General features: G+C 42.9%; 1 protein-coding gene across 1 annotated transcript; it reads right to left on the bottom strand.

Moving 5' to 3' along the window:
* Window positions 1-1,022: 1,022 nt before the first annotated feature.
* Window positions 1,023-24,874, bottom strand: LOC149287685 (uncharacterized). The gene is made up of 4 exons (XM_089492549.1): window positions 24,800-24,874; window positions 23,178-23,298; window positions 18,989-19,500; window positions 1,023-1,076 (listed from the first exon to the last, which is right to left on the bottom strand). The coding sequence occupies exons 1-4, from the start codon at window positions 24,872-24,874 to the stop codon at window positions 1,023-1,025; spliced, it is 762 nt and encodes a 253-aa protein (XP_089348675.1).
* Window positions 24,875-60,948: the final 36,074 nt, after the last annotated feature.

The following is a 60,948-nucleotide window of genomic DNA, read 5'->3' as shown; positions in this document are numbered from 1 at the left end:
ACATTCTGGATATAAATATTCCCTTTGAACCACATTTATTTTTACTAAATATAACACACAACATAAAGTCAGTAAAATACAATAGCATTATTTTATATATGGTCTCATGTGCAAGGATCTTATGTGCTCAGGTTTGGAAATCTACAATTAATCCTTCTATCAAAGATTGGTTGATTAAGATATATGAAGCTAGAAATATGGATATAGTATCTGCCTTACTAAGAGGGAAATCAAAATAATATTTAGAAATGGAATGGAGTTGTCTTAAAACATTTGAAGAAAAGGGTGATAACATTCCATTAAATCAATAGGTAATATTTGGTCGATATTTGGTAATTTAAATACTATCATGGGAATATCTCAGTGTAATAAACATTTTTGAAAGTCAAAAAAGGAAGACCCACATCATTGTTGTGGGGAGCACCACACACCGAGTTGTATAGCCACATTCTGGCTGCTCCTGGCCTTGCTGCAGGTGAGCCATTGACAGTTCCAGGGTGGCGACACACTCCAACGCTGCAATGGTCAAAGGAAGTGTTTAGACTTTGCTTGTTGTTTCTTGCTCCCTTCACCCTTAAATGTAGGGGCCATTCAGACTACATTTTACCCTGGTTCCCAAACCGGTTTAAAAGTTGGAAGTTCACACTCGCTTCGATTTTAACACAACTCGATTAGGGGCTTGCGGAAGAGATCCAGGGCAAATCCCCGTTAGCGTGGTTTTTCTGAAAGCGGACTATGGACCCTTTGTTTTTGGAAATAACCGGCTCTTCCCTGCTGCCGGCAAATATGAACTCAGCCCCCGTCAAGATCGGATCAAGTTCAGGGGGTAGATTCCCTCGATTGAGGTAAAGGGCAGTAGGAACTTGTTTCCAGGGAGATTCGATATGGGGCATCCGGATCTGCCCAGTTCTGTCCAGGGCAAATGAGTGAGTGGGAATGGGGCCTTTGTGAAGGTGGGGGGACTTACCTTCCTGGTGCTGGCCCTCCAGGTGAGCGATGCATTGGGCAAGGAATCCCTCTCCTCATCGCCTACAGCCTCGGTTCCACTGGAGGCAGGGCCTCTTCTCCAGCATCATCTGGAACAAGGAACCAAAACAATGGAGAACAACAGATGCATGTGTGCATGTGTGTTTGTGCATATACATAGATGTATTTATGAGGAGGCATCTCTATCTAAGTGCACTCAGACTTATACCTTTATGAGCCCACATATATATATAGATAGATGGAATGTTTCAAGTCTATAGATGTTGCATACAACACGCATAGATACATCTATACATATCCATAGATATCTGCCTGAATGTCTGCATGTGTACACACATGTGTGTTATATATATATATATATATAGAGAGAGAGAGAGAGAGAGAGAGATATGCAAGTACATGTACACATATATGTTGGGTCATATATATATATACACACACACACACACACACACACACACTACACACACACACACACACACACACACACACACATTTATATGTACTCTTCTACTTGCGTACAATTTAAACATAAGCAAATGCATGGAGACATATGTGAGTATCTATGCATGGACATGGATGCACCTGGTCAACCTCAGCCTGTATATATAATTATAACTGTGTCTATGTTTACTTCCGGTCATAACAGCATAACTGCCCTGTGATTACTGTAATTGGAATGTTTATACTTTGTGATGTTTTTATGGCATGTATTTTACACATAATTTCCTTCTGAGGACACTCTGAGGGCTGCCATTGGCTGGAATCCCAATCCCTCCCACCATCCCTGGCCCTGATTGGCTGGAAAGCCTGTCCCTCCCACCATTACTGGCACTGATTGGCTGGAATCCCTGTCCCTCCCACCATCCCTGGCTATCTTCTGTTCTGGCATCCATTTTGTGTTCCAGTGGCCATTTTGTTCCAGAACCTTCTCTGAGTCTCAGTTGAACAGAGGCTTCTCTTCCTCTCCTGAGGCTCCAGAGTCAGAAGGAGGCCAGGCTCCTTGGGCCAAAAGGAAGGAAGTGTGTCTTTTGTGTCTCTTTTCTGAGAGGGTTTTCTTACACAGCTCTGCTCCTGGGTAGGGTTGCCATACCTGAGGACCTCCAAACCGGGACAAATGTAGGACAAGATTTGAAAATGTAGGACTTTTTTTTATTTCCTGGCCAGGAAATTAAAAAAAAAGGTCCTACATTTTTAAACCTTGTCCTCCTCCTCCTCCTCCCGGCTTGGGAGGAAGCCTAGGCCTGCTCCCAGGCCGGGAAAGGGCGCGGGGGCCGCTTGGCATCACGGCGATCACCGCAGTGCCAAGCAGCCTCCTCCTCCTCCCAGGCCTCGTGGAGGCGTTGGAGGACCCCACGATTGCGGAGCTGCCTCCAAGGCCTTGCTGTCTCCTGGGAGGGAGCATCTCCGCGGCCGGAGCTCCGACCGCGGAGAGCGCTCCCAGGCCTCGGCGAGGCCTTGGAGGACCCCGCAGCGCACGCGGGGGTGGAGGTGGCCGCAGGTGGTGCCAAACCGGACCGGGACCAGGACGGCACCGCCCAAAGCGGGATTGTCCCGCCTACATGAAATATTTAGGTGTAAAAGTTAGATAATATTGTACAAGGTAATTATACTCAATTATGGGGGGGGGGAATTAATAATCAGATTTCTAAATAGGAAAATATTAACAAAAATTAGAATGTTTAAAATGATGGTTCAACCAAAGTTTTTATATTTAGTAGTGCTCAGCATCATAGCCATGTTCTCTGGGAGGGAGAAGCAGAGGGATTTTGAGGGGGGAAACCCTTAGTCTTTAAGAAGACTCTCTTGTCTGTAAACCGCCAAGAATAGGATTCCAATGAAGAACAAACCCACTCTCACTGGGAAATTAAAAGCAGTCAGGAAAATTCTAAGAGCCAGAGTCCTTCTGTGGTGGAAATATTCCTTGTTGAAATAAAAAACTATAGAAAGATGGAGTCACCTTTGTCAGCCAGAGAGATGGTTTTGAAATAAAGGCTTGGAGTTTAGAGAAACTAGAGCAAAGGAATAAGGAGTGCATCTTGACCTGGATGGAAGCTGGCACCAGTAAAAAGACATAACATAAACTACTGAGATAAGGACACATAGTTGACATTCAGAAGCAAGGTTAGGAGGAAAGCCACTGAATTCCTACAGGAGGGGGTAAGGAGTGATGATGCAGTTTTAATGTATGCATGTATTGCTGTTCTGATTGTAAGAATTCTGTATGTTTAAATTGTAATTAGCCAATCAGGTGTATTGAAGAAGCTTCTTTGTCTTGAATAATATAAAAAGAGCCATTTTGTCTTGTTCGGGGTCTCAGCTTTTGGAACTTGAATTCCACTGAGTTCATTGTTTTCCTTTGTCGACAATTGGAAATAAACTTATGGATTTTCAATTACTAGGTCCTCTTGCCAATCCTTGCTCTGTCAGTCCTAGAAATTTAAGTTTCCTGAAATTTCTGTTACACTTCGTTCCCAACCCATCCCATCCTAGGGTTGGTTTCCAGTTGAACTCTCTTCTTCCTCCTCCAGAATTACTACATGAACTGACATTGTGTTGTCTTGAAGCCTGTCAAAAGAGAGCAGGAAAGCAATCAGGAGGAGAAGGCAACGTTCCCCATTGGCTCCCATAAGCTCTCCCTGAATCCTCCCAGGACCTGAGGTTTGGGAGCTGAATCCTAGCTCCTGGGGCAGGGCCTCTAGCAATGCCATTCAGCCTAATGCATAAAGTACCAGCCACAGTTGCCTTCAGCTTGTCATTCAGATATTCACAATATATTTTCCTGTGTGGAAATGAAGACTGACATTTTTAACAGTCTATTCCCAGATCAATGGGAACTGAGAAGAATATTCTTTTCCACTTCCTTGGAGAGACAGGATGAAGAAGATGTAATTTAGCCTCCTTGTTTCTAGCCAGATGGAGGATGCAGAGTAGAGAGGGATTCCCCTGCAATCTTTGCCAGTTGAAGCAACAAATCCATTAAGCCTTGCAGTTATAACATTAGCAATCAATCAGTTATTAATACTTAGACCAAAGGCCATTTGCTTACAAAATGTTAGAAATGCAATACAGCTGTACGAACAGCGTAATAAAAGTACAACACAAGTAAATTACATAATAATCTTGCATGTAAAAGGTTTAAAATTCAATTCGGTTAAAATATGGGCAACAAAACTATAACTAAATGAGGGCATCCTCAAAGCAATCAACAGCAATATCGGCAATATATCTAGCCCCAATCTTCACTGCTGTCAGGGAAAAAGGAGAAACCTTAAGAGTTAAAATCAGACAGGAAATTAAAAAAGAAAAACCCTTTCTGAAAGAATAGTAGAATCCAAAGGAGGCAGAATAGATCGCCCCAAAATTACTTCTCTTTCTTTGTCTTCACAGCTAGCGCTCATTGACTCCGTTATGTTCTATGCATGTGTCTTCTCTGTTTTAAAAGGGCCTTAGAAGTTGACTTCATAACAGCAGAAGTGTCAGGGAAGTCGTATGATTGCTATAAACTCACCTGGATATTATTTGAAAGTTGGTCAAAAAACCCTTCATTTTCACAACAGAAGAGGATTGGAGACGGTTCAAATGTTAGCACAATACTCTTATGTGCAGATATACTGGGAAGCCACTCCACAGCAAGCATATCAATGCTATAGGGGTGTCTATGTAGAAGTTGGCTCCCGGCCAATGCACCATATTTGGCGAGCCAGCCAGGAGTAAAGGCAAGCAAGAATTGGCAAAGAGTGGAAGAACTTATCTTCCTGCAGGCTCTGTGTGTTTTTGGCATTGAGCGGACCCTTGTGAGAAGGCCCTGGCGCCATCCAACATCTTGATTGGAAGGGCTGAACATGAGGATTGGCTCAGTGGTAGGAACAGAGTTTAGCCTATGTGAGACCACTTAGTAATTTGAAAATTCACTGGGGAAAAGGAAAGGGAAAAGAAAAAATAGAAAAAGAATCATCTCTTCAGGAACAGGTAAAGTATAAAATATAGGGAAAAGTGCACTAAAAAGGGAGCCTCGTTGACCGGTCCAAATCTTTGGATGCGAGTGGGAGAAAGGACCCCCTCCCTGTGTTAGCTGAGCCAGTAGCAAAGGTTCTGCCCAGAGAAGCCTTCTTGCCAAAACTCAGGAACCGGGCCCCTAGGGAACATAAGCAAGGAACTGGGAACTGAAAGGAGGTAGATTGTGGTGTAAGTATTGATTGCCAAAGTGTGGGATCAGTGTGGAAGTAGTTAATCTACTGATCACCAAGTGCCAATAAATTGTTTTACCTTTTGTGTGGTGGCAAACCTTTCCCTTCTGTGGTATTTTGTTTTAAATAGCTAGAAGTTAGGTGCTGGTGGAGAGTTGGAGGAGAGCATTGGTCTACTGTGAGTATAAATTATGGTTGTGATATTTTGTTTCATTCTGTCTGGTTGTGGTGGTGGCTTCAGTAAAGACTGTTGAGCTCCAGTAAAGAGTAAAACGTGGGTATATAACATGTGGAATTTGTCTGTATGTAGTGTCTGAGATTTGTGGGTTTTGCAATCTGTCCAGTGTGTACTATAGTGTTTGCGCCTGTTGAAATTGTGCTTGTGGTCTTTTGTTGTTTTGTGTCTAAGGATGGCTGAGGGAGGTTAAACTCCTTTGGATTACATGGTTGGTCATTTTGATGAATGTTTTAGGAAAGGCATGGGGAAACATTTGAAAAAGGAGCGATTAATCTTTTTGTGTAAAGATGTTTGGAGTCAGATTTTGCGAAATTGGCCGAGAGAGAGATAGAATAGATATTGACATTGTCTTGCAGTTGTATTCTAAAACATTGGAGCCAGAAAGAGGGTTACTCAATGATTATTTGTATATTTTCTATTGGTATAAGGCTAAAGGAAAAAGCCCACCTGGGTTGAATAGTTGCAAAGAAAGTGTTTGAAGGTATGAGGATGTGAAAATGATGGTGTGTGAAAGGAGAAAGCTTATGGAGCGAGTTAATAACGGTTTGGATAATGGTTGGAAAATGTTTACAGAGGAAAGTATAAACAAGGTTTGAATTGAAATTGAAGGCTCAAGAATGTTGCAGAAGGTTTGAGTATGTTTCAGTGGCTGAGAAAGATTTAGAAATGGGTTTGGTGCAGAAGGACAAGTGGTTTGAGTTCTGGCTGGAGTTAGAGAGAGAAAGGGGGGTGAGGGAAAGCCCACGGTTTGCATTTTAAAACTTTTCCTTTGGCTAAAGCTAGAATAGTAGAAGCTATGTTGGAAAGAAAACCTGGAATGGAGTTTCGTGTTGCCAATCTGGTGACTTTCACACCAAAATGGGTACTTTTCAGAGCTTTTGGTGTGATTTTGGTGATTGGTTTTAATAGTAATTTTGAAAGTTAAGTATTTGGTGAGTTTTGGCCAAACGTTTGGGGAATTATCTTCGAGGCTTGTTGGCTACACTGTTTGTGTTGGCTGTGGCTAAAGGAGATGGAGCAGCACAGCGTTGTAAGTTGTTGTAAGTTCAAAGCTTGTTTTTAAAATTTTTCTCTTCCCCTCTGGCTGAGATTTTTGTAGACTATTTTTAAAGGCAAAGGATTTTTTTTTTTCCTTAAGTTCATAGAATAGATGTTGTGCTTTAGACTTAGATGAAAAAATAGTAAATGTCTTGTTGAGGGTGATCTATGAAGATGCTTGTTAAAAGAGATTGCATTAAGCTGGTTTGTTTTTCTTTGAGTGGGAAGTGTGTGTGTGTTTCTAGAGAGAGTTCATATTACATCAATAGCAGCCAGACTGGATTCTATCTGACCAGAGAATGCAAGCTTGTTTTTGGTATTTTTAAATTTACAGGCAAGCAGCTTTTTGCTCAATATTTTGTTTTTATTTTCTGGCCTCAAGATGCTCTCATGGGTTTTTAAAATGAAGTTTAAGTTGTGCCTTTGGGAATTTATATATGTTTTTTTAAATGCAATTGTTTTTCATTGTGCTTTTTGGATTTTAAATTATTGACCTGCAATCTTCTGATTGGCAATCCAGCTAAATTATTTTACAATTAAAGTTGATAAGATTAGTGTGTTAGGCCTGAATTCTTTTGAAGCCTGGGAAAAGTTAGGATGTTTTGGTTTTGTAAGGCTACAGCTGTGCTAGGCTGAAACAGTTGTTGCAATCATGAGCATTCGAATGCCTGAGGTCATGCAAAGTTTTGCTGCTGCCTGGTTAGAATTGGCTTATTTTTTATTTTTTGAGTTTTAAGTTGTGATCCATGAGTTTCCTGGCCTGTTTCCTGGCCTATTGAATTTTTGCTTTTTCTGAATATTGTGTGCTTGTTTTGTACTTATTTCAACTGCTAATTTTTGAGGCCATAGCTTTTGTATTTTTGAGCTCAAAGATGCCTGCAAAGTCTTGCCAATGTCATGTTAAAATGGCTTGTTTTAAATCATTTTTTGTTCCTGGTTTTAATTTTTAATGTTGCTCTTGAATATTTTGATTTGTTTTGATTCTTGCTTATTGACTGCAATAATTGTTTTTTTTTTGTTTTAAATTTCTGGCCTAAAGTTTTTGAAATGATTTTTTTGTTATAACAGACGCTGAAAACTATTTTTATATTTTTAAGTTTTGAGAATGGCCCATCCAAGAGGTTTTTGTATATTGTTTTAGCTTGAATTTTTATTTTTATTTTTTATAATATCTAAATGTATTTTTGAAAGCACCCGATGTTTCTTTTTGTGATTTTGGAACCCAGAGATCAAGAATATAATTGTTATATTCTGGTTAATTAGTGATTGTCAATTTGATTCACACTCATTGAAATTTATAATTTTTGTTATTTTGAAAAAATAACATGGCGAGCCAGTTCATCTTATGTTGAATTATTATGTGGTTCTGGAATGGAATAAGGAACGATATGAAAGTATTAAAGAGATTGGTATTCTATTATATTGTAGCAAGAGAAAATTTGGAAACACTTTACAAATTCAAATTCTGGTTTCCACTGTCAGACTTAATCAAAGTTAATCAACTTAAACTCAAGCCAGCATGTGTGAAATTGTATCCTAATTCCAAGCTAGAATATATCATTTTGGCCTGAGAGGAGTGACTAAAAGAAGAGCATGAACTGATTTTTTGAGTCCTAAGTAAAAAGCAAAGAAGTCACTCTATCATAGTTTTGTTTTTCCTGTTCCCTGTTCTGTTGTCAAACTGTTGTGGATTCAAATGAGATAAAGCTGTGAGTACATTGGGTCAGAGTTAAAGTTTCATATTCAGTATGTACATGTAAATGCAGTCTGTAAAATTAAGGTTACATATGTATTAAAAAGAAGCATTCAAAAGGTCCAAAGATGCAGGCATAGATAAAAACCTAAAGCATAAAGAGCTCAGAATGACCCAAGAATGATCCAGGGGATCTGTTGTTAATTAGAGTTAGCAGAAGAGAAATATCTTAGCAAAGCCTATAAGAGGGGAGTTAATGAAATGTGGCTAAAGTATACCTTTAATGTATTCATAACATTCTAATAACTTGTCAATTAGTATTTTTCAGTGTTTTTGCTTTTCCTTTGCCTGGGAAAAGGGGGGGCACAGACAAGAGGAACGAAGTTTAAGCCCCACTTACAACCGGAAGCTGAGTGGGCTCTACTTCGCCATCAATCAAGAAAAGCTAGGCTGCACCTTTCCAGGACTTCAGGTGCTCTACGCCAGCTCCTCCGAAAGAAAGATTTCAAATGCTCTCTATCACCCCATTTCTCTTTTATGATTTCCTATATGTCTGTTATAAGTGATACACAAAAATAATAAAAAGAATACACATACAGGTGCATGCCCCATTTTCACACCCCGGAAGCTGAAATGGGCACCACCTTGGACTTCAATCAAGTTTGAGCTGAAGCTCCATCAAAAGAATTTTTTTTCAGAGACATTGCCTCTTTTTCTTGTCTATATTCCTTGTTTGTGTTCTTTATTTATGTTTCTATTTGTTTTCTGTCAACAACTGAGGTTTTTATAAGTAATTAATGCTAAAAGTGATAAAGTTCAATCATACATATTCTCAAATCAAATCACATCCCAAAACATAAGCCTACATATACATGCACATATGTTCCTGACATAAACAATAACATATGATTTTCACAATAAAGTTAATAAAGCAATCCTATTGAAAAGAAGAAATAAGCTCATCAAGCTCCATGATCAAAGACATAATTGTGTTTGTCGTCAGGATTCCTATTGTTAACTGTGGAATTGGCATAAAATTCAAGTCAAGCATGGTAAGTTTTTTCTCAGGACGCTCTTGGAAAGGAGGGAGACTTTTATACATCTGGAGATAGTCTTAAAGTGTGAAGGCCAGATCTATTCTGATTAAATGGCATTACACAACAAGAGCTATTCCATAGTTATCTCCCTGAGGAAACGTGAGATGGAAGATGCCCCTGGAGTGGAGGAACATCTGAAACATGGTGGCACCCTGGGCATTCCTATTCTGTTATGAGAGTAGTCCAGAGAAGCATAGTAACAGTTGCTTGGCAAGAGTCTGTAACCAGGCTAAAAATTATAGTTTCTCAATGAGAGGTGATTCTGACAGCAGATACAATATTCTTTATAGTGGAGTTTTCCTATTGAATCATGAAACAAATACACAATACATCACTATTAGAAGATTAGCTTGGTGTCAAGAGTAAACTCCAGAGAATCAGATCCAACAAAAGTGTCAATGGGTTAAAAAGCAATGAGAATATGTGTGTTTAATTAATGCTATACACTGTCTTTCTGAAATTGGACCGACTGGAAGATGTTATTGCCTGGTGATGGTAAGAATATTAATATTTTGGTAACTGCTAGACAGGTTTGTTTTGTTCTGAGTTTAGAGTGTCATATAAACATAGTTAATAGTTGATAGTATCATGCAATATGAAATATTGATGAAGCATCAAAAGGGGGGAATGTGGTGGAAATTCCTTGTTGAAATAAAAAAGCTATAGAAAGATGGAGTCACCTTTGTCAGCCAGAGAGATGGTTTTTGAAATAAAGGCTTGGAGTTTAGAGAAACTAGAGCAAAGGAATAAGGAGTGCATCTTGACCTGGATGGAAGCTGGCACCAGTAAAAAGACATAACATAAACTACTGAGATAAGGACACATAGTTGACATTCAGAAGCAAGGTTAGGAGGAAAGCCACTGAATTCCTACAGGAGGGGGTAAGGAGTGATGATGCAGTTTTAATGTATGCATGTATTGCTGTTCTGATTGTAAGAATTCTGTATGTTTAAATTGTAATTAGCCAATCAGGTGTATTGAAGAAGCTTCTTTGTCTTGAATAATATAAAAAGAGCCATTTTGTCTTGTTCGGGGTCTCAGCTTTTGGAACTTGAATTCCACTGAGTTCATTGTTTTCCTTTGTCGACAATTGGAAATAAACTTATGGATTTTCAATTACTAGGTCCTCTTGCCAATTCTTTTGCTCTGTCAGGCCTAGATTTTTAAGTTTCCTGAAATTTCTGTTACAGTTCCATCATATTTAACAAAAATAGTTTGGGATCTATTTAGATTTATTTGCAAAATCTCTATTATCATAAGATAAATGTCTGTCCAGAATTTCTTCGCTTTTTTTTACATTTCCACCAAAAGTGGTAATATGTCCTGACTTCTTCCTCACATTTCCAACATTGGTTTTTAGGTTTTGGGGTTTTAATGTATAGTTTGGCTTGGAGTGTGCAGTTCTGGCTTAAACACTGAATTTCTATGTGTTCTCAATAAAGTTCTTTGCTATTTCAACACAATGGACTCTTTGATGCACAGAAGATCTGATTTGCCCAAAAGTGACCCTTTCTTCTCTCCTCAGTCCTCAGTTCCATTCCCAACCATAAGAACAGCAGAGGCAAACAAACACAAACACACACACACACACAGCATACACAGGGACAGCTATATTTCCAAAGCAGAGCCTCCTTTTCCTGCCTTTCCCCCCTGAGTCCAGCTCTGCACCTTGGACTACATTTTGGTCTCCTCAAAGGAAGGAAGGGGAGGCTGCTGAGCCTCCAGCACATACTTTCCTTTCCCACAAAGGCCGCCAGCAGTATAAGCAGCAGCATCTAGGCCCTGGCAATCCCTGCACATGCTGAGGAGGGGCCTTTGGGGACATCTGTGTATGCACAGTCTCAGCCCCTGAAGCCATTGCTGCCCTCACAGTCTGTTCTGAGAAGGGAGGGATGTGAGGAGAGCCCTGGTTCATTCAGAGGAATGGCTGGAGGGTCTTCTGGAGGGCCCTTGGGGGGCTATAAGAAGAAATGAAGCCCCTCTTCTTCCCCCAAAGGAAGGCAGAGGTACTGCCAGGCCTCATCTCGCTCTTTCCTTCCCTGCCCCCTCCTTGGGGGATTTCTTAGGCCCCATGTACTTGGGGGGTTATTATGAGAAAAGGGAGCAGGAGGGACCCTTGGAGAGAGGCCTGGCCAAGGAGGGAAGGGGAGCCCCCTCCCTCCTGGAAAGTGGAGCAAAAGAGAGAGCCTCCCTTCTGATGCCTCATTTGGGGAAGAGTTTTGTGCCTTATAGAAAGTATCGCTCAGGATATGGTTCAATAGCATTGAAAACAACATTTTTTGGGGAGTGGGGAGAAGTTTTCTCTGCAGTCCTGGGGGGAGGGGGCTCTGGGGGGGGTAAAAGAGCCAAATTTAGGCCAAAGCCAAGAGAAGGGAGACAGAGGGACCTCAAAGCTCTGGCAATCTCCCTGGCAACCTGGGAACTAGGCTTAGAGGCCCACAGGATCCGGATTAGGCACCCCCCTCAAATACTTACCTTTTCCTTCGCAACAACCCTGCAGAGGAGGACCAAGAGAGAGACCCACAGCCCCAGAAATATCTCCCCCCCGCCGGGTCTGGGAGCATTGATGCAGAGTAGAAGGACTTCTTAGCTGCATCTATTGCCACTCTATAGGATTTTAAAATAAACCCTTATCAGGTATGTGACTATATTTCTGCCATCGGCACTCTAGTTATTGTCCAGCTCACTTCATTATTTTGAGATCTTTAGTATAGCACGAATTGAGATTTGAAGCGGGTTGGAAAGGGGGCTTGGGAGCGTTAGTGTCTATAGCTCTGGTAGGACTGTTGTTCCAAGTATTGACCAGAGCTTCAACAGAATCGCAGGCATTACCAGCCATCAAACCCTCTAAGGCCTCTGGGAACCTAGTGGGTTCCATCAACCTTCAAGGGTGGACCATTTTAATAGGTCCTCCACCTACGATGGGGGGAATAGTGGCCTTCAGCCTGACCTTGACCAGGAAATGATCCATGGTCCATGACAATGCGGAGATATTGACTACCTCTCCCCCATGGATGTATCTGTTCCGTACAGAAGAGCACATCGAGAGCATGACCTGCACAGTGCGTGGGCTCAGAGACATGGGAAAGGCCCATGTTTGTCATGCTGACCATGGACTCCCGAGCTGTACCAGATACGTTCATTAAACCGGCCTCGAGGGGGATGTTGCGGTCGCCCAGGACTAAAAGCCTAGGCGAATCCAGCAGCAGCTCAAAGACCAGTTGTGTCAGTTCCGCTAGAGAGTCTGTTAAGCAACGGAGTGGACATTAAACCAACAGAATCCCCAGACTTTCCCTAGTCTTTAAGCTGAGGCAAATACACTCGATGTGGTCCATCTTATGGATACGTATCTTGGCCAAAGCAAGATTGTCTTGATGGACCAAAGCGACGTCCCCTTACCTGCTCACTGACGGAGAACCCGGCTGATCAGGCCAGAGCCCAGGTGGCTGAGCAATCATCACCCAGCCAGGTCTCTGTGAAACAAGCCAGGTCAGCCTCTTCGTCCAGTAAGAGATCATGGACTATCTGCGTTTTATTTTTGACTGACCTGGCATTACACAAGAGCAGGGGAAGGTTCTGTGGCTGGTTTGGTATGCTCTCCAGCCCTTTTGGGAAAGCAGGGTGAATGGAAGGGGAGAGAGATATTTGTCAGGCTCCTAACTGCAGCCCCTCTTGCAACACAAAAGGCAGTATTTGAAAAAGAATAGCTTTTATTGAAGAAGATACATGCAATAGACATGACTTTTTTGTCAGGAAAGAAAGAAAGTATAAACATATCACTTTTATAACCATATCAATGAACCCCACCCCATTAACCAATAAAGCTAATTAATTGGATAGCCCTTTCCTGCACAGTGTCCTCCCATCTGGGATCCTGGCAGCATTTCTAAAAACAATTAAGCTCTCAGGTGCCTTTTCTCAACCACTGCACCTCTGGCCTTGGACCACTGAACTCAGCCACACAACAGTTTTAATTAACATTATGGCTTAACAATGTGTGTGTGTGTGTGTGTATAATAGGAAACCCCATCAATCCCAATCTAATATGATACCATATGAAAATATCATAAGCATAAACCCACAACCACATAATACAATATAAAAATACCAATAACTCTCTATGTTCCCCCTCCTTTTACAGAGACCAGTCTTTTAAACCCAAGCCTCTGTTAGAAGTACGGTCCTGCCCCAAATCATTGACTCCAAAATGGGAACTGTTCCCCCTTCAGTCATCATTCTCACATAGGAACCAAATTTGGGGGTCCTCACCTTCCCTTTCCTGCCAAGAAAATCCAGAAGGAGCCCTTTTCCCAAACCAGCCAACAGTCAAACCCACCAGCCTTCTAGAACCCTATTCAGGCTCCAAGCCAACTGCCAGCCTCTCCCAGAATTCCACACTCTCCCTTCCTCCCAGCAGAGGAGACCGGGAGACGGAGAAATGGGTGCAAACTCCAGGAAAAGAGATCCCCCTCAGCATTTCTCCCTTTTCCCTTCTTCCCTTTTCGTGTCACTTTCAGGTCCCTTTGCTTCCACTTCCAGAGGGAGAGCTAAATTGGTTTAATTCTTTTAAATTCTATTTTAATGACTATTTTCAAATGTTTTAATTATATTTTTTAAAAAATTTGTAATTTGAGTTGTGTATCTTTATGGGGGGTTTAATGGGATAATAATAATAATAATAATAATAATAATAATAAATCTCTTGTCAACAAAACCACAGATCCTTCTGAAAACAATGACTAACAGAGCTACAAAACACACTGAATAAATACTCCAGTTTGGGACTGCTTTCACTGCTCTGGCTCAATGCTAGGGAATTCTGGGAACTGTAGTTTTGTGAGACATTTAGCTTTCTTTGTCACAGAGCTCTGGTCCCACAGTAAACTACAATCCCCAGGACTGTCTATTGCTGAACAAAGGCAGTTAAAGCGAACTCTAAGTGGATTATTTCTGCCATGTGATTTGGACCTCTATTAGTCTTTCAACTTCCACAAGGCTTTTGGTTTTGAAGGGAAGAGTCTTATTATCATCATCATGACCATGATGACCATCTTCATCATCATTTCAGCACTGCGTTTTGCACCAGACTTCACTGGGATTCAACTTCAAGAAAATGGGGCCAGGATTGCAGTCCTAGGGTTGGTCCCAGCCTTCTTCATTCCCAAAGAAGTCAATGGGAGAAGTGCTGGGTGGGACTCATGTCTCTCAATGATTTCAATGGGTCTACTTCTTTTCTTTTTTATTCTAATACTCTACCTAAAATCATATTGTACACACCATCGCAGAGGAATAAGTATAACAATAAATCAATAATGATAGTAAATGCAACACTGAAGTACCTATAGATCTATATTCCTGCATTTCCTCGTGGTTTGTTGTTAACTTTCTGAAAGCTTAATAAATTGTTATTATTACATTTTTGAGACTCCATTATAAACAATTTTTTCTGATTTGACTTCTATCCAGTCAGTTCCACCTGTAATGATTGAATCTCATTTCATCTAGAAATAGTATAATATGTAATATCTTCCCTATGCAAAAGTTGAGAGGTTCAAGTATCAAAGAGAGGCTCTTCAATGGGTCTATTTTAAGTTTGGCTAAAAAAAAAATCAAACCAAGAGTAATTTTTTGTGGTTTTTTTGGGCTTTGTCCATGTTCTAGAAGAGTTTATTATTGACGTTTCGCTGGCATCTATGGTTGCCATCTTCAGAGAAGGCTGACCTAGAAGAGAGTGGATATATATATATACTGTGTGATCCTGGGTAAGGAGAAGTGATTCCCATGTTAATCTGTGTATTGTTCTGTTGTTGATGGCCTGGCCTCAGGGTTGGGGGATATTACCATCATAGTTTTCAGCTCTTCAGGTTCCAGGAAGGGGTGCAGTTAGCGTATCAGCTGAAGCTAATAACAGACATTCCTGGCCATTGTATCTATCTGAGCCAATGTCTGGAGCGACGGATCCAGGAGCACTCCCAAACTGCAAACACAGTCCTTTAGGGGAAGTGTGACCCCGTCCACAGATGGATCACAGGTGACAAACCTCCATATCTGGATTAGGATCTCCAACAATGAGCAGCTCCGTCTTATCTGGATTCAGCTTCACTCTGTTTTTCCTCATCTAGACCATTACTTTCTCAAGACATTCATTCAGAGGGGAGATGCCTTCCTTAGTTGAAACTGAGGTCTGGGGCATGAAGAGGTATAGTTGGGTGTCATCAGCGTACTCCATGCCTCCAGATGATCTCTTCCAGCAGTTTCATGTTTATGTTAAACAGCATTTGGGACAGGATGGCACCCTGGAGAACACCAGATTTAATCTCCCTCTTAGAGGACCAACTGTCCCCAAGCATCACCATCTGGAATCTACTCAAGAGATAGGACCAGAACCACTGCAATGCAGTGCCCCTGATCCCCAATTCCCTCAGGTGTTTCAGAAGGATACAATGATTGATGGTACTGAAAGCCACTGAGAGGTCCAAAAACACCAGCAGTCACACTTCCTCGTCAGTACTCAAGCGGAGATCATCTACTAAGGTGACCATAGCAGTCTCGACTCCGTATCCGGTCCTGAAGCCAGTTTGAAATGGGTCTAGACAATATGTTTCATCCAAGACTGCTTGGAGTTGAAGAGCTCAATCACCTTGTTTAGAAATGAAAGATGGGAGACCGGTCTGTAATTGTTCATGTCCAAGGGATCTAGGGAGGGCTTTTTCAGAAGTGGCTGTGCCTCCGCTTCATTTGAGCAAGATGAAAAATAGCCCTCCCTAAGGGCCGGAACAGTTGACCAAAATAAAGCTGCTTCGGATCACTTTAGAGGTATGCTGTTTAAATGCTGCATGCATCCTAAGATACCAGAAGCCACACCAAAGTCATGCTCCAGTCCTAAGGACTGGGGGGTAGCTTTGGTGCAGCTTCTGGCCTCTTAAGATACATGTGTCATTTAAACAGCATATTCAGTGAGTCACTGGACACCTCATCTATAGCCTCTCCAATAACGCCGGCGTCCAATTCACCTCTTATCTGAGAGATGTTATCTGTGAAATGGTCATTTAAAGCATCACAGTGAGGGGTGGAAGGCTCTAATATTGAGTTCCGGAGGGAAGATGCCTGAGTCATGTCCCAGATCCCCCCCCCCTTTAACCGTCCCTCTATGCTTCTCTTCCCTTGGCACTTTCACTCCTTCACTCCTTCATTCTCTTCCCTTAACCTACATCCCTTTGGGGGGGGGGAGGTCCAAGGCCCCCCAGGGGGGACATTCTTTCTCGGGCTGAGGATCTCTCTACTGGTCCTTCTCTGCAAGGTTGTTGTGAAGGGAAAGGTATGTATGTGTGGGGGTGCCTAATCCTGTGGGTCTTCAAGCCAAGTTCCTAGGTTGCCAGGGGAGGGTCAGTTGTTTCCCCCCATCTCCCTCCTCTTGGATTTGGCCTCTACGTCTCTTCTCCCCCCAGACATAGCCCCCTCCCCCAGAGATACCCCCCCCATGTTGTTTCTAATGCTATTGAAGCCTATGGTGTGTGATGCTCTGTATTTGGCACAAAAACCTCCCCCAAAAGAGGCATCAGAAGGGAGGGTCTCTCCTCTGCCCCACTTTCCATGAGGAAGGGGGCTCCTCAAAGCCCTTTTTACCTTTGGATCCCCCTCCCGTCCATGGCCATACCTCTCTCCAAGGGTCCCCCTGCACCCTTTCCTGGAAGTAAAAGACCTAGAAACTGTTGTACATTCACTGGTAACTTCACAACTTGATTTCTGTAATGCGCTCTACATGGGGCTACCCTTGTGCCTAGTCCGGAAACTTCAACTAGTGCAATATATGGCAGCCAGGCTGGTCGCCGGAAAAACTAGGAGTGACCAAATAACACCCATCCTAAAATCTCTACACTGGCTGCCTATTCGTTTCCAGGCACAGTACAAGGTGTTGGTTATAACCTTTAAAGCCCTGCATAGCTTGGGTCCAACCTATTTGAGGGATCGCCTGCTCCCACATAATCCACCCCGCACCCTCAGGTCCTCTGGGAGAAATCTATTGCAGCCTTTAAAAACCGGGGCCTTCTCTGCAATTGTTCCCAAACTATGGAACGGCCTGCCAGACGAGATCCATCAAATTGCCAGCTTAGACAACTTTAAAGAAGCTGTCAAGACGGATCTCTTCCGGCAGGCCTCTCCTGAATAAAAGTGCCGGCCACAGAATGACTTCCCCCTGCATCATGTATCAGCCCACCGCTCTGTCCTCGTTGTATTTTTTATTGTGTTTTTAATAGATATTTTAAGTGTAACATGTTTAATCCTGTTTTAATGGGGGGGGAATTTGGGACATAATTTTGTAAATGTGGATTTTAATGTGTTGTGAGCCGCTTTGATTGTCTCGTCACAGAAAAGCGGGATACAAATAAAAGTTTTATTTATTTATTTATTTATTATTTATACTCCCCCAGTACCTGGGCCCAAATGAATCCCCCAAGGAGGGGCTGGGAAGGAAAGAAGAACAGGAGGCCTGGCAGGCCCCCTGCTTTTCTTTGGGGGAAGAAGAGGGGCTTCCTTCCTTCTTACAACACCTGAAGACCCTCCAGCCATTTGGACGAGAGCTATCCCCACTTCACTCCCTCCCTCTGAACAGACTGTGAGGGCAGTAATGACTTCAGGGGCTCAGACTGTGCATGCATAGATGCCCCAAAGGCCCCTCCTCAGCATGCACAGGGATCAAAAGACCCTTGCTGCTGCTGCTGCTTTTTCCACTGTCGGCCTTTGGAAGAAGGGAAGGAGTACACCCTTCCTTCCTTCCTTCCTTCCTTCCTTCCTTCCTTCCTTCCAGAATGGAGCCCATGCTGCAGAGCTGGACTAAGGAGGGAAAGGCTGGGAAGGCTCTGCTTTGTACATATAGCTCTCTCTCTCTCTCTCTCTCTCTCTCTGTGTATAAATGTGTGTGTGTTTGCCTCTGTTTTTGTGGCTAGAAAAGGATCTAAGGCCTGAGGAAAGAAGAAAGTGTCAAATTTGTGCAAATGCAGAACTTCTGGGCATCAATGAGTACAGTGTGTTGAAACAACAAAGAACTTTATTAAGAACATATAGTCAGAAATTCAGTATTTAAGTCAGAACTGCCCACCCCAAGCCAAAGAATACATTTAAACCCCAAAACCTAACACTCCACCCTCTTCTAAACCTAGCCCCCACCTCCAATACGCACAGTCTATGCCCCACAGGTAACAAGGCCCCTTTTGCCATTCCCAGAGACTAGCCCTTTCTGTTAATATTGGCCTCTAACTTTCATCAACCAACATCCCACAAATTCCAAGAGCTATCATTGCCATAACTATACTAGCCAGCTGCAACAAATCCCATTCCTCTATTCAGCTAACCTATACCACGATCAAAAATCCCCAGTCAATTTTATAAACTAAAGCAATGATATATACTAATAGCAATTAAAACCTAAACCTAACAAAATACAACTTTAAAGTATAAACAGACATACAGACAGACACACCAAACACAAAACATCACAATTCTTGACAAAAATAATGTTAGTTCACTTCTGGGATTTGTGTGGCTTCTCTCCTGTGTGGCCTCTCCGATGCATCACTAGGACTGACTTCCGAGAAAAACATTTCCCACAATGCTGGCATTTGTATGGCTTCTCTCCTGTGTGGACTCTCTGATGTGTCACTAGGTGTGACTTCAAACAAAAACATTTCCCACAATGCTGGCATTTGTATGGCTTCTCTCCTGTGTGGACTCTCTGATGTGTCACTAGGTGTGACTGCTGAGAAAAACATTTGCCACAATGCTGGCATTTGTATGGCTTCTCTCCTGTGTGGCCTCTCTGATGTTTCACTAAGGGTGACTTCGAAGAAAAACATTTCTCACAACGCTGGCATTTGTATGGCTTCTCTCCTGTGTGGACTCTCTGATGTGTCACTAGGTTTGACTTGCAAGAAAACCATTTCCCACAATGCTGGCATTTGTATGGCTTCTCTCCTGTGTGGACTCTCTGATGTTTCACTAGGTCTGACTTCTGAGAGAAACATTTCCCACAATGCTGGCATTCGTATGGCTTCTCTCCTGTGTGGACTCTCTGATGTCTCACTAGGTGTGACTGCCGCGAAAAACATTTCTCACAATGCTGGCATTTGTATGGCTTCTCTCCTGTGTGGACTCTCCGATGCATGACTAGGACTGACTTGTAAGCAAATTTTTTCCCACAGTGATGGCATTTATATGACTTCTTTGTTGTGTGGATTTGCTCACGACTGACAAGTTCTTCTGTAAAGGAGAACAATGACAGAGAAGACTGAATCTCAGCGTTAAGAGAGGAGACTGTTACCCCAAGATTTAGCCCCACATTCACCCCTCCCTATTTGAGATTAAATTAATAAAATTGGTGTGAGTGACCTGAGCATGGCCCTGTTCTGGATGCCCCCAAATCCATATAACGATTGTATCCTTACTCATTGGAGCTACCAAAGAAGAGATTGAAGGGAAACTGCCATAAGGAAATCAGTCGAAGCAGAAAATCAGGCAGTTAAAAAATTCTATTAAATATATGTTAAAACATTTTGATTGAAAAGTGGCATCGTATCTTGTGAGACGGCCATAGAGTCCTGATCCAGAGCCCAAGGCATGATGCAAGTTAACTGCAGAGGATGCCTCATGCTGTGTGACACCAGGAGATGACTCACAACCAATACAGTATACAGCTCACATGCGGATTGATGTGGGTTGGAGTTGGGTGTAGAAGAGATTATGAAGTTGATGGAAGTCGGTGAGGAGAGCTGGTACATATTTGTTTTCTATTCCAACTCAAGATAAACAACCTCCAAGGACTTGGAGGAAATCAACTGTGTCTATGAGTTCTTTTTAAGTGTGGCAAATAGTCTGTGCATTGCCAATACCTAAATCTGGAGATTTTCTTCTGTTCTCTGTTATGTTATTGTTGATCTCTGGGAGTGTCGCCTTCAGATTGTGCTATACATTGGCTTGTGAATGGGACCCAAATTCAGAGCCAAGAAGTACCTGAGAGCCAGTGTGATGATCCTTTTTGGCTGAAGAATTTCCACCAAGGACCCACTGCATTTAATTCAGTTTAAGACAATTCTTTCCCCACCCAGGAAACATTCTAAAGCAATTTAAACCTTTTCGAATGTTTCGTTTCTGCCCCCAAGCAACGATTTCAGTATAAATATCAGCCCCAACTGACTAGTCTTCAGCATCAGTCCAGTTGCAGAGAGACACTCCATTGGTTTACATTGCTAAACACCTCACTACATTATCCAGCCTCACTTGTCATGGGAGTTACTGACTTCTCTCCCCATTCTGGACCCTCAGCAATTGCAATCAAGTTCCATCTAGGTAATGTATTACCATTAGCAAAGCCTTGCATTATTCACCATGACCACTTTTGTTACCTAGTTCTTGTGTATGTTCATGAACACTTAGATGTATGTGTGTGTGTGTTTTGCTTTCCCCTTAAATGAAACACAGAAACCTATTTGAAATGCCTTTGGAGTTCTGTGTGCTTTGGGGCCTGATATAGTTGGGATGAATCCCGAGATCACTGTTGCCTCAATCTCTCCTTTGAGCTAAGCATGAAATTCCCCTAAAAGCATAGCACTTGCGGGTGTCCTCCCCAGACTCTAGCATTTCAGGTAACAAAGCACTTCTGGAATCAACCATGGAGCCAAGCAAGCTCACGTTGGAAAAGAAACATTAGAGAAAAAGGAATTTTTTTGTGTCCCTCTTTTCTCTCTTCATAGACATTGCTCATAATTGCTAAATATGTTAGAAAACAAGGGCCTGAACCAGTTCTCACCAGTTCAGGTCTTAAAATCTGTCGAGTTGGTGGCTGCCTCCCAACCCCTAAGGCCCCTCTCCTGGCCCTTCCTAGAGATCTCTTCCTGTCTGCACAGAGCTAGGCGATCCTGGCTTTGCTCCTGCCTTCCCCTCCTGGCTCCCAGAGGCCTGATCCCCTTCCCTTTCTCTCTCTGCTCTCCAGCCTTCACTCTTGCCCATCTGCACTGCTTCAGCATTTCACCTTCACCATCTCTTTCCTGCTTTTCTGTTTTTCACATTCCCTCCATCTCTCTATCACAGACACACACCCACAGAGTGTGATGCACAAAAGGGACACTTTGAGACTCATTTCTTGAGAAAGGCAGGACAATCAATTTACAAATAATGCATTAGGAAAAGCAGAATAAAGGGGCTGGGACCTGGATTCCAGTTTTGGTGAGGTTCAAGGAGAGCCTTAAAACAGCTTTAAGACAACTCCAAGACAGGGATGGACTACTGTTGGGGACTGGGGAGAGTCACATTGGCCGCCACAGGATCTTGAGGCAACCCCACATTGTGTCGCCTAAAAATATGGCATAATATTTTGCCCCTCAATATCCCACAGCATCCCTTTGGGGAAGTGGAGGCCATTTGGCATTGCTGGGCCCTCTCTGGGCCACTGCAGGGCCAAGGGAGGCCTTTTTCCCACAAAGCCTCTCCAGAGCCTGGAAAAGTGGAAACAAAAGCCAGGAAACTTGCTCAGGAATGGGCTGAGGACCATTTAGGGGCAAAAAGCATTAATATCCATGGCTCCTTCCCACAAAATTCCAGAATTAGCAGTTTAGGGTTGGATATCCTTACAAAGTGGAGAACAATAGTGCCTCACTAAAACTAAAAATTCCAAGATTCCACAGGAATATGTTTTGACAATTAAATAATGTGTGAAAGGGAACTAGGAATGGTAGTAGAGCACAAGTTGGGCATGTGTCAACAGTGTGATGCAGCAGCTGAAAAGGCCAATGTGATCCTAGGCTGTATCGATAGGAGTACAGTGTCAAGATCAAGGAAAATAATAATGCCACTCTATTCTGTTTTGGTAGGGCTCACTTGCAATAATCCTGTGTCCAGTTCTGGGCACCACAATTCAAACAAATGCTGAGAAGCTGGAGCATGTCCAGAAAAGGAAAACAAAAATGGTGAATGGTCTGAAAACCATGCTCTCTGAGGAACGACTTAGGGAGCTGGGTATGTTTAGCTTAGAGAAGAGAAGGTTAAGAGGGGACATGGCAGCCCTATTGAAATGTTTGTAGAGATGTCATATTCAAGATGGAGCAGGCTTGCTTTCTGCTACTCCAGAAAAAGAACATGGAACAATGGATGCAAGCCACAGGGACAAGAGATTCCACTTAAACTTTAGGAGGATGTTCCTGATAGTAAGAGCTCTTCAGCAGTGGAATATAGGCCCAGTACTGACCATGGAAAAGGGGTGGTCTGCAGCTGCCCCTTTCCATGGAGGATTTGAGCCAGGGCAGCGATACTGGCAGCCAAGAGGCCCCAATCCACCACAATTCCAGGCCATGGAGAAGCGGCAAAATGCTGCTTCCCTGTGGCCTGGAAATGGATGTCCTTGGGGCTTCATGCCCCTGGACACCATGGGAGCCAGAGCTATGGCAGAAAGGGGCCTCTCTCCCTGCCATCATTCTCGCAGCCTTTTGGTGGCTGTGAGAACGAGGTGCGTGCCCAGAAGGAGCTCTTTCAGGTTTAGACATGGTGCGTGTGTGACATCATAATAGCAGTGCCCATGTACACAGGGCGCTGGCATTATGGCGCTGCTGGTATGTATTACAGTTAGGGAGCATGTACATGATGCGCTCTTCCCAACCCTAATACCGGTGCTGGTACGCCGCTTGTTGACGGTCTGTACTGCGCCATATTCCCTCAGAGTTTGGTGCTCTTTCTTTGCAGGTTTTTTGACAGAGACGGGATGGCCATCTCTCGGAGATGGTTTGAATGTCTATTCCTGCATGGCAGAGGATTGAACCGGATGGTCCTTGCAGTCTGTTTCAACTCTTTGATTCAATAATTCTAAAGTGGAATTATAGCGTTCTGACATTGAATTATGAAAGGGCCCTCAGTCTCCACAGGAAGGGCAATGGATTCAGCTTCCTTACCCACAGAGGCCACATTTTCATAATTCTCCATCATCACAGAACTGTACATAAGTTTCTGCTTCTTTGTCAACAGTTTCCATTCCTCCTCGGTGAAATATATCGCCACATCCGCAAAGGTCACCTGCAATAGAAAATAGCCCTCATCCAGAGAATGACCAATAAAAGGGGGGGGAGCACATGGTGCATTGCAAATATTATTTCAACACTTCAGAATTCAGTCCAGCAAATAAACTTTAAATTCTGCAAGCAAGCAAAAAGCTACAGCCTCTGAGATCCAGATTGTCTTGAACCCTTTCAATATAATATACAATATAATAAAGAATATAATTTAGGCCATTTCTGGGATAATATTGATTGATTAAGATACTGACTATCCAGACATGTATAGTACATTTAGTCACCAATAAATTATAGTGCATTTAGCCATATCTCACCTAATTTCAGAGGCAAATTCCATTTTTAAAAAACAGTTCTGGGGAGTACTCTGGCCTTGAGGGCCACTGGGTCTACCCTCAATTTAGCTCCAGATATATTCTTCCATATCCCTCAGCATTTCAGAGATGGGGAAAGAAAGACACATCTGGATAAGCAACACCAAAAGGGGGTCAAGATGGCCAAAGTTGTTAATGATGAAGTTCACAAAAGTGAGGAAGGGTACAGCAGTTTGATTTGGCCCCCAACTCCTGGCAAGGGCAAGACCCTGACCCTTCTCTCCTCCCTTCTCCTCTTTTGAGTTGTTGAGCTGCACACATCTTTTGAACTTGGAACACATTTTGCAGCAACTGAACTGAAGGGACAAAGTGCAAGGAGGAGAGAGAACTAGGACATTTTCAAAGCCCCTGAAAAAATGAGGTGACAGAGGATTAACCAGGACTCTCTCTGCCACACTGGGACAGTATGTTCTCCGCTTGCTTTCATGAGGTGGCCCAGTTGGGACACAAATGAAACTAATAGTCAGAAAATTCTTCTCTATGCTATAATAGCAGCAAGGTCAGTGTTTGCAAAACAATGGAAAAAAGAAGAATGTCCTACAATTGAAGAATGGGGATTGAAAATGTTAAGATTTTTTCGAAATGGATAAATTGACTTACTTTGTAAATAATAAATCATTAGATAATTTCTATAAAGAGTGGAATGTTTGGAAGGAATATATTAAGTAATGGAATTTTTTGGGATGAGTCCTGTAGAATATGCCAAAAGAGTTGAAATGATACTGGAAAATATGAAATATAGAACATATGAAGGTAAATATATGAAGAAAAATAAATAAACAACACAGTGGTGATATTGATAACATAGTATATGGTATAAGGTGGAATGAAAAAAGTATAGAAAAGTAACGTGATAACAGGTATACAAGCCTTTATTCAGACGTATTAAGAAGGCATTGGTAAATAGTTGGTAAAGAGATAAGAGTTCAGTTAAAATAAAATGGTTTTTATTTTTGGAGAGATCTGGAGAACCAGGAAGTTTATTTAAAGAAATCTACATAAGTCTAATAGATAAAAGGGTTTGCTTCATAATGTAATTGGATTGTCATATGTCTTTTTGTCATTTGTAATTTTTAATATTTTCAATAAAAACTTTTAAAAAAGAAATTAATAGTTAGGGTGGCAACTTACAAAAGAGTTGTTGTACCTCGGCAACCTCTTTCTCTTGGAGCCCAAATCCCTCCGCTTGGCCCCTGTGTCAGCCATTAGGTAGAGAGGTCTTGGTGGCCTTGCACTTGGATCACGTCCAGCAAAAGATACCCCAAAGCAGTGTACAAGGGGGCCAAGATGAAGTTCCTGAGAAAAGAGATCAGGGTTAGGCTTGGTTTGGCAAGAAACCCTGCAGCACTCAAAGTCACAAAGATTGTCATCCTGCTGGTGACATATGCAGGTCACATATGCTTTCCTTCTGGCTACCAAAACACAGCTGGATCCTTCTCTAATACCTCACACTCAACTCTCCCACCATGGTGGACCCTCATTCTCCCAGTGGCCAAACCAGTTGCACTCCATTGACCAGTGAAGCCGCTGGCCAGGCAGGGCAGGAAAGGAGCTCTCTCTTCTCAAGTTTCTTCCCTTCCATGGTAACCAGACCTCCTCCCAGGATCAGGGGGCATCAGAGGATTGAGCTGATGGGAAGGGAGCACCCAATTCCCATGGCATCTTGGCTTGGGAGTATCCTGTTCCAGGCATATGCTGGCCTAAATCCTAGTCTGTATCCTATGCTTAGTCCTGATCGGAGTAGAATCACTGAATCGGTTGGATTTATCTATATGTGGACATCAGCAGTCACTTATGGGTTGAGTGAGTCTACACTCAAGGGTTAACCAACAGGATTCAGGACTCCTCAGATTTTTAAATGCAGGAATGCAAATTTTTCAGGCTGTGTCATCATCACTGATGAGAATTTGACTTCTCATTCACACAGAGGAAGAGGAGGAGGACCTGCTTTATGTCCCAGGTGGAGAAGCTCTAGCTCCTGGGCTGGATAAGACCTATATTACCTTAAGGATCTGATCCATGGCCTCCTCTCATCATAGCCCCTCCTCATTTACACACTGGTGAAAATAATTATTTTATTTTTGCAAATGAGACCATTTATCTGAGCTTAACTGCTGTGTTTATATTTCGGTCAGAGATGGAGCATGAGGTGTGCATCACCTCTCTTTGTTTCCTGAAGGCACGCAGAAATTGATGCATGTACATTTGTGTGCACTGTTTCTGAATGAACCTATTGTCAAAATCACATTCACTTCACTTTACCTTGCATGTTTTTAAAAAGTCTGCACAATGCTGAATGTGGTGCATTTGAAAAAACAAAAGTCTATAAATGTATAGGTCTTTGATGGAACATTGCACCCTGGACTGTGGTCATTCTTGAGAAGAGAAATCATATGTAAATTCCATGAAACAAATATCTCACAAAGCTCTAGTAAACAACACGTACACACACAGTCCCCACACAAAGGACTTACTGTGTGTCTGGGTCTGGAAATCTCACTTCCACCTTCTGGGAAGACAATGCTGCCAGAGACTGAATTTGGGGCTTTATGCCTGCAAAGCATGGGCTCATTCTCTCAGCTGCAGCCCTTCCACACAATCCTGGACTGAAACATCTAAACAAAGGTCCTCTTCCAGCTCCAGGAATAAAGGCCTACCTTCAGTACAAAGACCCTGATTCTTGCAGCCCCAGAAAGGCCTCTTCTGCAGTCCTTTATGGCCGGAGCTTCCCTGGGTCAGAGGCCGTCTCCTCAGCCGTGGAGAAGGGTTGCTCTGAGTGCGAAGGAGGCGGAGGTCCAAGGGCTGAGGGAGGGAAGGCAATGGGGAAAGGTCAGTGCCAATGGCCATGGAGGGCAGAAGGTGACAATACCTAGGAAACTCCTCTGAGTCCCAGCCATTCTAGGAATGAGTGGCAGGAGGGAGTCCAGGGGGCTGAGGGGTCTCCTTTCCCAAAGGGGGAGGCAAGGACCACTGGGACCATCCCCAGCTAGTGCCCAAAGGGAGGGTCTCTTTCCCACCTCTCTCTCCCAGCCCCCAAAGCCCAGCCTCCCCACTGGCCCTGAGTCCCCTGCCTCCCTTCCTCAGACCCCCACAGGCCCCTTCCTTCCTTCCTTCCTTCCTTCCTTCCTTCCTTCTCCCCAAAATGGAAGGCCAGAGGCACAAAGGGACACACTTCTTTCCTTTTGGCCCAAGGAGCCTGGCTTCCTTCTCTCTCTGGAGCCTCAGGAGAGAAAGAGGAGCCTCTGTTCAACTGAGGCCTCAGAGAAGGTTCTGGAACATTATTTCCCACAGTCACCAGCAGCACAAAATGGCCTCCTGAATCTCAGCGCTTGGCAGTTAGCAGTTTGAGGCCTTCAGGGAACCCAAAATGGAGGATGAAAGTCGGAAGGGACCCCAAACAGGATTTCTGATCCTAAAGAAAGGTTTTCCTGATGGCACCCGATGGCTGTGAGAACAGAAAAAGTCCCCAAACAGGACTTCCAAACCTTAACAACACCAAAACATTTTCTGGAAGCTATTGAAAGGAGGAACCTGATTCTCTCATTAATTACAATCAATAGTGAAAGATATTGATATTAATATTAAGAGAGCCCATTGTCCACAACCCAGATCAGGTCTTGACCGCTCAGGGAGGCCAGTCCAGCTGCAGGTGGCCCTCCGTCCATCCATCCATCCGTCCGTCCTCCTTTATTTCTGCATTCCTCCTCTTTTCCCCAGCATCAGCCCCTTTCCCAAGAAGGCTGCATCCACACTATAGAAATAAGGCATTTTGATACCGCTTTAACCAGTCAGTGCTATGGAATCCTGGGATTTTACCTTTGGGACACTTAGCCTTCTCTGCCAGAGAGCTCTCATGCCACAACAAACTACAAATCCCAGGATTCTATAGGATGGAGCCAGGAGAGTTAAACCGGTTTTGAACTGGATTATTTCTGTAGTGCAGATACAGCCTGAGTCGGTTGGAAAAGGATAGAAGCACCCAAATTGAATTTTTATCCTATTAAAAATGGTTTTGAGTTTTAAAAATATAAGCAGTTTGTTTTTCTGACTAATCCTTATTCTTATTTTTGTTGTTTGTTTGTATGTTTGTCTTGGTCATATGAGTTATTCTGGCCTGTCTCCTTCCTTCTTCCCTGAAAATCTCTTAATAAGGAAACTGGGGAGACTTTTAAAACCTCCCAAAGGAGCCACTTTTGGCCTTTTTGGGGGACTAGCCTCCTCTTAGAAGCCAAAGCCCAATGTTTGTGAAGAAGAAGAATAAGGCATGTATTAAATCCCCTGAACACAAAATGGCTGCCTCTGCCTGAGTAGTAGATACTCCAAGGAGGTATTTATTATAGATAACAAAATATAACTAAAATATAAGTCATACTAGATATTAAGAATCTTGCAGGTACAATATTATTATATACAATAAGTATATAATATTCAATTCATATAAGCTATTAAATAATAAATAGACCTAAGCATCCAATTCTGAGACTAACTTCCAAGATCCGCTCTTTAACTCTCTCTCTCGATCTCCAACCGACACAATTCCCCCAACTGTCTCTTGGTCTCTCAGGCCTTATATCTCCTTCTCACGGAAGCTTCCAGAAACACCTTTATCTTGCTCTCTGATTGGTCAAGAGAGCCTTCCGTAGCAGTGATGTCATTCTGCATTTGCATAAACCTCCCTTTTCTGCCTGAAGAAGACCTCCATTGACTGGAGCCCAGTCTTTACACTTTCCCAAGGCAAGACTTGCACCTATTTCCCAATGTTGTTCTTGGTGTCTGCCTTCCAGTTGTTTCCAGGTCTTATGGTGACCTTATGGGAGTCTCTGAAGGGGTTTTCTTGGCAGGTGTCTTCAGAGTGGGTTTCCCATGGCCATCCTCTGAGGCTGAGAGAGTGTGACTTGCCCAAGGCTTCAGTTCTTTTGGAAGCCTTTTTGCTTTATCTTCTAGAAGGCAGTTGAAGTGTTGCTTTTTGCTCTGAAGAAGGAGAGGAACCTTCTGGCATCCAGAAGGCTAACATTCTCTGGAGTTATGTCTGATAATATGTATATATAGGATTGCAATCCCTGTTCATTTATTAAAAGGTTTATAGTGCACCCCATATCATAGAATCTCATAGATATGTCTCTTAATAGCAGTTAACCAAATTAAACAGTATATAAAACAAAAAAAATATGAAAACAACCTAGATAAGGTAACTGTTACATGGATTTGTAATTGGTTGATTGGCAAAACCCAAAGGGTGCTCACAAATGGCTCCTTTTCATCCTGGAGAGAAGTGACCAGTGCTGTGTCCAGTGGGGCTCTGTCCTGAGCCCAGTTCTATTCAACATGTTTATCAATGACTTGGACGACAGAAACAGGGGAATACTTATCAAATTTTCAGATGACACCAAATTAGAAGTAGCAGCTAATACCCCAGAGGACAGGATCAAAATTCAAAAGGACCTGAACAGACTAGAAAGCTGGGCCAAAGCTAACAAAATGAAATTTGACACAGAGAAATGTAAGGTTAATGGTGGAAAAATGAAATGCACAGATATAGGATGGGTGACACCTGGCTTAAGGAGACTACATGGGAAAGGTATCTAGGAGTCCAAGTAAACCACAAGTTGAACATGAGTTAACAGTGCGATGTAGCAGCTAAAAAGGTCAATGCGATTTTAGGCTGCATCGATAGAAGTATAGTGTCTAGATCAAGGGAAGTAATAGTGCCACTCTATTCTGCTTTGGTCAGCCCCCTCCTGGAATACTGTGTCCAGTTCTGGGCCCCACAATTCAAAAAGGATGTTGATTTTAGGAGGGCGATTTAAATGGTGGAGGGCCCATGAAGCCCTATGAGGAAGGCCTTAGGGAGCTGGGGATGTTTATCCTGGAGAAGAGAAGGTTAAGGGGTGATATGATAGCTCTGTTTAAATATTTGAAGGGATGTCATATTGAGAAGGCAGCTAGCTTGTTTTAGCTGCTCCAGAGACTTGAACTCGGAGCAATGGATGCAATCTCCAAGAAAAGAGATTCCACCTCAACATTAGAAGGAACTTCCTGACAGAAAGGGCTGGTTTTTTTTTAATTGACAAATTTTTATTAGTTTAAAAATTTACACACTACATTCCCTAAATTAATACAAGGTCTTCTTTCCTCAATGCAGAGTCATATTTAAGCTTCTTATTTACATTATGAGAGACATCTATCTTGATCCTCTTCTTTCTCTTTCTTTCTTCTTTAACCTCTCATTCTTTAATTAACCTGAACCTTTGCTTTCCTTGATTCTTCTTGTCATCTTCTTGTTTCTAAGTCAGTCACTTGCTTTGCCTTTCGCCCCTTTCTTATTAAACACTAACACTTTCTCTCTACTCTTACATTCATAACACACACATTCCTACTTATCTGTGACTTCCTCCACTTTGTGAGAATGATCTAACTAAATACTCTCTTATACCTTGCTCTCTCGCTTATACCCTCCTTCTCCAATATCTTAACAATACTATACTTTCTAAATGTCCCAACTATTCTCTTGTATCTGATATGAATATCTTTGACACAGATAACCACTAGGTTTTCCAGTCTTCTTTTTCTTCCTCTATAATCATCATCGTCGAGATTCTATAATACACTATATTGCTTTATTATTTGTTCGTTTGTTTCTATACTTCTTCCTTAGTTTATCTCTTTCTCCCTCTAACAAAAATACAAATTATTTTCTTATATCATAAAATTAAAAATACACTGTACAATTACATAGTTAGTAAATTAAAGTGCAAGAAGAAGGATCGTCAATAGATAATCAAATAATTTCTGTGATGTCCTGCCAGGACTGATTGAATTTTGCCTGCATTTTCTTTCGTGTTGGTTCAGGCCATAGAATATTTTAGTGTAGGAAAGTCATTGTTTGTGGGAGGAGCTGTAGGATTCCCCTGCATTATTTCCAGGTTTGGTTTGCCCTTTCCCACGATGTTATGTTGTAGCTGGAAGCTTTTAGTTTTGGAGCAGTCTTTGCTGTGAGCAGGCAGAGAGCTGTCTTTTGGCGGCAAACAGGCCCAGACAGCCGGAAAGAGCATTTCTTACACTTTAGCCATTTTAGTTACCAATTTAGCCAAATTAGTTACCATCAGCAAGCGAATAAAGGAATTCAGGAGCTGAAAGACCCTGCACCAGCTCCATTGAGTGAGGAGAGCAAACCAACATCAGACCCAGAAAGATGACATCCGGAAGATTGCTGAAACTGTCAAGTACCTTTTGTTTAGAGCTGGGGAGGAGAAAACTCTTTATTTTTGTCCGTTAAATTAAATTTCCACCCTTTTGAACTTTACATTCAGCTTCAGAGCCTTTTTGGGTAAAAGAGTTTGATCTCACCAGGGTACCGGCGTTGCACACTCAAACCTGCCACCACCTTTAGTTGGGTGTGTCTTCAAAATTTCTCCATTTCTTCCTAATGAAACCTAATACTTTCCCCCACTCTTCTGATATAGTTTCTCCCGAATTTTCTCTCAGTATGGGTGATAGTTTCTCCATCTGCAATAAATCATAGAGAGAGTTAATCCGTTCTTCTGTTTCTGTATTCCTTTTGTCTCCCATTTCCTTGTGTATAAACCCTGGCGCTAGCTAACATAGGCGGGATACATACCGCCATTTAGTACGTATAGAATACGTACTAGGGTTAGGAAGGGGCGGTGCTTCCGCACCCCCCTAATCCTAGTACGTATCCTATACGTACAAGATGGCGGCGCCCCTTCCACATGGGCGCCGCCATCTTGACGTATTGGACGCTGAGCGTCCGTACGTGTCGCGGGCGTTGTGACGTAGCGAGTGCGCCCCTGGCGCCTCGCTATGTCGCAAACGCGACTCAAGAAGAAGCTCCATTTTGGAGCTTCTTTTTCGCTCCGTGCGGGAGTCGCACCGTATGGAGGCTCCGGCTCCCCCGCGGACTAACCGGCGGCGGCGGCAGACCGCCGCAAAGCGGCGGTTTGTGTCCCGCCAGAGACATCCATATCCTCCCATACTTCTTATCTGTATTGTCCTCCAACATCCTTAATAACATTCATCCTGGGGTTTCTTCTGGTGTAATTTCTAGTATCGTATTTATTGCATCTATTATCTGCTCCAGTATTCTTTCGCTTTTCCGCATTTCCACCAACAATGAAAATAGGAGCCTGCTGCTTTTTCACATTTCCAACATAAATCATTCGTTTTCTTATATATTTTGGCTATTTTTATTGGGGTTAGATGCCATCTCAACCAGTTTTCTCTCAAGCTTTGTGCCAATGCAAATTTGACATCTTTCTTCCATATATTTTCCCATTTATCGTAATCAACCGCGTGTCCTATGTCCGCCCAACTGAGCACTACCTCTTTAACTGTTTCTTGGTCTGTGTCCCACAATAATATTAATACTTTATAAATTTTGCCCATATTCCCTTTTTGTTTTCTCTAATTTCTAATATTTCTTTTAAATCACATTGTGTTCTCTCTTGAATTTGTCAATATTCAAACCAATTTAAATCAATTCCTTAAGCTTCTAACTCTTCTTGAGATTCTTCCCTTCTCCCAGACAGCCTCAAATCAGCTTCACTCCTCCTTGATAACCATCTACAGCTGCAACCCCAGCCCTCTTCAAACGCCCTCCTTAATGTAAAAGCCACTCTATATGTCTTTCTAACATTCCCCAGTACATGCTTTCTATAACCCATCACTCTACCTACTATGAACGACAACTATAACTCCTACTTTAACTCTAATAACCAAAGCCTAATATTTTTACTCTTTATGACAAAAATCTTATACAGTACACTGTTTCTGACACACAATGGGCCAGTCCCAATCCTTCAGGTATACAGAACCAGTCTGAAGTGACAATTCTCCCATCTCAATCTTTCAGGCAAGGAGCATCAGCCTGAGGTTGCAATGGGCCAGTATCAATCCTTCAGGTAAAGAGCACCACCCTGAAGTCACAATAGTACCGTCTCAATCATTCATCCAAGGAACATCAGACTGAAGTCACAATGGGCCAGTCTTAATCTCTCAGGCAACGAGAATCAGCCTGAGGTCACAATGGGCCAATCTCAGTCCTTTAGGTAAGCAGCATCAGCCTGAGGTTGCAATGGTCACATCTCAAACTTTCAGGTAAGCAGCATTAGACTAAATTCACAATAGTCCCATCTCATTGCTGCAGGAAAGGAGCACCAGCCTCAGGTCGCAATGGGCCAGTCTCATTCAGGTAAGGAGCACCAGCCTGAAGTCACAATATGTCATGAATCCCTTTATTCGTGCATTTATTCATTTATTCATTTAGTGATTCATGCCATAAGGGTTATAGGTTTAGGTTTAAATTAGAGTTAAGATAGATGGTATTTATGGTGGGTTAAAATAATATGTTTTAATATGTGCTTTAATAGAAGATACTAGAAAGAGGTAGAGAGATCATGGCTAAAGAATGTGATTGTTTGCTAGGATTGGAATATGTGGGAATCATCCTTCTAACAGAGGCTTGAGTTTAAAAGACTGGTCTCTGTAAAAGGAGGGGGAACATAGAGAGTTATTGGTATTTTTAAATTGTATTATGTTGTTATGGGTTTATGCTTATTATATTTTCATATGGTATCATATTAGATTGGGATTGATGGGGTTTCAATATATAAGCTATAATGTTAATTAAGTCGCTGAGTTCTGTGGTCCAAGGCCCAAGGTGCAGTGGTTGAGAGAAGGCACATGAGAGCTTAATTGTTTTTAGAAATGCTGCCAGAATCCCGGATGGGAGGACACTGTGCAGGAAAGGGCTATCCAATTAATTAGCTTTATTGGTTAATGGGGTGAGGTTAATTGATATGGTTATAAAAGTGATATGTTTATACTTACTTTCATTCCTGACCAAAAAGTCACTTCTATTGCATGTATCTTCTTCAATAAAAGCTGTTCCTTTTTCAAAGTACTGCCTTTTGTGTTGCAAGAGGGGCTGCAATTAGGATCCTGACAAATATCTCTCTCCGCTTCCATTCACCCTGCTATCTCAAAAGATCTGGAGAGCATACCAAAACAACCACAGAACCTTTCCCTGCTCTTGTGTAATGCCAGGTCAATGAAAAATACAACGCAGTTAGTCCATGAACTCCTACTGGACGAATAGCTCAGCCACCTGGGATCAGGCCTTAACAGCTGGGTTCTCCCTCAGTGAGCAGGTAAGGGGACTTGCTTTGGTCCATAAAGACAATCTTGCTTTGGCCAGGATACCTATCCATAAGATGGACCACATCAGATGTATTTGCCTCAGCTTAAAGACTAGGGAAAGTCTGGGGATTCTGTTGGTTTAATGTCCACCCTGTTGCTTAACATAAATACTCTCTGGAAAAAATAACATCAGAATTAACACAAACCAGGGAAAGAGTGACATTCCTGGAGGAAGACAATAAAAAATTGGGAAAAGAGATAGAGAGATTAACAGAAGAACATATTGAAGATAGAGCAGAAAGAATTAAATTAGAGCAAAGATTTAGGGAGGGATGTCTTAGAATAAGAGGTCTTTCCGAACAGAAGGACGAATATCTATATAAAATGATAATACCGGCCTTGGCTGAATTTAGGGACCTAGATAATGAAACTTTTCTCCTTGAGGTGGACAAGATGTTTAGAGTAAGTGCCTGGGTCTCAAAACAGAAGAGACTGCCCAGAGATATCCTGATTTATTTTGTTAGGACTCAAATGAAAGAAGCAATTCTCCAGCAAAACTTTCATACTAGGTTCAAAATTGAAGAAAATGATTTTTTATTGTTTAAAGATATCTCTGGGAAACTGTTAAGGAAGAGGAAGGAATATGGACCACTGACTAAGGTTTTGCGCAGCAATGGGATCTACTACAAATGGGAACTAACTCAGGGCCTATCTTTATAATTTAAGCAAAAAAAGATACCAAATCAACTCTGTACAAAAAGAAAGACATTTTCTACATAAGAATGAAAAAGAACTTAATAAAGGAGACAGTCAGAAAGAAGAAAGAAACAACCCCGGAAAAGGATAAGAGGATAAGGAGGAAGAGAGCTTAGAAGAAGAAACAGAAGAAGGAGAATTGCTTAGGAAACCAGATCCAAACACAAGAGAGGACAATATAAATGGAGAATATGATGATGAAACTGGAGAAGACGGACATCCTATCATCGAATGTTAAAGGAATTAACAGCCCAAAATGACGAGGTAAACTTTTCCATTATTGAGGGAAACAGAGACTTGATGTCATTTGCCTTCAGGAAACCCATATAAAGAAAGAGGATATAAGATTGTTGAAAACGCCAAATTGGGGAAAGAATACATAGCAGCCTCAAAAAAGAGGAAAAAAGGTGTAGTGATATATGTAAAGGATAAATGAGAATCTAAAGAGGTATTCTCAGACCCCAATGGATACTTGGTTGGTGTAGAAGTTACTTTACAAGACTATAAGATCCTAATGGTGGGATTTTATGTACCCTTAGGAAATAAAGGCCTGTTCTTTGGAAAATAGAAAAAACAAATGCCAGACCGTATGTGCGATAGGACCTTAATGATGGAAGATTGGAAAGGGGTGATAGACCCCCAGATAGATAGAAAAGCAGACAACAAGATATACTTAAAGGAAGGGAAATTGCCGAAATCTTTCTTTGAATTAAAAGAAGCCTTCACATTAGAATCAATATGGTCTTTCTAAGGGATTTACGTTCTTTTCAAACACCCATCAATCCTGGTTGAGAATAGATATGTTCTTGACTTCCCCAACTATTAGCACAATGGTGGAAGCAGGAGAAACCCTAACAAAAATGCTATTGGATCACAACCCAATTTTTTTGTCTTTGAAGAATAAACCTAAGGAACTGATATGGAGACTAGATGAGACTTTGTTAAAAGACGGAAATATTCTAGATAAAGCAAAAACAAACCCACTTAAATCCTTCTTTGAATAAAATCTGAATGAGGAAGTCAGCCCAGAGATCGTCTGGGACACAAAGAAAGCGGTAATGAGGGGTTTCTCTTTGAAGCAATCTTACGAAAGGGAAAAATAGAGAAAAGAATTGGAAAGAACTACAGGAAAAGTGAAAGGATAAGGAACAATTACTTAAAGAAAACCCCCAAAACAAAATGATTCAACAACAGATTAACAAGATTCAAAAGGAAATATCCACATGGCTAATAGAAGACCAGGAGAAAAAATCAAGATACATCAAACAGAATCACTTTGAGAATGATAATAAACCTGGCAAATGGTTAGCATGGAAACTGAAAAAGGAAAAGGAGAAATGAATCTTTTCAAGGGTTAAAGAAGGGAATGAGATTTATTCCAACCAAAAACATATGAAAGAATGTGTATATAAATATTTCACAAACCTACACAAAGAAGAATATATTTCCCAGGAGAGGATACAAGAATCTTTGGACAGAAAAGACGTAGTAAAGATTGATGAAGAACAGAGAATCGGACTTAATAAACCAATAATGGCTCCTGAGGTGCTAGAAGCAATCAGTAAAACCAATGCATCCAAAGCACCAGGGATGGATGGCCTAAGCACAATGTATTACAAGAGCTTACAGAAAGAGCTAATTAAACCCCTAGTAGAAATCATGAATAGACTCTCACAAAGAAGAACGCCTGACTCTTGGAAGATAGATGATATTGTACTGATTCCTAAAGAAAGTGAGGAGGTGCTGGAGGTGAAACATTTCAGACCGATTTCTCGCTTTAACAACGATTATAAAATCTTTGCAATGGTTTTAGCAGAAAGATTTTTAAAAACCCTACAAAATATCATAAACGAAGACCAAACAGGCTTCCTCCCAAAAAGGCACCTTAGAAACAACACGAGGAATTTACTAGATATTATAGACTTCTATGAGAAGAAAACAGATTAAAAAGCAGCTATGATTTTTCTTGAGGCCGAAAAGGCGTTCGATGAAGTTAATTGGAGCTTCATGTTGGAAACCTTACGAAAAATGATTCTAGGAGATAACTTTATCAGCTGGATAGATGCAATCTATAGAAAACAAACAGCGAGACTTATTATTAATGGGGTGAAAGCGAAGGCGTTACCTGTAATGAGAGATACCCCTCTCTCCTTTGTTATTTATGGCCACTTTAGAGACTCTGAGTCCTAGCATTAAAGAAGATAAGAAGACCAAAGGCCTGGAAATGAAGCAGGAAGAGTACAAACTTAAAGTATACGCGGGCGATGCGGTGATATACTTATCTGACAAAGTAGAAAGTATTAATCCCCTGCTTTATAAATTAGAGGAATACGGACAGCATTCAGGTTTCCAGATTAACAGGGATAAGACAAAAAAGTTACCCATGAATTTAACAAAAGAACGATCAGGAAAATCTTCAAGAGGCGACTGGCTTTAAAGTAGGAAAAAGGGTCAAATATCTAGGTGTTGAGTTCACCTCTAAAAACCGAGACCTCTTTAAAAACAACTACAAGAAAATATGGGGTGATATCAAACAAGGTCTCAATAGATGGGCTAAACTCAACCTGTCCGTCTTGGGAAGGATCGCGGCAGTTAAAATGAACATACTGCCTAAATTACTGTTTTTATTTCAGACTCTACTATCCTTCTTAATGACAAGCCATTTTTAGAACGGCAGAAGGACCTGCAAAAATCCATCTAGGCAGGGGAAAAAAACCTAGAATCAGATTTAAGTCTCTAATAGATGATAACAGGCAAAGAGGAGGTTTGGGTTTACCATCTTTACAAATCTACTTTTGTGCAGCTAGTCTACGATGGCTTAGGGAATGGATTACTCTAAGAAACAGAAAACCTTTACAATTAGAAGGAGTGGATAATTGCTTTGGTTGGCATGCATATATGTTTTACAACAAGGTGAAAGCCAACAAAGAATTTTTGAACCAGTTTGTCAGACAAACATTGTTTAGAGCCTGGCAGAAATGTAGAAACCATATTAATAGGAAGATCCCATTATGGGTCTCTACCAATGAAGCGTTTTATCAAAGAGAAGAGGCTGTGAAAGGAAGATGGGTAACGTATAAGGGATTACTAAGAGAAGACGAATTAGGTGACCTTATTATGAAATCCCCTGAACGATGGGTATCACAAGGTCTCAGGTACCAGCGGTATATTTATAGACAACCTTCTGAAAAATTAAGATTAGACAAGAAGACAGAAGGCCTATCTGGGTTAGAATCAGAAACAGAATCAGAAAAGATATTACTGGGAAATGAAGATAAGATTATTTCCATGTTGTATAAAGAACTACTTAAATTAGACACAGAACCATAGACTATTAAAGACTCTTTGGTAAAATGGGAGAAGGACTGCGGGGAAAACATTTTACTAGAGGAATGGGAGGAAACTTGGCCAAAAAGGCTCAAACATAGGCTTCCTATGGATCTGAAGGAAAAATATTTTAAGATGCCGTTCAGGTGGTACTTGACCCCCTGAAGACTAGCCCATATGTATAAGGACACAAGCGACAGACGCTGGAAATGTGGGGAAGGAAGAGGGTCCATGGTGGAACTGCTGGAAGGCCACACAATTCTGGGGGGAAATACAGGCAGCTATGTCAGAGATCCTTCAAATAAAGATTCTAAAACATCCTAAGATATTCCTACTTGGAATACTTAGTAAAGAAATGGAAAATGAATTTGGAAGGATTTTGTTTTATTGGATCTCTGCTGCCAGACTGATATACGCGAGAAGATGGAAAGAGTAGAGATACCGGGTATTTCAGATTGGGAAGATGAACTCTGCGATTGAATGGAGAATGATAAACTTACTTGTCTGATCAGATCTGGTTCACTAGATAAATTCAGGGAGGATTGGTATCCGGTGCAGGCTTATTTGGAACAACAAACTTGTGAAAGGAGCTAGAGAAAATACTACGCAGTTACTGGTTGAGCGAGTAAATAGATGAGGTACTTAAGATTACAAAGATATCTGATAAGCGTTAACGTTATCTGCGTAGATATAAGAGGATACTCTTGAAAGCATTATGCGTTTATTTTTATTTTATTTTATTTCTTTTCTCACCATATTATATCATATATTTAGATAGTATCAGTAAAATAAGGGAAATCTATTGTATTGAATATTTGAATATTTGAAGGATGCAATGGAGGAAAATGATATTCTCATTTTTGCATATTCATAGTTAATAAGAAACGCAAAAGCAGTACTGAAATTAAGTACAGTTGTGTATCTCTTTTCTTTTCTTTTTTCTTTCCCTACTAATACAGTTTGAAAATCAGGAGATCGATTTAAATGACCAGTCAAATACCCCAAATAGCGACTGCTTAGGACTTTGGAAGCCATTTTAATTTGTGTGACCGTTTGATTTTGTCTACGTTTCATGTATGTATGTTATATTTGATGTTTGTACTCTGTTTTTAATGCAATGAACTTAAAAAAGGAGGAAAGTCTGGGGATTCTGTAGGTTTAATGTCCTCTCCGTTGCTTAACAGACTCCCTAGCGGAGCTGACACAACTGGTCTCAGAGCTGCTGCTAGAGTCGCCTAGGCTTTTAGTCCTGGCCAACCTCAACATCCCCCTCGAGGCTGGTTTAATGAAGCTATCTGGTGCAGATCGGGAGTCCATGGTCAGCATGACAAACATGGGCAGAGGTAGTCAGTATCTCCACATTGTCATGGACCATGGATCATTTCCTGGTCAAGGTTGGGCTGAAAGCCACTATTTCCCCCATTGGGGGTGGAGGACCTATTAAAATGGTCCGCCCTCAAAGGTTGATGGAACCCACTAGGTTCCCAGAGGCCTTTGAGGGTTTGATGGCTGGTAATGCCGGCGATTCTGCTGAAGCTCTGGTCAATACTTGGAACAAAGGTCTTACCAGAGCTATAGACACTATCGCTCCCAAGTGCCCTTTCCAACCCTCTTCAAATCACATTTAGTGGTATACTAAAGATCTCAAAATCATGAAGGGGGCTGGACAACAGCTAGAGCACTCTGGCAGAAATATCGACTCTTACCTGATAGGGGTTTTTCTTAAATCCTATGGAGTGGCAATAGATGCAGCTAAGAAGTCCTTCTACTCTGCATCTCTTGCGTCTGCAAAGTCTCGTCCTGCAGAGCTATTCAGGGTGGTAAGGGACTTGACTCAAATGCCCCCCCTTTATTAGAACTCTTTATTAGAACTTACAAAAGCCTGCTGTGATGCTTTTAATAACTACTTTGCAGACAAAATCTCTCAGATAAGAGCCAATTTGGATGCCAGCCTTACGACAGAGACGACAAGAGAGATATCCAGAGCCTCTGCCCATACTGTTCTTCTGGATCAATTTGAGTCAGTTAATACAGAGGATGTGGACAAGCTCCTTGGGAGTATGAAAAAGAGGACTTGCTCTCTCGATCCTTGCCCGTCTTGGCTGGCTGTCCAGGGGGGAGATACTATCAAGATGCTGCTAAAAAACATAACTAATGCATCCTTGAGGGAAGGCTGTCTTCCATCTTGCCTCAAAGAGGCGGTGGTTAAACAACTTCTAAAAGAGCCTTCCCTTCACCCACTGGACAGAAACAATTACAGGCCAGTTTGGCTCTTACCATTCTTAGGAAAGCTAATCAAGATGGCAGTCGCCATTCAACTTAAAGCAGTCTTGGAAGAAACAGATTTTCTAGATCAATTTCAAACCGGATTTAAGGCAGGTTACGGAGTTGAGACTGCCATGGTCGCCTTAGTCGATGATCTCCATCTGGACATCGAAAGCTCTTTGAAAAGGGGAAGTGTGACCCTGCTGGTGCTCTTGGACCTCTCAGCGGCCTTCGATACCATTGACCACGGTATCCTTCTGGAAGGCCTGGGAGAGTTGGGAATTGGGGCACTGCTTTCCAGTGGTTCTGGTCCTACTTCTCGGGCAGATTCCAGATGCTGTCACTTCAGCTCAAGTTAAGCATCCCTCAAGGCGCGATTTTGTCCCCAATGCTATTCAACATTTTACATGAAGCTGTTAGGTGAGGTCATTCGGAGACATGGGGCGGGGAGCAGGAAGACCTTGAAACAGTAGCACATGCGCTGGTCACCTCTCGGCTAGACTTCTGTAACGCACTCTACATGGGGCTACCCTTGTGCCAAGTTTGGAAACTTCAGTTGGTACAGAATATGGCAGACAGGTTGGTTACTGCCACTTCTAGAACTGCCCACATTACACCGGTTCTTAAATCTCTCCACTGGCTGCCCATCAGTTTCCGGGCAAGATACAAGGTGTTGGTTTGATCTGGATGGACCTACCAGATGAGATCCGTCCTATTAACACCTTGGAAGCCTTTAAGAAGGATATTAAGACGGATCTCTTTCCAGACTAGATTAGATCTATTGACTTTCCTCTCCCTACCCCTGACCCTTACCCTTGCCATCATTACTGTTATGAAAATTGTTATCTATCGTTCCTGCCCTCCCCCCTCCCCCCTCCCCTTCAGAAAATGACCCATTTCATGCACAAAAAAACCTTTTTTACTATATTGTGTTTGAAATGTTTAATAGCTTTTTAGGGGTTGATTAATGTTTTTATAATTGGGAGGAGTTTTGGAGGTTTGGGGTTTTTAATAGTATTTCTTAAATTGTATATTATTTTATTACTGTAATCTGCTTTGATTCTTTTGAGAAAAGGCAGAAAATAAATAAATAAATATATTATTATTATTATTATTATTATTATTATTATTGCATCCCTTCAAGGGGGTCCAAGGCCATTTCAGTAGGCTCCCAGAACTAGGAGGGGGGGGACAATCTTTCTGGGGCTGTGGTTCTCTCTGTTGGTCCTCCTCTGCAAGGTTGCTGTGAAGGAAAGGGTAAGTATTTGAGGGGGGTGCCCAATCCGGATCCTGTGGGTCTCTAAGCCTAGTTCCCAGGTTGACAGGGGATTGCCAGAGGTTTGAGGTCCCTCCATCTCCCTCCGCTTGGCTTTGGACTAGATTTTGGCTCTTCTCTCCCCCCCAGAGCCCCCTCCCCCAGGACACCAGAGAAAACTCCCCCCCCCCCGAAAAATGTTGCTTCCAATGCTATTGAACCCTATTCTGTGTGATGCTTTCTATTTGGCACAATACTCTTCTCCAAATGAGGCATCAGAAGGGAGGGTCTCTCCTCTGGCCCACTTTCCAGGAGGGAGGGAGCTCCTCAAAGCCCCTTTTACCTTTGGATCCCCCTCCCATCCATGGCCATGCCTCTCTCCAAGGGTCCCCCCCTGCCCTCTCTTATCATAATAACCCCCCAAGTACATGGGCCCTAAGGAATCCCCTGAGGAGGGGACAGGGAAGGAAAAAGGGACAGGAGGCCTGGCAGGACCCCTGCCTTTCTTTGGTGGGGGGAAAAGAGGGGCTTCCTTCTTTCTTATAACCCCCTCAAGGTCCCCCCAGAAGACTCTCCAGCCATTCCTCTGAATGAACAAGGGCTCTCCTCCCATCCCTCCCTCCTCAGAACAGATTATGAGGGCAGCAATGTATTTAGGGGCTGAGACTGTGCATGCACAGATGCTCCCAAAGGCCCCTCCTCAGCATGTGCAGGGATTGCCAGGGCCTAGCTGCTGCTGCTTATCCCACTATCGGCCTTTGCGGGAAAGGAAGGTATGCGCTGGGGGTTCAGTGGCCTCCCCTTCCTTCCCTCCTTTCTTCCTTTGAGGAAACTGCAATGAAGCCGAAGGTGCAGAGCTGGACTCAGGAGGGAAAGGCAGGAAAGGAAGGCTCTAATTTAGAAATAAAGCTCTCTCTGTGTATCCTGTATGTTTGTTTGTTTGTGTGTTTGCCTCTGGTGAACTTATGTCTGGGAATGGAGCTAAGGGCTGAGGAGAGAAGAAAGGGTCAGTTTTGTGCAAATTCAGAACTTCTGTGCATCAAATTGTCCAGTGTGTTGAAATAGCAAAGAACTTTATTGAGAACACATATAAATCCAGTGTTTAAGCCAGAACTGCCCACTCCAATCCAAACAATACATTAAAACCCCAAAATTAAAACATCACCCTCTTTCAAACCTAGCCCCACCTCCAATTCCCACAGTCTATGCCCCACAGCTAACAAGGACCCTTTACCATTCCCAGAATCTAGCCCATTCTGTTAATACCTGCCCCCAACTTTCTTAAACCAACATCCCACGCATTGCAAAAGCTATCATTCCCATAACTATTCTGGACAGCTGCAACAAATCCCAGCCCCCCATTTATCTAACCTATACCATGACCCACAATCCCCAGCCGAATTTACAACCCAAAGCCATTATCTATACTATTAGCAATTAAAACCTAATCTTAACAAAATATAACTTTAAAACATAAATAGACATATGGACAAACATTACAAACAAAACCACAACAGCCTTTTCTTAGCACTGCTGGACTGAAAATATATTGTTTGCATTCCTTACTGGCAAAAAGAGTGTTAGTTCATTTCTGGGATTCATATGGCTTCTCTCCAGTGTGGCCTCTCTGATGTTTCACTAAGTGAGACTTCTGAGAAAAACATTTCCCACAATGCTGGCATTTGAATGGCTTCTCTCCTGTGTGGACTCTCTGATGTGTCACTAGGTTTGATTTCAATGAAAAGCATTTCCCACAATGCTGGCATTTGTTTGGCTTCTCTCCTGTGTGGACTCTCTGATGGTTCACTAGGTCTGACTTTGAAGAAAAACATTTCTCACAACGCTGGCATTTGTATGGCTTGTCTCCTGTGTGGACTCTCTGATGTCTCACTAGGTGTGACTTCAAAGAAAAACATTTCCCACAATGCTGGCATTTGTATGGCTTCTCTCCTGTGTGGATTCTCTGGTGTATCAGTAGGATTGATTGCCGAGAAAAACATTTCCCACAATGCTGGCATTTGTATGGCTTCTCTCCTGTGTGGACTCTCTGATGTCTCACTAGGTGTGACTTTGAAGAAAAACATTTTCCACAATGCTGGCATTTGTATGGCTTCTCTCCTGTGTGGACTCTCTGATGTCTCACTAGGTGTGACTTCAAAGAAAAACATTTTCCACAATGCTGGCATCTGTATGGCTTCTCTCCTGTGTGGACTCTCTGATGCAGGACAAGGATTGACTTGTAAGCAAAATGTTTCCCACAATGCTGGCATTTATGTGACTTCTTTCCTGTGTGGACTCTCTCATGACTCAAGTGTTCTTCTGCAAAGAAAGACAATGACAGATGAGACTGAAAATCAGAGTTAAGAGAGGAGGGTGTTACCTCATGATTTAGCCCTCATTAATCCCTCCTTATTAGAGAGTAAATTAAGCAAGTTTCTCTGAGTAACTGAAGCATGACCCTGCTGTTTATGGCCCTAAATCCATGGAACAATTTACAAATTTACTTATAGGAGTTAACAAAGAAGAGATTGGAGCGGGTCTACCTTAAGGGAATCACTGAAAGGAGATATTCATACAAAGGACTGTAGAAAAAATATACCATTAAACATGTGCAAAAATACTTTGATTGATAGGCGGCATCATATCCTGCCATAGAGTCCTGAGTCAGAGCCCAAGGCATGATGCAAGCTAACTGCAGAGGTAATTAGCTACTTGCTAATTAGCTTACTTGCTGTTCACCGCTATGATCTTTGGAATAGCGGTATATAAATAAAACAAATTATTCAAATTATTATTACTTCATGCTGCTTGGCACCAGGAGATGACTCACAACAATACAGTATGCAGCTCACATGTGGATTGATCTGCAAGCGTCAACCTCAGATTGTAGTGTACATTGGCTTTTGAAAGCAATCGAAATTCAGAGCCAAGAAGGACCTGAGAGTCAGTGTGCTAATCATTTTTGTCTGAGATATTTGCACCAAGAACCTATTGCATTCAAATTGGTTTCAGAGCATTTCCCCCCCACAGGAAACATTCTAAAGTGACTTAAACCTTTTTGAACACTTGGGTGGGTTACAGCCCGCCAAAAAGTGGCAGCCTGTGCCCGCCCCTTTCCCCGCCGGATTAGGGCCTCAGTGGCCAGAGCGGCAGCCGCTGAGGCCCCGATACGCCGCTTTCCAGGCCGCGGGGAAGCTGCAAAACGCTGCTTCCCTGCTGCCTGGAAAGGGGTGTCCTTGGGGCTCCAAGCCCCAAAGACACCCCGCGATGGCAGGGAGGAGGAGAAAGGGGCCGCTTGGCCCCTTTCTCCTCTGCATCGCTGGGTGCAGCCATCTAAAGGCTGTGCCCAGCGATGCAAAGCCAGGAAGGAGCTCCGAAACGGAGCTCCTTCCAGGGTCGCGGAAAGGCGCAGCCCCAATACGTCACAACTGCGCCGCCTCGTTTGGAGGCGGCGCGGTCGTGACGTAATCATTGCAGCGGCCGTGTGGAACGGCCACCGCCATTTTGTGCATGCGGAGCACGTACTAGGGTTAGGGGGTACGTACTTTATGGCGGTGTGTAACCTGCCTATATTACATGGATTTGTAATTGGTTGACTGGCCGAAACCAAAGGGTGCTCAATAATGGCTCCATTTAATCCTGGAGAGAAGTGACCAGTGGGGTCCCACAGGGTTCTGTCCTGGGCCCAGTGCTATTCAGCATCTTTATCAATGACTTGGATGACAGAATTGAGGGTATACTTAACAAATTTGCAGATGACACCAAATTAGGAGGAATAGCTAATACTCCAGAGGACTGGATCAAACTTCAGAATGACCTGAATCGACTAGAAAGCTGGGTCGAAGCTAAAACAATGGATTTCAACACAGATAAATGTAAGGTACTGTACTCAGAGCAGAAAAATGAAATGCACATATAGGATGGGTGACACCTGGCTGAATGAGACTAGATGTGAAAGGGATCTAGGAGTCCAAGTAGACCACAAGTTGAACATGAGTCAACAGTGTGATGCGGCAGCTAAAAAGGCCAGTGCAATTTTCAGCTGCATCAATAGAAGTATAGTGTCTAGAACAAGGGAAGTAATAGTGCCACTCTATTCTGCTTTGGTCAGAGCCCACCTGGTGTGAAACTTGGAATTGCTCTGACCAAAAAATCCACAGCAAACTTCAGTTAGATCCAAAAGTTTATTGTAAGAACTAAGTAAGTAAGAAGCATTCTTGGTCGCGTCTTTGAAAAGTCTAAAGCACACAAAGGAAAAGCCTCATTTTAAAAGGACACATTCCCCCCACCCTTTTTTTCCCATTCGCTCCCAGATGTTCTCTCCAAATCACCCCCCCCCTCACTCAGCGGATGCTTGGAGCCCTATATCAAAGCAACCCAATGCGGACACCATTTGGTCTGCGGAGATCCTCTGTCTTGTAAAAGCTATTCATGCTTGATTGATGGCTTGTACCTGTGGAACCTCTCTCAGTCGTAATTCTTCCTCAGGGTGTGAAAGAAAGATTCCTTATCTTGTTAGCCTATGTTTTACTTACGTGACACCTTTGACTACAAATCTTGGCTGCAGATGGGCATTTCCCATAATGCTTATTCAATTGAGTCCTACTGATAGATACTTTTATTTAATCCATATATATATATATATATATATATATTGCTAAGACACTCTAATATCTATATTTATATATGATAGTATATATATATGTATGTATGTATATATGTTCACTACTAAATATGATCAACAGCTTTACCCAATCTGCCTTCAAACATTCCAACATACAACAAGGTAAAGATGGTATATACATATCATCAATGTGCATGTAACTAATTACTAACTTAGATGACTTAATCTAAACTCTTTACACCATCATGACAGAACCCAGAATGAATAAATGAATGAAAGGGTTCTGACACCTGGAATATTGTGTCCAGTTCTGGGCACCACAATTCAAAAAGGACAGAACAATGGAAGCAAGGCACAGGAAAAGAGGTTCCACCTAAACATTAGGAAGAACTTCCTGGCAGTAAGAGCTATTCAATAGTGGAATATACTCCCTCAGAGCATGGTGGTGTCTCATTATGGTTATTAATATTATTAATTTCTAAAGCACTCATTCTTTGAAGGGTTTTAAAGGTCTTTGAAAGTCTTTAAACAAATGCTGGGTGGTCATCTACTGGGGATGCTTTCAATGTGTATTCCTGCATGGCAAGGGGTTGAACAAGATGATCCTTGTGGTCTATTCCAGCTCTATGATTCTATGATTTTAAAGTGGAATCATAGTGCCATGATAATGTAGTATGAAAGGGACCTCAGTCTTCATAGGACAATGAAGTCAACTTCCTTACCCACAGAGGCCACATTCTTGTAATTCTCCATCATCACATAATTGTACATTAGTCGCTGCTTCTTCGTCAACAGATTCCATTCGTCCTTGGTGAAATATATCGCCACATCCGCAAAGGTCACCTGCAACAGAAAATAGCCCTCATCCAGAGAGTGACTAAGCAAAGGGGGAGGAAAGGACATGGTGCATCCAAATATTATTTGATCACTTTAGAATTCAGTCCAGCAAATAAACTTTAAATTCTGTCAGCAAGAAAAAAGCTACTGCCTTTGAGATCCAGTTTGTCTCAAATCTTTTCAATATAATACACAATATAATTTAGGCCATGGCTGGGATATTGAAGATGGATTAGGATACTGACTATCCCAACACATACACTACATTTAGCCACCAAAGAATTATGGTGCATTTAGACATTTCTTGCCACATTTCAGAGGCAAACATCATTTTTAATAACAGTTCTGGGGAGCACTCTGGGCTTGAAGGCCACTGGGCCCACCCCATATTTAGATCCAGAGATGTTCTCCCATAGCTCCCAACATTTCACAGATTGGAAAAGTAAGACACATGTGGATAAGCAATCCAGAAGGCAATGAAGATGGCCAAAGTTGTTTATGAGGAAGATCACACAAGCTAGGAAGTGCACAGCAGTTTGCTTTTGCTTCAGCCTCCTGGGAAGGGCCATCTCCTTCTTTCCTCTTCTCTCACCACTTTTTTTTAATTAAATTTTTAATTTTATTATTAAAACAAACAAACAAACACACACACACACACACATATATATATATATATATAGAGAGAGAGAGAGAGAGAGAGAAACATTACAATCGATTTCATCTATATACATCAGACAAACAAATAACAAGTAAACAAATAAATAAAAAAGGGGGAAAAAGAGAGAAAAAAAGAAGAAAAAAATATATAGGAAGGGAAAAATAAAAACAAAAAGACACATAAAATGCCAGATATACAATTATCCCAACGATCCATTCTCACTTATTTACCAGGATACACAAGAGGAAATCCTTCTTATGGTTACATTTACCCTCCGAACTTTAAACCTTCCACACTGTACCTTTCTCAATCTGTCTTCTTCCTTACTTCCCTACCACCTCTCCTTCAACTATCCTAACTTCTAATATTTAACCTACTCAAACCCTCTACACTTACTTCTCCTACCCACTATAATATTTTAACATTCCCATTTTTTCCTCTTGGTGATTCTTCAGTAAATAGTTAATACCCAACCAATCTAATTCACGTTCACACAGACACAGAACTTCCCTTCACCAGCATTCGCATTATTCTTGATTAGCATTGCCTTTCTTAAAATACAACAAAATAACAATCCAGATCCACTCACCCTTATTAAAATATATCTTCATTAAAGTATATCTAATGTACTGTTTAGAATACCATTTGTAGAGTGGTACTATACAATATATCGTATCTCATCTCAAATATATAGCCGTAATACCCCACTTAAGATCCAAGAATTTGAAGAAACCTTCCCAGTTTTCTTCTATCTTATTTGTAGATTTGTCCCTCAAGATTTGAGTCAGTCTGTCCATCTCTATCCCTTCGTAGATTTTATGAATCCATTCTTCAGTTGTCGGGTTTGTTTGACATTTCCAGTATTTTGCATAACATATCCTGGCCAAGACCACTAAATAGTACAATAATTTTTCTTCTTTCCCCTTTATATTTTCCTCAAATATTCCCAACAAAAAACATTCTGGTTTGTGTTCGATTACTCTACCCATAATAAGATTGATTTGATTGTTAATGTTTTTCCAATATTCCTTAGCAAATTTGCATGTCCACCAACAATGATAGAAGGTTCCCACCTCCTTCCTGCATTTCCAGTATATATTGTTGGAATTTTTGGACATCTTAGCAATTTTAACTGGGGTTAAATACCATCGGAAGAACATTTTATAAATGTTTTCTCGTAGATTCTGAGAGACCGTAAATTTGAAGTTATTCCTCCAAGTTCTTTCCCATTGACTCAGGTATATGGGGTGCCCAGAATTGTTGGCCCATGTAATCATTGGCTGTTTTACCACTTCTTCCTCCATTTCCCAATTTAGTAATATTTTATAAATCTTCCCGATCATTTTCGTCGTGTCGCCAATTATACATTGAATTAGATCTGATTTGTCACTGGGGGAGGCAAACCCATATTGTTTACCATCTTCTCGAAATCTTCCTTGAAGTTGTTTATAGGTAAACCAATTTATATTCCATCCCTCCATATTTAATTGATCCTTAGATTTCAAATTTGTTACAGAGTTCCCTTTATTGATTAAATCTCTATATCTAATCCAATCATCCTCTTTTATCATTTCTTTTCTATAGAAAGCTTCTTCAGGGGAGGTCCAATCTGGGATTTTTGGAATTGGCCCAGCCCTGCATCTGCTCCAGACCCCAATCAAAGATCTTCTTATACAGTGTCTAACAAAGGATTTGTTTTGTTTTTCTTTTCCATAGATCAAATAGGCATGCCATCCATAACTCATCCCATCTGCTTCCATGTCTAACAAAGTGTCATTTTCCAACAAAATCCAATCCTTAATCCATAGCAAGCAGCATGCATCATAGTATAGCCTCAAATTGGGTAAATTTAGTCCACCTCTCTCCTTTACATCCTGCAATAATTTAAATTTAATTCTCGGTTTGTGACCTCTCCAAATGAAATGATATATATCTTTGTCCCAATCTTTAAATGTTTTGTTAGAAATAAAGATAGGTAGGGTCTGGAACAAGTACAGAACCTTAGGGAGTACCATCATTTTTATTGTTGCAATTCTCCCCATCAGAGATAACTGAAGTTTGTTCCATTTAATCAGGTCCTTTTTAATGTTACTTCACAATTTCTTGTAATTGTTTTCGAATAATTCCATTGTTTTGTTGGATATTTGAAGCCCTAAATAATTGGTTTTTTTGACAATTCGAATACCGGATTCTTTTTCTAGTTTTATTTGATCATCTTTATTCAAATTTTTAACCAGAATACCAGATTTACCTTTATTTACTTTACATCCGGACACTTCACCAAATTTGTCCAATGCTTCTACAATATTTTTGATGTTGTCTCCTGGATTTCCACAGAGAAGAATGATATCATCCGCGAAAGCCCTGATTTTATAATTATTTCTTTTCAGCTTTAGTCCCTCAATTTCTTTAGTTTCACTGATTTTTCTAATCAAGATTTTTCTAATCACCACTTTTGAGTTGATGGGCTGCAAACTCAATTGCATTCAGGAAATGAAGTGAACTGAGAAGGAAAAAGTGGGAGGAGGAGAGAGCAACCGGGACATTTTTAAAAGCCGCTGAAAAAGTGGTTTGACAGAAGATTAACCAGGACTGTCTCTGCCAAACTCGGACAGTGTTTTATTTGCTTCCTTTCATAAATTGGCCCAGCAGTGGCACAGATGAAGCTAATAAGATAGTGACTCACCAAAGGCTTGTTGTACCTCGGCATCCTCTTTCTGTTGGAGCCCAACTCCCTCTGCTTGGCCTCTGTGTTGGCCATCAAGTGGGCAGGGGTCCTGGTGGCCCTGAACTTGGTCACTTCCAGCAAGAGAGGCCCCAAAGCCGTGTAGAAGGAGGCCGAGATGAAGTTCCTAAGAAAAGGGACCAGGCTTAGGATTGGCTTGGCAAGAAACCCTGCAGCACTCAAAGACACAGAGAACAGCATCCTGCTGGTGAGATACGCAGGTGACATATAGCTCCTTTGGGCCGATGCAGAGGTGGGCATCCTCTTCCTTTCTCTGCACCAAACAAAGCCCCTGGACTTAGCATAGATTCACTGCAGCTCCCTTACACAACAGACACTCCATGTCTTCTTAGAGTGGTGGGGGATTAGGGGATGGGGAATTGGAGAGGGCCCTGGTTATGTCCCTGTAGCTAGATGTGAAATGAGTGTATCATTTGTTGAAACCTCCCCAGAGACCCTCAGAGGAAGATGTCTTCATTTTGCTTCTCACAACATAAACATAGCTGGATGCTTCTTCAATAACTCACACCCAACACTCTCACTAGGCATGAAATGGCCATGTGGGATAGCTACCACAATTCTATGGTAGGACCTGTGTTCACTTAATGGCCAGTTGTAGCCTGATTCCACCTGGAGCAATACTGGAGAATAGAGGGTTCTGCTGGGTCAGGCTGTCTGGCCTGCTGGCCTCTCATTCTCCCAATGGCTCACTCTCTTTCCATACAATCCTGGACTGAAACATTTAAACAGAGGTCCTCTTCCAGCTCCAGGAATAAAGGCCTACCTTCAGTACAAAGACCCCGATTCCTGCAGCCCCAGAAAGGCCTCTCCTGCAGTCCTTTATGGCTGGAGCTTCCCTGGGTCAGAGGCCGTCTCCTCAGCCATAGAGAAGGGTTGCTCTGAGTGCGAAGGAGGCGGAGGTCCAAGGGCTGAGGGAGGGAAGGCAATGGGAAAAGGTCAGTGCCAATGGCCATGGAGGGCAGAAGGTGACGATGCCTAGGAAACTCCTCTGAGTCCCAGCCATTCTAGGAATGAGTGGCAGGAGTGAGTCCAGGGGGCTGAGGAGGTCTCCTTTCCCAAAGGGGGAGGCAAGGACCGATGGACCCTCCCCAGCTAGGGCCCAAAGGGAGGGTCTCTTTCCCAACTCTCTCTCCCAGCCCCCAAAGCCCAGCCTCCCCACTGGCCCAGTCCCTGCCTCCCCTTCCTCAGACCCCCACAGGCCCCTTCCTTCCTTCCTTCCTTCCTTCCTTCCTTCATTCCTTCCTTCCTTCCTTTGCCCCAAAATGGAGGGCCAGAGGCACAAAGGGACACACTTCTTTCCTTTTGGCCCAAGAAGCCTGGCCTCCTTCTGACCCTAGAGCCTCAGGAGAAAAAGAGGAGCCTTTCAGTTCAACTGAGGAGGCCTCAGAGAAGGTTCCGGAACATTATTCCCCACAGTCACAAGAAGCACAAAATGGCTGTTGGAATACAAAATGACTTCTTCTGCCTCGGCGCTTGGCAGTTAGCAGTTTGAGGCCTTCAGGGAACCCAGAATAGAGGATGAAAGGGCCCCAAAGTCAGAAGGGACCCCAAACAGGATTTCTGAACCTAAACAACACAGAAAGGTTTTCCAGATGGCACCCGATGGCTGTGAGAACACAAAAAGTCCCCAAACAGGATTTCCAAACCTTACCAACACCTAAACATTTTCCTGATGCTATTGAAAGGAGGAACCTGATCCCCTCCTTAATTACAATCAATAGTGAAAGATATTACTATTAATATTAGCAGTGCTCATCGTCCACAACCCAGCTCAGGTCTTGACCGCTCAGGGAGGCCAGTCCAGCTGCAGGTGGCCCTCCGTCCGTCCATCCTCCTTTCCTTCTGCATTCCTCCTCTTTTCCCCAGCATCAACCCCTTTCCCAAGAAGGCTGCATCCGCACTATAGAAATAAGACACTTTGACACTGCTTTAAGCGCTCAGTGCTATGGAATCCTGGGATTTTACCTTTGGACACTTAGCCTTCTCTGCCAGAGAGCTCTCATGCCACAACAAACTACAAATCCCAGGATTCCATAGCATGGAGCCAGGAGAGTTAAAGATGATTCGAACTGGATTATTTCTTCTGTGAAGATAAATCAAAAGTCGGTTGTAAAAGGATAGAAGCACCCAAGTTGAATTTTTATCCTGTTTAATATGGTTTTGCTTTTTTTAAATATAAGCAGTTTCTTTTTCTGTCTAATCCTTATTCTTGTTGTTGTTGTTGTTTGTATGTATGTTTGTTTGTTTCATTCTTGGTAATATGAGTTATTCTGGTCTGTCTCCTTCCTTCTTGCCTGAAAATCCATTAATAAGGAAACTGGGGCGACTTTTAAAACCTCCCAAAGGAGCCACTTTTGGCCTTGTTTGGGGGACTAGCCTCCTCTTAGAAGCCAAAGCCCAACGTTTGTGAAGAAGAAGAATAAGGATTGTCTTAAAACTATCCTCCCATTTCTGATCCCTTTTAAAACCCATGTTCCCCAGAAGGAGCAGAGCTGTGTAATAAGAAAACCTCCTCAGAAAAGAGACACAAAAGACACACAAAAAGACACACTTCCTTCCTTTTGGCCCAAGGAGCCTGGCCTCCTTCTGACTCTGGAGCTTCAGGAGAGAAAGAGAAGCCTCTGTTCAACTGAGACTCAGAGAAGGTTCCGGAACATTATTCCCCACAGTCACAAGCAGCACAAAATGACTACCAGAACACAAAATTGCCGCCAGAACAGATTCTGTATGCCAGAACACAAAATGGCCACCAGACCACAAAATGGCGGCCTCTGCCTGAGCGCTTGGCAGTTGGCAGTTTGACGCCTTCAGGGGAGAGAGAGAGACTGAGGGGAAGAGTGCAGGGACATAGCCTTAAATTCCTGAAATCTTCCTTCCTTCCTTTCTCCCTAGCTGCATTGTGTTAGTGGTGTTACTGCTCTTGTTGTTGTGTGCTTACAAGTTGTTTCTGACTTATGGCGACCCTTCGCAGGGTTTTCTTGGCAAGAGTTGTTAAAAGGAGGTTTGTCGTTGCCTTCCCTGAGGCTGAGATAGTGTGACTTCACTCCCAAAGGACCCAGCTGGTTTCATGGAGGAGTGCAGCACTCCTTAGTCACTCTCTGGATGCACTGGCTCAGTGCTAGAGAATTCTGGGAAATGTCGTTTTGTGAAACATTGAGCCTTCTCTTTCAGAGACCTCTGGTGCCACAATAAACTCCAGTTCCCAGGATTCCCTAGCACTGGGCCTGGGCAGTTAAAACACTCTCAAACTGGACTATTGCTGCCGTGTGTTTTGGACCTTACTTGGCCGCAAACTGTCCATAGCCTGCAATTCTTTTGGCAGTCCCTCCCTCCCAACACTTTCTCATTTCCCCCCAAAACCAGAGCAAAGCTGGGAGATGGAAAGAGGTTTTAAAGCAGCATTTAAATCTGCCATATTTGCTTTTAAAAGACTAAATGTCCCAAATGCTATTATCAGTTTTATAGCTATTATTACAGAAAGACGCAGAGTGCAAACTCCTCAAGTACCTTTATTTTCAGGAGTGAGATGGGCTTTTCCAAATGACTCACTGAGATGATCTCCGGTGGTCCAAGCAGCCAAACTGCGGCCCTGTAACAATAATAATAATAATAATAATAATAATAATAATAATATGTTATACCCCTCTTCAGCCAAAACCCTCCCAACACTTTCTCATTTCCCCCCAAAACCAGCGCAAAACCAGCGCAAAACCAGCGCAAAACCAGCACAAAGTAGTAGTAGACACTCTAAGGAGGTATTTATTATAAGTAACAGAATATTACTAAAATCATACAGGATATTAAGAATCTTGCAGGTACAAAATTTGTAAGTATATAATATTCAGTTCATACAAGCTATTAAAATAATAAATAGACCTAAGCGTCCAATTCTGAGACTAACTTCCAAGATCCGCTCTTTAACTCTCTCTCTCTCGATCTCCAACCGACACAATTCCCCCAACTGTCTCTTGGTCTCTCAGGCCTTATATCTCCTTCTCACGGAAGCTTCCAGAAGGACCTTCATCTTGCTCTCTGATTGGTCAAGAGAGCCTTCCATAGCAGTGATGTCACTCTGCATTTGCATAAACCTCCCTTTTCTGCCTGAAGAAGACCTCCATTGACTGGAGCCCAGTCATTACACTTTCCCAAGGCAAGGCTTGCACCTATTTCCCAATGTTGTTCTTGGGGTCTGCCTTCCAGTTGTTTCCAGGTCTTATGGTGACCTTATGGGAGTCTCTGAAGGGGTTTTCTTGGGAGGTTTCTTCAGAGTGGGTTTCCCATGGCCATCCTCTGAGGCTGAGAGAGTGTGACTTGCCCAAGGCTTCAGTCCTTTTGGAAGCCTTTTTGCTTTATCTTCTAGAAGGCAGCTGAGATGTTGCTTCTTGCTCTGAAGAATGAGGGGAACCTTGTGGCATCCAAAAGGCTAACACTCTCTGGAGTTATGTCTGATAATATGTATATATAGGATTGCAATACCTGTTCATTTATTAAAAGGTTTCATATAATAGAATCTGACAGCTATGCCCCTTAATAGCAGTTAACCAAATTAAACAGTACATAAAACAAAAACATGAAACAATCTAGACAAGGTAACTGTTACATGGATTTGTAAGTAGTTGACCAGCCGAACCGAAAGGGTGCTCTAAAATGGCTCCTTTTCATCCTGGAGAGAAGTGACCAATGCTGTGTCCAGTGGGTTCTGTCCTGGGCCCAGTGCTATTCAACATCTTTATCAAGGACTTGGATGACACAATTTGGGGCATACATGCAGATTACATCAAACTAGAAGGATTGGTTATACTCCAGAGGACAGGATCAAAATTCAAAATGACCTGAACAGACTAGAAAACTGTGCCAAAGTTAACAAAATGAAATTCGACACTGAGAAATGTAAGGTACTGCATTAAGGGCAGGAAAATGAAACGCACAGATACAGGATGGGGGGCAACAGCTCACAAGGCCAATGCGATTCTAGGCTGCATCAATAGAAGTATAGCGTCTAGATCAAGGGAAGTAATAGTGCCACTCTATTCTACTCTAGTCAGGCCCCACCTGGAATACTGTGTCCAGTTCTGGGCTCCACAGTTCAAAAAGGATGTTGAGAAACTGGAGGGTGTCCAAAGGAGTCCGACTGAAATGGTGAAGGGTCTGGAAACCATGCGCTATGAGGAAAGACTCAGGGAGCTGGGGATGTTTAGCCTGGAGAAGAGAAATTGAAGAAGTAATATGACAATCCTGTTTAAATATTTGAAGGGATGTCATATTGAGGAGGAAGCAAGCTTGTTTCCTACTGCTCCAGAGAATAGGACCTGGAACAATGGATGCGAGCTCCAGGAAAAGCAATTCCACCTCAACATTAGGAGGAATTAACTGACAATAAGAGCTGTTGGACAGTGAAACATACTCCTTCCTAGGAGTGTGGAGGATTCTCCTTCCCTGGACAACTTTAAACAGAAGCTGGATGGCCATCAGTCAGCGATGCTTTGATTGAGAGTTCCTGCATGGCAGGGGGTGGACTGGATGGTCCTAATGGTCTCTTCCAGCTCTAGGATTCTATGAGTCTATGATTCTGAGATCACAATGAGACAGTCTCAATGCTTCAGGTGAGGAGCATCAGCCTGAGGTTGCAATGGGCCACTTTAAATAGTTCAGGTAAAGAGCTCCACCTTGAAGTCACAACAGTATCATCTCAATCCTTCAGGTAAGGAGCCCCAGCCTGAACTCATAATAGTCCCGTCTCAATCCTTCAGGCAAGCAGAATCAGCCTGAGGTTGCAATGGGCCAATGTCAATCCTTCAGGTAAGGTACGGAACACAGGCCTTGAGTCATAATAGTCTAATCCCAATCCTTCAGGTAAGGAGCATGAGCCTGAAGTTACAATGGGCCAGTCTATAGACTTCAGGAAAGAAGCCACAGCCTAAAGTCCCAATAGGCCAGTCTCAATGCTTCAGGTAAGGAGCATCAGCCTGAGATCCCAATGGGGCAGTCTGCATCCCTTAGGCAAGGAGTATCAGTCGGAGGTCGCAATGGACCAGTCTCAGTCCTTCAGGCAACCTCCTTTTCTGGGATAGATTTTGACTTCCAGTTTTGCGCAAACATTATTCTAGCTAAGGTTGTCCTATAAAACAGCGCCTTCCCATATTTATTGTCCAAATTTTCTTCAAACATCCTTAATAAATAATATTCTGGTTTTAGTTATTATTATTATTATGTTTGTATTATTATGTTGGTATTATTATTATTAAGGTTCAATGTAGTTTGCAGTCAATGAAGGCATTTTGGAGGCAATGATGGGGGCTGCAGGGTCTCCTGTAGGGAGGCAGATTTGGGGGCTGGAGCAAGTAAGGCCCTCCTCCTTCTCCTCCGGCCTCTTCCCCTTCAGTCCTTATTCTCACAGAAGAACCCAATTGGGGAGTCCCCCATGGAGGCCCCCACCTTCCCTTCCCTTCCCTACCAAGGCAGAAAGGCTCCTCTGGCTGCCAGGCCTCCTTCTCTCTCTTGGGAGTCTCCAGGGGTCTATGATATTCCAGAGGGGAATCAAAGGGTCTGTGTGTGTGAATATACGTTGGCCTCTTTTCAGGTAAGAGAGGACCATTTCTCGTGTTGAAGCTCTTTCCACTCTCCTCTCCCAAAACAGAAAGAAACAAAGGCCCATTCCAGACGGACCTTGGCTCCGCCCCCAGTACATACTAGGGGTTGGCTAAGGACGCAGCGTCCAATCAGGCCTCATCCCTAGTACGTACTGGGGATGTCAAAATGGTGGCACCCTATACACATGGGCGCCACCATTTTGACGTGCCGGATACTTAGTGTCCGCACGTTGCAGCGTGGATGTGACACTGCAAGTGTGCCATTGCTGCCTTGCGGAGTCACAGCTGCGCCACAAGAAGAACCCGCTTTTTGCGGGTTCTTCTTGCTGTGCGGGGGAGTCGCGCGGTTTGTCCGATGCGGCTCCCTCGCACAGCAAACACAGGCACCGGCAGAGCGCCCTTTTGGGGTGCTCTATAAAGCGCCAAAACAAAAAAGAAAGGCCTCCTTCACTGTTGCCAGGCAGAGTCTGTTGTCACCATGGAAACACTGAGGGAAGGAGATGCTTCTTGGGAGATCTGAGCATGCTCAGTAGCAGCCCCTGAAGCCCCTCTGCCCTGAAGGAAGATGGCTGTCCTGGCCCCCACTGAGCATGCTCAGTCCCTCCAGAAAGAGGAGGAGGAGGAGGAGGAGGAAGGGCCCTGAGCCTTTATTTTGAATTAGTTGAAGTTTCCAGAATTACTGCAAGGGTAGCCCTATGTAGAGCACATTGCAGAAGTCAAGATGTGAGCTTACCAGTGCATGAACCATAGTTTTTGGGTCTTCAGGTTCCAGGAAAGGGCGCAGCTGGCGTATCAAGCGAAGCTGATAACAGGCACTCTTGGCCGTCGCATCTATCTGAGCTGACATCTGGAGCAAAGGAACCAGGAGCACCCCCAAACTGCAAACATAGTCTTTTAGGGGAACTGTGACCCTGTCCAGGAGCGGTAGACAAACCTCCATACCTGGGTTAGAGGCTCCAACAACAAGTACTTCTGTCTTAAATGGATTCACTTTCAATCTGATTTCCTCATCTTGCCCATTACTCCCGCAAGACATTCATTCAGAGGGGGGATGCCTTCGTTAGTTGACGCTGAAGTCTGCGGCATGGAGAGATATTGGATGTCATAAGTGTACTGATAAAAACCCATCCAATACCTCCGGATGATCTCTCCAGGCGGTTTCATGTAGCTGTTAAATAGCATTCAGGACAGGATGATGCAATGAAGGATGCCAAATTTAAGATCCATTTTGGAGGAGCAACTGTCCCCAAGCATCACCATCTGGAATCTGCTTCTGAGATAGGGCCAAAACCACCGCAACGCAGTGCCCCCGATCCTCAATTCCCTCAGGCTTTCCAGAAGGATACCATGGTTGACGGTATTGAAAGCCACTGAGAGGTCCAAAAGCACTGACAGGGTCATACTTTCCCTGTCGATGCTCAAGCAGAGATCATCTAAGGAGACTTGACTCTGTATCCCGTCCTGAAGCCAATTTGAAAAGGGTCTAGATAGTCTGTTTCATCCAAGACCACTTGGACTTGAAGAGCAACTTGCCCTCTCAATCACCTTGCTTAGAAATAGAAGATGGGGGACCAGTCTGTAATTATTCATGTCCAAGGGATCTAGGGAGGGCTTTTTCAGAAGCGGCCGTACCACCGCTTCTTTTAAGCAAGATGGAAAATAGCCTTAACTAAGAGGTGCATCTATGATATATCTCAGGTGAGTACTAAGTGCATCTCCTCCTTGGAGGACCAGCCATGAAGGGCAAGGGTCGAGGGGGCAAGTTGTCTTCTTTACACTTCTAAGGAGCTTATCTACGTCCTCAGTACTCACAGATTCAGTTTGATCCAGTATGATCTTATTCACAGAGTCACTGGACACCTCACCTACAGCCTCTGCAATAATGCTGGCATCCAAGTCAGCTCTTATCTGAGAGATATTATCTGTGAAATAGTCATTTAAAGCATCACAATGATCTGTGGTAGGCTCTGATAATGGATTCTGGGGGGCAGATGCCTGGATCAGGTTCCAGGTTCCCCCCCCCCCCCCACACACACACACACTTAAGCCATCCCTTTATGCTTCTCTTCCCTTGGCATTTTCACTCCTTTATTCCTTCCTTCTACTCCTTTTACCTACATCCTTTCAAGGGGGTCCAAGGCTTGTTCAGCATGTTGCCAAAACTGGGAGGAGGGTGTTCTTTTTGGGGCTGAGGGTCTCTCTGTTGGTCTTCCTCCTCAGGGTTGTTGTGAAGGGAAAGGTATGTATGTGTGGGGGATGCCTAATTTGGATCCTGTGGGCCTTTAAGACTAGTTCCCAGTTTGCCAGGGAAGTGGCAGTCTCTCCTGATGGGGCTTTGGGGTCCCTCCATCTCCCTCCTCTTGGATCTGGCCTAGATTTTGGCTCTTTTCCCCCACCCAGACAGAGCCCCCTCCCCCCAGAGAAAACGTCTCTTCCCCCCCCCCCCCAAAATGTTGTTTCCAATGCTATTGAACCCTATCCTGTGTGATGCTTTGTATTTGGCACAAAACTCTTCCCCAAATGAGTCATCAGAAGGGAGGGTCTCTCCTCTGCCCCACTTTCCAGGAGGGAGGGGGCTCCTCAAAGGCCTTTTTACCTTTGAATCCCCCTCCCCTCCATGTCCACACCTCTCTCCAAGGGTCCCCCCTTTCCTCTTTTCTCAAAATAACCCCCCAAGTACCTGGGCCCCAAGGAATCCCCAGAGGAGGGGGCAGGGAAGAGAGAGAAGGGAGAGGAGGTCTGGCAGGCTCCCTGCCTTTCTTTGCGGGGAGGAGATCAGGGTTTCCGTCCTTCTCACAACACCCCTCCCCCAGAAGATCCTCCAGCCATTCTGAATGAAGGAGGGCTCTCCCCACTTCCCTCCCTCAGAGCAGGCTGTGAGGGCGGCAGATTCAGGGGCTGAGACTGTGCATGCACATTTGCCACCAAAGGCCCCTCTTGAGCATGCGCAGGGATGGCAAAGCCCTAGCTGCTGCTGCTTATTCCATTGTCGGCATTTGGAAGAAGGGAAGGACTACACCCTTCCTTCCTTCCTTCCGGAATGGAGCCCAAGCTGCGGAGCTGGACTCAGGAGGGAAAGGCTGTGAAGACTCTGCTTTGTGCATACAGATCTGTCTCTCTGAGTCTGTGTGTGTGTGTGTGTGTGTGTGTGTGTGTGTGTGTGTTTGCCTCTGCTGCTCATATAGCTGGGAATGCAGCTGAGGACTGAGAAGAGAAGAAAGGGTCAGTTTTGTGCAAATTCAGAACTTATATGCATCAATGAGTCCATTGTGTTGAAATAACAAAGAACTTTATTAAGAACACAATGGCGGGATACAGACCGCCCAAAAAGGGAGGTCTCCCGCCAACCTGGTTTGCTCCGCAAGGGAGCCAAAGTGAACAAACCACGTGGCTCCAACGTGGAACAAAAAGAACCAAGAAAAAGCAGGTTCTTCTTGTGGCACCTTTGTGATGCCACAAGGCGCCAATGGTGCACTTGCCATGTCACAAAGGCACCGGGAAGTGCATACGCTACGTATCTGTCACGTCAAAATGGCAGCACCCGTGTGTACAGGGCACCGCCATTTTGACGCCCCCATCACACGCTAGGAGTGAGGCCGGTATGGACGCTACATTCTTGGCCAACCCCTAGCACGTGACGGGGGTTGCGCAAAGGCCCATTTAAATCAGGCCAGAGTCAGAAATTCAGCATTTAAGTCAGAACTGCCCACCCCAAGCCAAATAATACATTAAAACCCCAAAGCCTAAAACTCCACCCTCTTTCAAACCTAGCCCCCACGTCCAATTCCCACAGTCAATGGCCCACAGGTAACAAGGCTACCTTTGCCATTCCCAGAAACTAGGCCCCTTTCTGTTAATACCTCCCCCCCAACTTTCTTCAGCCACCATTCCACACATTCCAAAGGCTATCAGTCAAATAACTATTCTAGCCAGCTGCAACAAATCCCACCCTCTATCTAGCTAACCTATTCCACAACCCATAATCCCCAGTCAATTTGTAAACTAAAGCATCTACACTAATAGCTATTAAAAGCTAAAATTAAGAAAATAGAACTTTAAAACATAAA

The sequence above is a fragment of the Sceloporus occidentalis genome, unplaced genomic scaffold (genome assembly GCF_023333645.1).
Source record: "Sceloporus occidentalis isolate IW3139 unplaced genomic scaffold, rSceOcc1.0.p SCAF_57, whole genome shotgun sequence".
NCBI classification, from domain to species: domain Eukaryota; kingdom Metazoa; phylum Chordata; class Lepidosauria; order Squamata; family Phrynosomatidae; genus Sceloporus; species Sceloporus occidentalis.
The sequence above is the reverse complement of the archived record's forward strand: the minus strand, read 5'-3'. Positions and strand labels throughout refer to the sequence as shown.

Coding starts and splice junctions, on each gene's coding strand:
- LOC149287685 (XM_089492549.1), bottom strand. CDS start 24,874: ATGGCTGACACAGGGGCCAAGCGGAGGGATTTGGGCTCCAAGAGAAAG. Junction 23,299..24,799: donor CGAGGTACAACAACTCTTTT/GTAAGTTGCCAC, acceptor TTTCTATTGCAG/GTGACCTTTGCGGATGTGGC. Junction 1,077..18,988: donor TTTCTCAGCAGTCACACCTA/GTGACACATCAG, acceptor TCCTTGTTCCAG/ATGATGCTGGAGAAGAGGCC.